Source organism: Heterodontus francisci, chromosome 4, assembly GCF_036365525.1.
Source record: "Heterodontus francisci isolate sHetFra1 chromosome 4, sHetFra1.hap1, whole genome shotgun sequence".
NCBI lineage: Eukaryota > Metazoa > Chordata > Chondrichthyes > Heterodontiformes > Heterodontidae > Heterodontus > Heterodontus francisci.
The window spans coordinates 54,134,179-54,206,267 of NC_090374.1; the positions used below are offsets into that span (position 1 = coordinate 54,134,179).

The following is a 72,089-nucleotide window of genomic DNA, read 5'->3' on the forward strand; positions in this document are numbered from 1 at the left end:
CTCCCTGCGCATGTGTGAATGGATGGGCTCCTCTGATGATGTCACTTCTGTGAATGGGTCACACCATTCCATGTTATTTCTTCATCTGTGATGTGCAAACGTGCAGGAACTCAGTACATTGCTGCATCTTAAAAAAAACACGCAACTTTCATGAGCTCTTTGAAAAGGATAATTATTCGTGGGTAAATGAGATCAGTTGCATTAAGGTTCAGTGCCTCACATCTATTTTGTGGCATACTGACATGTTTTATGAGCTCAGTTGGTGGCTTGTTTCAGTGAGACTGACAAGAATGAGATTATTGAGCCTCCAGCCCTTTTGGATCGTGACCAATACCTACAGCAGGCATGCAACAGGTCAGCTCTGAAATAAAGAGAAAATTATATAGTAGGGGCTGCCCCAGTGTCTTGCTGCATATATGTGGCAGGTTATGCAGCGCTCTGTGACCAGGCTAACCCCAGATTTAATTCCCAGCCAGTACTGAGTTATCTGATCTCAGTGGGAGCAGCAATTGGCATCAGTCCAAGGAAAGGAAAAATGTGATTCTGTTCCTGATCATTATCCAATTACTCCTACAGGAAAGTGTCGAAAGACAGGACTGGGCCTTTTTTCAAACTTCCCAGCTGATAAATTTTTATGAGGTCGGTCACTAAATATATTCAGAGTTATGAGGACATAAGACATTTTTGCACAAGAGTTCATCACTTTTTATTTAATTATTCAACTAGTCGTTTGGTAGTACAGAACTTGAGTATTGCTGAAAATAGACATGTTGTTGAAGCTTTTTGTCTTGCACTCATCCGGACAATCTGCAAGAATAACCAATGTAAGGGAAAACAACAACTATATACTCTATTTATTTAGTTCATGGGATATGGGCTTTGCTGGCAAGGCCAACATTTATTGCCCATCCCTAATTGCCCTTGAGAAGATGGTGGTGAACCACTTGAACTACTAGTCTGTGTGGTAAAGATACTCCCACTGTGCTGGTAAGGAGGGAGTTGCAAGATTTTGACCCAGTGACAGTGAAGAAATGGTGATATAGTTCCAAGGCAGGATGGTGTGTGACTTTGAGGGGAACTTGAAAGTGGTGGTGTTCTTATTTTTTTTATATGCAAGTTCATTGTTCTTGAAGAAAATCAAGTTTATCAACCTTTTATTGAGAAATCCTTCATGATCTTGTACATTTGTAACTATTCCAACATGTAAAAATTCATTTTATATAATTTAATACATAGAGCAGACAGATTAAATACCTAGTCTTACAAAGTCTGCTCCCTGCTCAATTGTTGTTTTCTTCATGTTTAGAGATACAGCACTGAAACAGGCCCTTCGGCCCACCGAGTCTGTGCCGACCATCAACCACCCATTTATACTAATCCTACACTAATCCCATATTCCTATCACATCCCCACCTGTCCCTATATATTTCCCTACCACCTACCTATACTAGGGGCAATTTATAATGGCCAATTAACCTATCAACCTGCAAGTCTTTGGCATGTGGGAGGAAACCGGAGCACCCGGAGGAAACCCACGCAGACACAGGGAGAACTTGCAAACTCCGCACAGGCAGTACCCAGAATCGAACCCGGGTCCCTGGAGCTGTGAGGCTGCGGTGCTAACCACTGCGCCACTGCCCACCACTGTGGGCAGTAGTATGTCAAAAGTATGGAAAAATAGTATGTTTTGCATACAGAACACATCATTATGATGGAAACATACATCAACGGCCAGGGTCATGCAATATAATCACTTCCACAACAGATCTGAATCACAGTATAGCATCTCCTGTCCAGAAAACACTCTCCACTTCAAAAAAATAAGATCTCAAATAAAGTCATCCTAGATTACATTTCTTTTGGCACAATCAGGAAATCACCAATACTGAAACTGGTAGAAAATACCAATTCACAAATTGGTGGCCATGGATCCTGAACAATAGCCAAAGGTGTTAAGTTGCATTGTTACACTCACTTGTGACTGCTTTACTTTCAGTTTTGAAAGCAGGGGCTAGATTTTCACATGCTGACAGGATCGGAAATGGGTATAGATGGTATATAAAAATCGTGTCCCCGAGGGCATCTCTGGATTCTGACCCCTCCGGGACAGACTCCAATCTTTAAATTGTGAAGGGGCTGGTGAGGTCAGGACTGCAATTTTCAAATGGGATGCCGGCGAACCCAAACAATCTCATTCACAGTGGGGCGAAGGGAAACGTTTTGAGGTTGTAAACTATGGGGCCTGTGGGGATTTTGCATCGGATCATATGCATTAACTCAGTTCTGGATGTTTGAACACCGTCTTTTTTTTAAGCTGTTGGCCTCCAAGGAGCTGTCTGCAGAGTGCTAACAGCAAGGGCAGATCGCAGTCATGATGGGGGCCTGTTGCAGCCTTGCCGAAGACAGTGGGAAGGCCCCATTATGGCTGTTGTCTGCTTTTGCCACTTGCACTCTGCAGGCAGTTCCTGCCTCCTGGAGATGCTCAGCACCACTAACTGGCACTGTGCTCATTGCTTGCCCAATTAGGATATTTATATTTCAATATAGCATTGTGTGAACAATGCAGTTGAAGCACTGGGGCAGGACGGGGAAAGGATTTGGGCGTCAGATTCCCTACTGCGTTTTGAAAATTCAGCCCCTGCTATCTATTGATCGCAATGGCGCCCCTACTAAACGAAAAATACACATTTGCATATGCTTACCTCTGCTCATGAGTCTTGGCCTCCATTCAGGTCATGCAAATACCAATATAACCATTTTCAAATTACCCTGAGCAACACCTATGGCTCTGGTTAATGCCTCTCCTTCAAATGGTACCTATGGTTCAGCAACCTCTTTAGACTATTAGAATTGTAATGAAAATATCAATAAAAGTATAGTAACTACAGGGCCAAAATGCCTCAATATTCAAACAAATATTCAGATAATTTCACATTAAAGCAACCCATTCTGTGGATGGACATTTCTTCGAGCATATTACTACAGACCTATAAATAAATACACGCTGAGAGAGGACAGGTACATGATTTCTAAAAAAAAAGCTCAATTATTCCAGCCCTGCAAGCAGCTATAAAGACAGCCATTAGGTCTTAGCAGCATGAAAAGCAGTCAGAAAATGAGAAATGCAAGCTTCATGATTTGTTTCTTCAATACCTTGGTTAAAACCAAAGAAAGAAAAATGTCATTTTTTTTAAATTTCAGAAATAAACCATCTTGACTTCAATAGCAGACTGGGAAAGGGAGGAGGCACGAGAAGAGAGAACAGGGAAAAATAAAAAGAGAAAGCAAGCAAAAGAGTGTGAGAAACCAGTAAACAACAAAAAAGGCGAGACAGCACTATAAATTAGGCCAAATGTTTGTCACAAGACAGGTTGCTTTGCAACTAAGATCACAGAAGCTAGCTGGGGAGAATTACTGGGCCAACTAGATGCAGTGCAAGCCAATGCTGAGTGCAGCCACTTCAGGGGCACTGGTAGTTGTGGAGAAAATTCAAGCAGTCAAGACCATCTTAAGAAAAATTTATTTCAAAGAATTGCAGGTTTGCATATAGATAATAAAGTAATCAGAAACTCACCTGTAAAGAGTAGCTGCACAAAGGAGAGGCTATTGAGTTTTTGAAATTTCTTCAGCAAAAGGTGATTGACTGGGTGATGAAGGAGAAGGGTGTTATAGCACAAGTGATGCAAGGCCTATGACAGACAGGGAATTTATTTACATGCTTGTATTGCATTTTGCCCATTATTAGTGTTTAAATACTTTCTAAATAAGTGTGAATATAAAAAGCATGGCTCAAACCTGTGATAACGTGAAGTATGATTTTTAAGACTGAAGAATGCACCAAATGCAAGTTTAGGTATAGATAAAAGGGTATCAGAAGGAAGCAGGAAAATGAAATTGTAAAAACTAGCCCAAAGTAGAACTGAAATTCAACACAGCAAGGGCTGAATAAAATCCTCCTTTCTAACTCCTAGGTTAAGATAGGTGAAACCTCAATGTATGCAAGAAAAGATTTATAAAACAAGATCAATACTGCTATTTTACATATTATCAGGGAGGAGAGATTATAGTTAGGATCGTAGAATGATATAATGTAGAAAAGTTCATAACAGCAATTAGCACTATTTTTTTCTCTACATTATCCACCTAGTCTAACTCCATTTTACTGCTTGCGCCTCGTATCCTTTAATAATAGTTATGAAGGGAAGCTTGAGAGAGTCGGGGTTTTACTAAATTTGAGAAAATTATGGAGTGATTTGATAGATGTCATACAAGATTATAAAATGTCATGTTAAGGTAAATAATAACAGATCGTTTCAATTGGTCAGTGAGATGGCAATGGGAACACAAATTTAAGACAATCACGAAGAGATTAAAGAGGTGATCAGGAAAGAATCTTACAGTAGAGTGATTATGTGGAATTCTCTGTCACAAACATTCATTCGAACAAAGTACCTTTTTTAAACAAAAAGTAGTCATATAGCTTCTTGAAAAGCAGAATATTAAAAGGGAGTGAGGAGAGTGGGATCAGACTAGATGACTTATTTGAGAACTCCCCTCACCCACAAACAAACAGATTTGATGAGCAAAATGGCCTCTTTCTGTTCTGCAATGTTCTATGAACAGCCTGGTGTAATTTAACTGAAAGTATCAAGCAAAGAACAGAAAACCCACAAAACATCAATTTTTATTTGTCTAAGCCACTGTTGGATGAAATAGTTGGTTGTTCAGCTGAAATTTGGGGATCTTTTTCCTCATACTTTGGTGACAACTCTGATGGAAAGCAGCAGGCACCAGCTACATATGGCAATGTGCTGGAAACCATAAGAATCAATCTGCCATCTGTCATTTTGGAATTAGAGTTCTCATCCGTCTGAAACCTGTCAAGAATTTAACATTAAAATTCAGTATTCAACAGCAGAAATTATCTAATTTTAGCAAATTCGGAAATGAATAACTTAAATCATAAACAAAATAATTCTCAGCTGTCCTTCCATATAAGAAAGGTTTTGTTTAAAGGCAACAACTGCTAGAAACTGGTCTGTTCTGAAGATTACAAAAACACAAACAATTAAAAGGGTGATGCAAGGTTGAAAGACCACTTGTATTCGGATACTTCTACTGTGATTTTGTTTTAAAGCCTGAATAAATAATTAAGAACTGAACAATATTAGAAGATACAAAGACCATTTCAAGTTAGTAACAAACATGACCGTCACAGACTGGTTTTGCTTCACTGAACATTATATACAAAATAATATGGGTCATAACTTAAGCTTACCTCCCTTACACCCAAAATTCCATGACATTTTAAGCCATGTACAACCAAATAGCTCGTCAATGCTCGCACATCCAAATAGCCATTATTTAAGTAACATTAGATGGGAGAATCAAGCTGCACAAAGGATTGGGAGAGATAGATAGCACAAGAGTAAGAAATAGTAAGACAATAGATGGGATCAGAGTAAGAGGGTATGCAATAACGTCTAAATTAGGCTTACAGTGCATATATGTGAACACACGAAGCATAATAAATAAGTTGACGCATTGCAGGTGCAAATATATACATGGGAACATGATGTTGTGGTGATGAGGAAAACCTGGCTCAAAAAAAAGGACAGGACTGGGTACTAAATATTCCTGGATACAAGGTGTTCAGGAAAGATAGGGAAGGAAAGAAAGGAGGAGGGGTGGAATATTGATTAAGGAGAATATTACAGCACTGGAGAGAGAGGATGTCCCAGAATCTATTTTGGTTAGAACTAAGAAACAATCGAGATAACATTACACTACTGGGTGTATTCTACAGGCCACCAACTAGTGGAACAAATTTGCAAGGAAATTACAGAGCTGCAAAAACTGTCGAGTAGTTATAATGGGGGACTTTAGTTATCCTAATGTTTTGTGGGACATTAGTAGTGCAAAGAGCAGAGAGGCAGAAGAATTTTTGAAGTGTGCTGAGGAGAATTTTCTAGATCAGTATTTTCCGCACCAATGAGGAAGGAGGCATTGCTGGATCTGGTTTTGGGAAATGAGGAGGAGATGGTGGCATAGTGGTAATGTCACTGGACTAGTAATCCAGTGGCCCAGGCTAATGTCCTGGGGACAGGGGTTCAAATCCCACCATGGCAGCTGGTGGAATTTCATCAGGGCACAGACCTGAAACGTTAACTCTGTTTTTCGCTCCAGAGATGCTGCCAGACCTGCTGAGTATTTCCAGCATTTTCTGTTTTTGTTTCAGGTTTCCAAAAACCACAGTATTTTGCTTTTGTCATAGTGGCGAACAGTTGTTTTTCAGACTGGGGGAAGGTATAGAGTATAGGTATAGGTATAGACCCAGGGGCCGGTGCTTGGATCACCACTTTTCTTGATCTATATTAATAACCGTGCAGGGCACAATTTCAAAATTTGCTGATGACTTCAAACTTGGACGTATTGTTAACTGTAAGGAGGATAGAGATAGACTTCAAGAGGACACTGACAGGCTGGTGGAATGGGCAGACATGTAGCAGATGATATTTAATGCAGAGAAGTGTGAAGTGATTCATTTTGGTGGGATAATCAAGGAGAGGCAATATAACATAAAGGATACAATTTTAAAAGTGCTGTAGGAGCAGAGGGACCTGGGGATATTTGTGCACAAATTGTTGAATGTGAAGGGGCAGGTTGAGAAAGTGGTTAAGGCATACGGGATTGTGGACTTTATAAATAGAGGCATAGAGTACAAAAGCAAAGATGTTATGGTGAACCTTTATAAAACACTAGTTCAGGTTCAACTGGAGCATTGTATTCCATTCAGGGCACCATACTTTAGAAAGGATGTGAAGACATTGAAGAGGGTGCAGAAAAGATATACGAGAATGGTTCCAGGGACCTCAGTTACATCGATAGATTGGCGAAGCTGGGGTTGTTCTCCTTAGAGTCATAGAGTTATTTATGGCACAGAAGGAAGCCATTCAGCCCATCAATTTCATGCCATCTCTCCACAGAGCTACCCAGTCAGTTCCATTCCCCTTCTCAATCCCCGTAGCCTTTAAGAGAAGAGGAGGTTGAGAGGAGATTTGATAGAGGTGTTCAAAATTATAAGGAGTCTGGACAAAGTGGATAAAGAGAAACTGTTCCCATTGGCAGAAGGGTTGAGAACCAGAGGATACTGATTTAAAGGTGAATGGCAAAAGAACCAAAGGCATCATGAAAAAAAAGCTTTTTACACGGCGAGTGGTTAGGATCTGGAATGAACTGCCTTGTGGTGGAGGCAGATTCAATCGTAGTTTTCAAAAGGGAATGGGATAATTAGCTGAAGAGAAAAAAATTCAGGGCTACGGGGGAGGGGGGGGTGGTGGTGGGGAGAGAGAAAACAGGTAAACAGGTAACTATAGGCCAGTTAGCTTGACGTCTGTCATGGGGAAGGTGTTAGAATCGATCATTAAGGAGGCTATAGCTGGGCACTTAGAAAAACTCAAGGTAATCGGGAATAGTCAGCATGGTTTAATCAAAGGGAAATCATGCTTAACCAATTTATTGGAGTTCTTTGAAGGAGAAACATGTGCTGTGGATAAAGGGAAGCCCATTGAGGTACTGTACTTGGATTTCCAGAAGGCATTTGACAAGGTGCCACATAAAAGGTTATTATGCAAAGTAGGAGCTCATGGAGTAGGGGGTAACATATTAGCATGGACAGAAGATTGGCTGGCTGGCAGAAAACAGAGAGTACGCATAAATAGGTCCTTTTCTGATTGGCAGGATGTGACGAGTAGAGTCCTGCAGGGGTCTGTGCTGGGGCCTCAACATTTTACAATTTATATCAATGACTTAGATGAGGGGAGTGATGGCATGGTAGCTAAATTTGCAGATGACACAAAGATAGGTAGGAAAGTATGTTGTGAAGAGGACATAAGGAGGTTGCAGACCGATATAGATAGGTTGAATGAGTGGGCAAAAATCTGGCAGATGGAGTATAATGTGGGAAAATGTGAAGTTGTTCACTTTGGCAGGAAGAATAAAAAAGCAGAGTATTACTTAAACGGAGAACGACTGCAGAATTCCAGGGTGCAGAGAGATCTAGGTTTTCCAGTGCATGAGCTACAAAAAGTTTGCACGCAGGTACAGCGAGTAATAAAGAAGGCTAATGGAATGCTATCCTTTATTATGAGAGGAATTGAAAATAAAAGTAAGGATGTGATGCTTCAGTTATACAGGGCATTGGTGAGACCACATCTCGAATACTGTGTACGGTTTTGGTCTTCTTATTTAAGGAAGGATGTAAATGCATTGGAGGCGATTCAGAGGTTTACTAGATTGATACCTGTAATGAGTGGGTTGTCTAATGAGGAAAGGTTGGACAGACTGGGCTTATTTTCACTGGAGTTTAGAACAGTGAGGGGAGACTTGATTAAGTACATAAGATCCTAAATGGTCTTGACAAGGTGGATGTGGAAAGGATGTTTCCTGTTGAGGCTGAGACCAGAACTAGGGGGCACTGTTTCAAAATTAGGGGTCGCCCTTTTCGGACAGAGATGAGGAGAAATCTTTTCTCAGAGGGTTGTGCGACTTTGGAATTCTCTGTCTCAGAAGGTGGTGGAGGCGGAGTCATTGAATATTTTTAAGGTGGGGGTAGAAAGGTTCTTGTTAGGCAAGGGAATCAAAGGTTATCGGGGGTAGATGGGAATTCGAGACACAAACAGATCTGCCATGAACATATTGAATGGCAGAACTGGCTTGAGGGGCCGAATGGCCTACTTCTGCTCCTAATTCGTATGTTCGTATGTTCAAAAGTACAGGGGAGTGGGACTGAGTTGCTCTTGCAGAGAGCCGACACGGACACGAAGGGCCAAACGGCCTCCTTCAGTGATGTAACCATTCTATGATTCCATGAGCCTGTTGTAGGACGCCCGGTACAGAATTGACACCTCCAGGAGAGGAGATAAATCGGCAAGAGAAAAAAAAAACACATCTGGGCTTTGAAATTGATTGGTGGATTAAATATTTATTTCAATTTTAAGTGTTATATGATTTACCCTCTTCCCTCCAACTAACATAGTCAGGTTTCAGGAGGTAAATATTTTTCACCCAATCTTGCTCTATGTTTCCCCAAATGTTCTCCTTCAATTTTAGAATTAGAGTTTGAAAACTGCAATTTAGAAAGAAGCCATGTCAGGATATGTGACCTTGAGGATCTGTCCTGCATTGATTCTAATGTTCATCATACTATTCTTCTCTCCTGAAAAAAAAAAATCCAATTAAAAGTTGTCCTGAAGTTAGAAAAAACAAACATAATTGTTGAAAAGTTATAGCCCAACAAGATTAGTTATGAATGAAGGTGGTTATTGCAATAAGTTTAATTCTGATTTGTAAAGAAAGTTAATCTACTAAATTTAAACTTGATAAAAAGTGGCTGACTCACAGTGACAGAAGCACAAGATTATAAGCAGTGGCCAATAAATTGGGTTTGCACAGCACAAAATAGATATTGCTGTTCTTTGTGACTCTGCCATGACGAAAGATTACTGTTTTGCTAAATAAGATAAAGAACAAAGAACAAAGAACAGTACAGCACAGGAACAGGCCATTCGGCCCTCCAAGCCTGCGCCGATCGTGATGCCTGCCTAAACTAAAACCTTCTGCACTTCCGGGGACCGTATCCCTCTATTCCCATCCTATTCATGTATTTGTCAAGATGCCTCTTAAACGTCGCTATTGTACCTGCTCACCACCCTCTGTGTAAAGAACTTGCCTCGCACATCCCCTCTAAACTTTGCCCCTCTCACCTTAAACCTATGTCCCCTAGTAACTGACTCTTACACCATGGGAAAAAGCTTCTGACTATCCACTCTGTCCATGCCGCTCATAACTTTGTAAACCTCTATCATGTCGCCCCTCCACTTCCGTCGTTCCAGTGAAAACAATCCAAGTTTTTCCAACCTCTCCTCATAGCTAATGCCCTCCAGACCAGGCAACATCCTGGTAAACCTCTTCTGTACCCTCTCCAAAGCCTCCACGTCCTTCTGGTAGTGTGGTGACCAGAATTGCACGCAATATTCTAAGTGTGGCCTAACTAAAGTTCTGTACAGCTGCAGCATGACTTGCCAATTTTTATACTCTATGCCCTGACCGATGAAGGCAAGCATGCCCTATGCCTTCTTGACTACCTTATCCACCTGCATTACCACTTTCAGTGACCTGTAGACCTGTACGCCCAGATCTCTCTGCTTGTCAATACTCCTAAGGGTTCTGCCATTTACTGTATACTTCCCACCTGCAATAGACCTTCCAAAATGCATTACCTCACATTTGTCCGGATTAAACTCCATCTGCCATTTCTCCGCCCAAGTCGCCAACCGATCTAGATCCTGCTGTATCCTCTGACAGTCCTCAACACTATCCGTAACTCCACCAACCTTTGTCTCGTCCGCAAACTTACTAATCAGACCAGCTACGTTTTCCTCCAAATTATTTATATATACTACAAACAGCAAAGGTCCCAGCACTGATCCTTGCAGAACACCACTAGTCACAGCCTTCCATTCAGAAAAGCACCCTTCCACTGCTACCCTCTGTCTTCTATGACTGAGCCAGTTCTGTATCCATCTTGCCAGCTCACCTCTGATCCCGTGTGACTTCACCTTTTGTACCAGTCTGCCATGAGGGACCTTGTCAAAGGCTTTACTAAAGTCCATATAAACAACATCCACTGCCCTTCCTTCATCAATCATCTTCGTCACTTCCTCAAAAAACTCAATCAAATTAGTGAGACATGACCTCCCCTTCACAAAACCATGCTGCCTCTTGCTAATAAGTTTGTTTGTTTCCAAATGGGAGTAAATCCTCTCCCGAAGAATCCTCTCTAATAATTTCCCTACCACTGATGTAAGGCTCAACGGCCTATAATTTCCTGCATTATCCTGGCTACCCTTCTTAAACAAAGGAACAACATTGGCTATTCTCCAGTCCTCTGGGACCTCACCTGTCGCCAATGAGGATGCAAAGAGTTCTGTCAAGGCCCCAGCAATTTCTTCCCTTGCCTCCCTCAGTATTCTGGGGTAGATACCATCAGGCCCTGGGGACTTATCTACCTTAATGCTTTACAAGACACCCAACACCTCCTCCTTTTTGATAATGAGATGACTGAGACTATCTACACTCCCTTCCCTAGGCTCATCATCCACCAAGTCCTTCTCTTTGGTAAATACTGATGCAAAGTACTCATTTAGTACCTCGCCCAGTTCCTCTGGCTCCACACGTAGATTCCTTCTCTGTCCTTGAGTGGGCCAACCCTTTCCCTAGTTACCCTCTTGCTCCTTATATACGTATAAAAAGCCTTGGGACTTTCCTTAATCCTGTTTGCCAATGACTTCTCATGACCCCTTTTAGCCCTCCTGACTCCTTGCTTAAGTTCTTTCCTACTGTCTTTATATTCCTCAAGTGCTTCATCTGTTCCTAGCCTTCCAGCCCTTACGAATGCTTCCTTTTTCTTTTTGATTAGGCTCACAATATCCTGCGTTATCCAAGGTTCCCGAAACTTGCCAAACTTATCCTTCTTCCTCACAGGAACATGCTGTCCTGGATTCTAATCAGCTGACGTTTGAAAGACTCCCACATGTCAGATGATGAGTTACCCTCAAGCAAATGGTCAAATAACATTCTAAAGTGCTTGGAGGGTCATTACATGCACGTTTCAATTGTAAAATAAAGAGCCGGGATACTTTACCTGCAAAGGACGACACTGTAATAAGAGGGAGGATTTTCGTTGGCAGGGGGATGACAGACTCCATTACAATCATTTACAATTGGAGGCGGTTCAGAGAAATAAGGTGGTGGTGGTGGAAGGACCATCACAGTATTATCTGAATGAAAGTAAGAATATCCAGTTTACACATTCAGTACACGATTTGAATTCAACCAAAACATCATCTTGCATTCATATGGGATCATTAACATTAAAAAGCATTCTAATAGGCTTCACAGATGAGCAAAAGGAAAACAGATACCAGAGGAGAGCTGATCGAAGGCTTAGTCAAAAATGGGTTTGGAGAAGATTATTACAATGCAATTGAAAAGTGGAGAGGTTTAGTGAAGGAATTTCAGAGAATAGGTCTGAGACTATTGAAGGCTCTGCCACCAATTGCATAGTGAAAGGCGGGGAATGGGGGGAGTTTACAAAAGGCCAGCATCATAAGAATGGAATGTGCCAGGGAGCAGGGTTACACAAAGCCAAGAAAGCAGTAGGGCTGAAGGAGATTGCAGAGAGAAGGGAGAAGCCACTGCTAGAGACATGCTGGCAGCATTCAGATAGGTAGAAATGGAACCATGCATAGACAGTCCCATTGAGGGGAGGTGTGGCGAAGGATTCCTTGCTTGAAAGCTAGGCAGAGGTTGAGAAGATCACAATCACTGAGGACATTAGTTAGGGCAATTTAATTGTGTGGAAAAGGACAGAGCTGAACTGGAGGGAACCAAACATGAAATTTCCAAAATGATGGACTTATAAAAAAAAAAGGGAGGTTGGAGATGCGACAATAGTTGGCAAGGATGGAAGGGTCAACAGCTGGCATTTTGAGAGGGAGTGAGAGGTGTGCTAATATTGGCTGCAAAGGAGACAAGGGTGGCGCCTGAGGAAAGAGAACCATTGACAATGTGATTAAGCATGGTGGCCAAGAAGGGAAGTTAAGGGAGATTGAGAGCAGGAGGTATCTCTTGGACATGAGGAGCATCGGGGGGTGGGGTGGGGGTGGTGAGGGCAGTATGGGTGGGAGACAACAGAAGCAATTTCAAATCATAGCCTCAATCATGGTGACAAAGAGATCCGCAAACTCCACATGCTCGATGTTTGAGGGTGAAGGCTTGGGAAAAATGCACTGAAGTGAGAGGTTGGTTGTGGGGGGAAAAAAGGAGTCCATTGCTAGACTTTGCTCCAGGGAAATTCAAGGGCTGGAATTTTATGGGCCCCTGGGAGAGGGGGGCAGTGGCGGGGGGTGTGGGAGGTTGGTGGTGGGTGGTTGGTGGTGGGGACCATAAAATAGCACAGGAAGGCCTGGGGGGTGGGGGGGGGGGGGGGGGGGGGGGCAAGGGTAGAGTGTCAGCCACCATGCGATTTTTTCAGGGGTCGGAAAGGCCAATGACAGCCTTCCCACCCAGAGGCCAATGGCCACTTAAGGGCCTCTTTCCACCGCCACTGATATTCTACCAGCGACAGAGGCCTCCGCCACATGGGGAGGCTAGCCAGTAAACAAGGCCACGTTTAGAATCCAGGACCGGCATGTTCCTGTGAGGACAAAGAACAAAGAACAGTACAGCACAGGAATAGGCCATTCGGCCCTCCAAGCCTGCGCCGATCTTGATGCCTGCCTAAACTAAAACCTTCTGCACTTCCAGGGACCATATCCCTCTATTCCCATCCTATTCATGTATTTGTCAAGATGTCTCTTAAACGTCGCTATCGTACCTGCTTCCACCACCTCCCCTGGCAGCAAGTTCCAGGCACTCACCACCCTCTGTGTAAAAAAACTTGCCTCGCACATCCCCTCTAAACTTTGCCCCTCTCACCTTAAACCTATGTCCCCTAGTAACTGACTCTTCCACCCTGGGAAAAAGCTTCTGAGTATCCACTCTCTCCATGCCATTCATAACTTTGGAAACCTCTATCATGTCGCCCCTCCACCTCCGTCGTTCCAGTGAAAACAATCCGAGTTTATCCAACCTCTCCCCATAGCTAATGCCCTCCAGACCAGGCAACATCCTGGTAAACCTCTTCTGTACCCTCTCCAAAGCCTCCACGCCCTTCTGGTAGTGTGGCGACCAGAATTGCATGCAATAGTCCAAGTGTGGCCTAACTAAAGTTCTGTACAGCTGCAGCATGACTTGCCAAATTTCATACTCTATGCCCCGACCGATGAAGGCAAGCAGGAACCTTATCCACCTGCGTTGCCACTTTCAGTGACCTGTGGACCTGTACGCCTAGATCTCTCTGCCTGTCAATACTCATAAGGGTTCTGCCATTTACTGTATACCTCCCACCTGTATTAGACCTTCCAAAATGCACTCCCCCACATTTGTCCGGATTAAACTCCATCTACCATTTCTCCGCCCAAGTCTCCAACCGATCTATATCCTGCTGTATCCTCTGACAATCCTCATCACTATCCGCAACTACACCAACCTTTGTCTCGTCCGCAAACTTACTAATCAGACCAGCTACATTTTCCTCCAAATCATTTACATATACTACAAACAGCAAAGGTCCCAGCACTGATCCCTGCAGAACACCACTAGTCACAGCCCTCCATCCAGAAAAGCACCCTTCCACTGTTACCCTCTGTCTTCTATGACTGAGCCAGTTCTGTATCCATCTTGCCAGCTCACCTCTGATCCCGTGTGACTTCACCTTTTGTACCAGTCTGCCATGAGGGACCTTGTCAAAGGCTTCACTGAAGTCCATATAGATAACGTCCACTGCCCTTCCTTCATCAATCATCTTCGTCACTTCCCCAAAAAACTCAATCACGTTAGTGAGACACGACCTCCCCTTCACAAAACCATGCTGCCTCTTGCTAATAAGTTTGTTTGTTTCCAAATGGGAGTAAATCCTGTCCCGAAGAATCCTCTTTAATAATTTCCCTACCACTGACGTAAGGCTCACCGGCCTATAATTTCCTGCATTATCCTGGCTACCCTTCTTAAACAAAGGAACAACATTGGCTATTCTCCAGTCCTCTGGGACCTCACTTGTAGCCAATAAGGATATTAAGATTTTTTCAGATGTGAGCTGGCAAGATGGATACAGAACTGGCTCGGTCATGGAAGACAGAGGGTAGCAGTGGAAGGGTGCTTTTCTGAATGGAAGGCTGTGACTAGTGGTGTTCCGCAGGGATCAGTGCTATTACCATTGCTGTTTCTAGTATATATAAATAATTTGGAGGAAAATATAGCTGGTCTGATTAGTAAGTTTGCGGATGACACAAAGGTTGGTGGAGTTGCGGATAGTGATGAGGATTGTCAGGGGATACAGCAGGATATAGATCGGTTGGCGACTTGGGCGGAGAAATGGCAGATGGAGTTTAATCCGGACAAATGTGAGGTAATGCATTTTGGATGATCCAATACAGGTGGGAAGTATACAGTAAATGGCAGAACCCTTATGAGTATTGACAGGCAGAGAGATCTGGGCGTACAGGTCCACAGGTCACTGAAAGTGGCAACGCAGGTGGATAAGGTAGTCAAGAAGGCATACGGCATGCTTGCCTTCATCGGTCGGGGCATAGAGTATAAAAATTGGCAAGGCATGCTGCGGACTGGCCCCGGCACCCTCACCACTCTTAGCTGGGGTCAGGGGCTTCACTGATGGGTCTGGTTATGGGCCTCTTGAAATACCAGCAGTGGCCACTGCTCCCGATGGCGCTGTCGATACTACTGGGCTGCCAGCCCTCTGATTGGCCAGCAGTTCTCGAAGGCGGGATCCCTATCCTTAAAGGGATGGGGACCACAGTGCCGGGCAGTTAATTGCCCGAGCGCTGTTAAAGACAGCCGGGGTGGGTAGTCTCCAAAGGGCAAAGACGAGGATCCCCTCGCCAATTAGGCCCACATCAGGGACCCCAACGGCTCTACAAAATTCAGCTCAAGGTTTCTTCCCATCCCCAACAAGTAAATGAAACAGTTTGATAGGCTAATTAAGAAAAACTCATTTGGTTGGGTTGTGTACATTGGTAACATCACACAAGAACATACTGGAGTGAGAAAACATCAGGGTCGTCACCTTAGTAAAGAAAATACACAAGATAATCATTGAAGTTTGAGGAGATTTTAAACATCCATCTTCTCTCTGTATAAAAGTCTTGCATCTAACATGTACTTCTTCCCCACACGTACTTCCTTTCTTAGAACATTACACATGGGTGCCACAATTTTGTCATGCCTTGTAAAGCATTTAATTGGAGAATTGGTTTGTACTGATCCTCACTTTTCAGGTTCCCCCAACATTAGGTGGCACTGTTGCTCATTCAAGCAGTGTCACGAACTCCATTTTTCTCGGTGGCACTGTCCATTAAGTTAATAATGTATTTAAATACCAAGAAACTTGCAACTTTTAAAGGGAAGTGTAGATAAACATTTTAAGTATGGAAAGAAGCTGGAAGTGGTTAGCAAATTCTGCTACATTAGGTCCATGGTGACAGACAATCTGTCCCTTGATGTAGAGCTCATTACACGCCTAAGGAAAGCATATACCTGTGGCCCACTTGCAAAACGCGCATGGGATAACACCAAGCTGAACCTTAGGACCAAGCTATGGTTTATAAGGTGTGTGTTCTCAGTACCTTGCTGTATGGCTGTGAAACATGGGTGACTTACAGCTACCAGGAAAAGAAGCTCAATAATTTCCATCTTTGCTGTCTGCAGTGCATTCTATGTATATCCTGGCAGGACAAAAATCACAAATGTGGCAGTCCTCTCAAAGGCAGAGCTCCCGAGTGTGTTGGCATTAATCAAACAAATGGCTTCCGTCAATCTGACACATCCGCAAGATGGAAGAGTGTCGCATACCCAAGGACCTTCTGTATGGTGAGGTAGCCGGGCCAGACAACCAGTGGGGTGCCCAAAGCTCTGCTTCAAGGACGTAAGCACTACCACGATGACCAGTTTCTACAGCAGCTTGGCAACAGGCAGCAATGTCAAAAACAGCAACTCACAGTATGATGTGCAGCACTTGTGGCAGAACCTGCCTCTTAAGGATTGGCCTTCACAGCCATCAGCAAAGGTGCACCAAGACACCCCATCTAAATGGATTGTTTGCTGCGTGTTCATCTTTTGTAAATGGAAGGATGCCAAAAACATATATGCACGTCCCAAAGCCTTTTACAGCCAATGAAGAAGTTTTGAGTGTCGTCATTGGTGCAATATAGGGAGATGCTAGCAGAGATCTGTGAAACATTTGAGGTGAAAATAGTATCTTTATTGCAACAGATCTTCTCTAGATACAGGATTTCTAGTCATGCTTTCATCAAAGACTTTAGCAGAATCAAAACTTCTCACTCTGGAAAAAGCTACAAAAAGCTGTCCAAATGTACAAACAGGCCGAGGAATATAAATACAAATTTTGTCAAGAGTCGGGCCTTGTGACTTAGAAAAGGAGAGTTTCTTGCCACACTTAACAAATTCCACCAGCTCATCCACCCCTCCCATTTCACCTCCTCCCTCACATGCCATCGATCTCATGCCATCTCCATCCCATTCCTTCCATACCTCCCATGCCATCCCCACATCCTGCTCTTGCCATGCCCATCACTCACAGAAACACTCTCTCCAGACAAGGTTATCACAAATCAAAGCTCATGATGGCAATAAAATCTCATACAAACATTTGTCACTGGGACTTTAACATAGCTTGACAATGGAGATGCAAAAGTTGAATAGTGAAAGGCAGTAGTACAATTATAGATTTTGGCCTTCCAAACTTGGATGAATTCTGGAGAAACTACTGAAGGATGGGTGATTATAGGTCTCTCACCAATTATATAGGTAGTGGGAATAATTTAAAGTGTTTCCCCCCCCATGACATAAAGATATGGGATAACACTCCATCCTCCCCCGGGGATGCATTTCTAGGCAGCTAGGTCAACCTCAAAATTAGTTTCACATTTCAAGTGGGAGCTAATGTCCTTTAGGGAAGGAAATCCTCACCTGGTCTGGTCTGGCCTACATTTAACTACAGACCCACAACAACATGGTTGACTCTTAAATACCCTCTGAAATGGCCTAGCATGCCACTCAAGTGCATCAAACTGCGACAAAGTCTAAGAAGAGAAATGAAACCCAACAGGCCACCGGGCATTGACCTAGGCACTGGAAACGACAACGGGAAACCCATCCCTGTCGACCCTGCAAAGTCCTCCTTACTAACATCTGGGGGCTTGTGCCAAAATTGGGAGAGCTGTCCCACAGACTAGTCAAGCAACAGCCTGACATAGTCATTCTCACTGAATCATACCTTACAATATTCCAGACACCGCAATCACCATCCCTGGGTATGTCCTGTCCCACCAGTAGGAAAGCCCCAACAGAGATGGTGGCACAGTTGTATACAGTGAAGAGAACAAAGAACAAAAAACAGTACAGCACAGGAACAGGCCATTCGGTCCTCCAAGCCTGCGCCGATCTTGATGCCTGCCAAAACTAACACCTTCTGCACTTCCGGGGCCCATATCCCTCTATTCCCTTCCTATTCATATATTTGTCAAGATGTCTCTTAAATGTCGCTATCGTATCTGCTTCCACCACCTGTCCTGGCAGCAAGTTCCAGGCACTCACCACCCTCTGTGTAAAAAACTTGCCTCGCACATCCCCTCTAACCTGGCCCTTCGCACCTTAAACCCATGTCCCCGAGTAACTGACTCTTCCACCCTGGGAAAAAGCTTCTGACTATCCCCTCTGTCCATGCCGCTCATAACTTTGTAAACCTCTATTCAGTCGCCCCTCCACCTCCGTCGTTCCAGTGAAAGCAATCCGAGTTTTTCCAACCTCTCCTCATAGCTAATGCCCTCCAGACCAGGCAACATCCTGGTAAACCTCCTCTGTACCCTCTCCAAAGCCTCCTCGTCCTTCTGGTAGTGTGGCGACCAGAATTGCACGCAATATTCTAAGTGTGGCCTAACTAAGGTTCTGTACAGCTGCAACATGACTTGCCTATTTTTATACTCTATGCCCCGACTATGAAGGAAAGCATGCCGTATGCCTTCTTGACTACCTTATCCACCTGCATTGCCACTTTCAGTGACCTGTGGAACTGTACGCCCAGATCTCTCTGCCTGTCAATACTCCTAAGGGTTCTGCCATTTACTGTATACTTCCCACCTGCATTAGACCTTCCAAAATGCATTGCCTCACATTTGTCCGGATTAAACTCCATCTGCCATTTCTCCGCCCAAGTCTCCAACCGATCTATATCCTGCTGTATCCTCTGACAATCCTCATCATTATCCGTAACTCCACCAACTTTTGTCTCGTCCGCAAACTTACTAATCATTTATATATACTACAAACAGCAAAGGTCCCAGCACTGATCCCTGCGGAACACCACTAGTCACATCCCTCCATTCAGAAAAACACCCATCCACTGTTACCCTCTGTCTTCTGTGACTGAGCCAGTTCTGTATCCATCTTGCCAGCTCACCTCTGATCCCGTGTGACTTCACCTTTTGCACCAGTGTGCCATGCGGGACATCGTCAAAGGCTTTACTAAAGTCCATATAGACAACATCCACCGCCCTTCCCTCATCAATCATCTTCGTCACTTCCTCAAAAAACTCAATCAAATTAGTAAGACACGACCTCCCCTTCACAAAACCATGCTGTCTCTCGCTAATAAGTTTGTTTGTTTCCAAATGGGAGTAAATCCTCTCCCGAAGAATCCTCTCTAATAGTTTCCCTACCACTGACGTAAGGCTCACCGGCCTATAATTTCCTGGATTATCCTTACCACCCTTCTTAAACAAAGGAACAACATTGGCTATTCTCCAGTCCTCTGGGACCTCACCTGCAGCCAATGAGGATGCAAAGATTTCTGTCAAGGCCCCAGCAATTTCTTCCCTTGCCTCCCTCAGTATTCTAGGGTAGATCCCATCAGGCCCTGGGGACTTATCTACCTTAATGCTTTGCAAGACACCCAACACGTCCTCCTTTTTGATAATGAGATGACTGAGACTATCTGCACTCCCTTCCCGAGGCTCATCATCCACCAAGGCCTTCTCCTTGGTGAATACTGATGCAAAGTACTCATTTAGTACCTCACCCATTTCCTCTGGCTCCACACATAGATTCCCATCTCTGTCCTTGAGTGGGCCAACCCTTTCCCAGGTTACCCTCTTGCTTTAAATATATGTAGAAAAAGCCTTGGGATTTTCCTTAATCCTGTTTGCCAATGACTTTTCATGACCCCTTTTAGCCCTCCTAACTCCTTGCTTAAGTTCCTTCCTACTGTCTTTATATTCCTCAAGTGCTTCATCTGTTCCTAGCCTTCCAGTCCTTACAAATGCTTCCTTTTTCTTTTTGACTAGGCTCACAATATCCCTTGTTATCCAAGCTTCCCGAAACTTGCCAAACTTATCCTTCTTCCTCACAGGAACATGCTGGTCCTGGATTCTAATCAGCTGACGTTTGAAAGACTCCCACATGTCAGATGTTGATTTACCCTCAAACAGCCGCCCCCAATCTAAATTCTTCAGTTCCTGCCTAATATTGTTATAATTAGCCTTTCCCCAATTTAGCACCTGCACCCGAGGACTACTCTTATCCTTATCCACAAGTACCTTAAAACTTATGGAATTATGGTCACTGCTCCCGAAATGCTCCCCCACTGAAACTTCAACCACCTGGCCAGGCTCATTCCCCAATACTAGGTCCAGAATGGCCCCATCTCTAGTTGGACTATCTACATACTGTTTCAAGAAGGCCTCCTGGATGCTCCTCACAAATTCTGCCCCATCCAAGCCCCTAGCACTAAGTGAGTCCCAGTCAATATTGGGGAAGTTAAAATCACCCACCACTACAACCCTGTTACCTTTACATCTTTCCAAAATCTGTCTACATATCTGCTCCTCTACTTCCCGCTGGCTGTTGGGAGGCCTGTAGTAAACCCCCAACATCGTGATTTCACCCTTCCTATTCCTGAGCTCCACCCATATTGACTCGTTGCATGACCTCTCTGAGGTGTCCTCCCGCAGTACAGCTGTGATATTCTCCTTAACCAGTAATGCAACACCCCCACCCTTTTTACATCCCCCTCTATCCCGCCTGAAGCTTCTAAAGCCTGGAACATTTAGCTGCCAATCCTGCCCTTCCCTCAACCAAGTCTCTGTAATAGCAACAACATCATATTTCCAAGTACTAATCCAAGCTCTAAGTTCACCTGCCTTACCTGTTATACTTCTCGCATTGAAACAAATGCACTTCAGACCACCAGTCCCACTGTGCTCAGCAACATCTCCCTGCCTGCTCTTCCTCTTAGTCTTACTGGCCTTATTTACTATGTCCTCCTCATTTATTTCACTAGCTGTCCTACTGCTCTGGTTACCACTCCCCTGCCACACTAGTTTAAACCCTCCCAAGTGATGCTAGCAAACCTTGCAGCCAGGATATTTGTGCCCCTCCAGTTTAGATGCAACCCGTCCTTCTTGTACAGGTCCCATCTGTCCCTGAAGAGATCCCAATGATCCAGATATCTGAAACCCTCCCTTCTACACCAGCTGCTCAGCCACATGTTTAGCTGCACTATCTTCCTATTTCTAGCCTCACTGGAACATGGCACAGGGAGTAATCCAGAGATTACAAGCTAGAGGTCCTGTTTTTTTAACTTACTACCTAACTTCCTAAACTCCCCCTGCAGGACCTCATCACTCTTCCTGCCTATGTCATTGGTACCGATGTGTACCACAACCTCTGGCTGTTCACCCTCCCCCTTCAGAATGCCCTCTGTCCGTTCAGAGACATCCTTGACCCTGGCACCAGGGAGGCAACATACCTTCCTGGAGTCTCTTTCACGTCCACAGAAGCGCCTATCTGTGCCCCTGACTATAGAGTCCCCTATAACTATTGCTCTTCTGCGCTTTGTCCCTCCCTGCTGAACAACAGTGCCAGCCATGTTGCCACTGCTCTGGCTGCTGCTGTTTTCCCCTGATCGGCCATCCCCCCCAACAGTATCCAAAACGGTATACTTGTTAGAGAGGGGGATAGCCACAGGGGATTCCTGCACTGAATGCCTGCCCCTTCTAGCGGTCACCCATCTATCTGCCTGCACCTTGGGTGTAACCACTTCTCTAAAACTCCTGTCTATGACGCTTTCCGCCACATGCATGCTCCTAAGTGCATCCAGTTGCCGCTCCAACTGATCCATGCGGTCTGTGAGGAGCTGCAACTGGGTGCACTTCCTGCAGATGTAGTCGCCTGGAACCCTGGAAGCGTCACGGACTTCCCACATCTCACAGGTGAAGCACTTCACCCCTCTAACTGACATTTCTAGCACTAATTAGTTAATTGATATAAAATAAATAAATACTTATTAAATCCTTACTAAATTATGATACACTTCACTATGTGGTCCCTCGTGCTAGATTTCTACAATAAAATATTAAATGCTGTCTAAATACAGTAATCTCCTCCCTCTGGTTTAGTTACTCTACTTATTAATTAGTTAATTAGTGTTTTAATCAATTTTTATCGGTTTTATTTTCAAATTCGGTACAGATTCCCTACCAGCCAATCAGGTCACAGCTTTCCTGTGACATCACTTTTTCAGTTTTTTTTTCCCACCCGAGGTAACTTACTCTGTATATTCACCACTCCGGAACTCCGCCCTCTGAGTCTGCTTCGAGAATCCCCGAGGTAAGTTTTTTTATATACTCACCACTCCGGAACTCCGCCCTCCGAGTCTGCTTCGAGAATCCCCGAAGTAAGTTTTTTTATATACTCACCGCTCTGGAACACCGCACTCCGAGTCTGCTCAGAGAATCCCCGAGGTAAGTTTTTTTATATACTCACCGCTCTGGAACTCCGCCCTTCGAGTCTGGGTTTATTGATGCAGATTAACGTAACTATTCAGCGTCACGCAGTGCCGCTAAGAGTATTTGGCCTCCCTTAGAGTATTTGGACACAGCTGATTCTGTAACTGAAGCTAAGGAAACAGGAGGGAGTTGCCCTGGGAGTCCTCAACATTGACTCTGGACCCCCATGAAGTCTCATGCCATCAGCTCAAACATGGGCAAGGAAACCTGCTGTTGATTACCACCTAGTGCATTGCAACCACCCCCCGCCACCCCCCACCCACCCCTCAGCTGATGAATCAGTGTTCATCCATGTTGAACACCAACTGGAAGAAGCACTGACTGTAACAAAATGTACTCTGGGTGGGGGACTTCAATGTCCATCACCAAGAGTGGTTTGGTCGCATCACTACTGACTGAGCTGGCCGAGTTCTAAAGGACATAGCTGCTAGACTGGGTCTGTGGCAGGTGAAGAGGGAACCCCAACAAGAGGGAAAAACATACTTGACCTCGTCCTCACCAATCTGCCTGCCGCAGATGCATCTGTCCATGACAGTATTGGTAGGAGTGACCATCGCACAGTCCTTGTGGAGACAAAGTCCCGTCTTCACACTGAGGATACCCACCATCGTATTGTGTGACACTACCAGTGTGCTAAATGGGCTGGATTTCAAACAGATCTAGCAACTCAAAATCGGGCATCCATGAGGCACTGTGGGCCATCAGCAGCAGAATTGTATTCAACCACAACCTGTAACCTCATGGCCCAGCATCTCCCTCACTCTACCATTACTATCAAAGCGGGAGACCAACCCCGGTTCAATGATGAGTGCAGGAGAGCATGCCAGGAGCAGCACCAGGCATACCTAAATAAGGTGTCAGCCTGGTGAAGCTAGAAGACAGGACTACTTGCATGCCAAACAGCAGAGGAAGCATGTGATAGACAGGGCTAAGTGATCCCACAACCAACAGATCAGATCTAAGCTCTGCAGTCCTGCCACATCCAGTCATGAATGGTGGTGGACAATTAAAGAATTAACAGGAGGAGGAGGCCCCACAAACATCCCCATCCTCAACGATGAGGGAGCACAGCACAACAGTACAAAAAACAAGGCCAAAGCACAGTGACAGCAGTGTGTACCATCTACAAGATGCACTGCAGCAACGCACCAAGGCTCCTTCAACAGCACCCTCCAAAACCAAGGCAGCTACCACCTAGAAGGACAAGGACAGCAGATGCATGGGAACACCACCACCTGCAAGTTTCCCTCCAAGCTACACACCATCCTGACTTGGAACTATATCGCCGTTCCTTCACTGTCGCTGGGTCAAAATCCTGGAACTCCCTTCCTAACAGCAGTGTGAGTGTACCTACACCCCATGGACTGCAGCAGTTCAAGAAGGCAGCTCACCACCATCTTCTGAAAGGCAATTAGGGGTGGACAATAAATGCTGGCCTGACCAGCAATGCCCACATCCCCCAAATGAATTTTAAAAAAGCTTTGATTTATGCAGTTAGGCTGCAATTCACTCCAGCAGAAGGTGACTGTGTTTGGATCTTGGGTGGAGTCAGGATCAGGCTGGGCAGTGATGTCCTGATGGTCGAATAGCCTGTGAACAATTGCTGCATGTGTGAGAAATGGGCACATCAGTGAGCAGCTTGAAAGGCTGGTGCAGTACCCTGGAGATAGAGAGTCAGCACCTCGCCTGACCACGGGAGGTATGGAATCGGGGTTGGGGATGGCATAGGAAGAAGGGGTCGGATGAGGGAAAGGGATGATATGAAAGGGATGAAAGGAATGGGACAGGTATGGCATGAGAGGGATAGTATGGCAAGGATGGAATGTGGACTTGTAGAAAATATGTTGCAATAAAGATAATCTCACACAAATGTTTTGCTGGTCTAGCGTTTCCCCCCCATGAGAACCCCCCACCACTCCCATGGCGTTCTCCCCAACACCCACAAGCCCCATGCTAGTCCTCCCCTGTCTTCCCTGTGAGCCTTACGTCAGTGATAGGGAAATTATTAGAGAGGATTCTTCGGGACAGGATTTACTCCCATTTGGAAACAAACAATCTTATTAGCGAGAGACAGCATGGTTTTATGAAGGGGAGGTCGTGTCTTACTAATTTGATTAGTTTTTTGAGGAAGTGACGAAGATGATTGATGAAGGAAGGGCAGTGGATGTTGTCTATATGGACTTCAGTAAAGCCTTTGACAAGGTCCCTCATGGCTGACTGGTACAAAAGGAGAAGTCACACGGGATCAGAGGTGAGCTGGCAAGATGGATACGGAACTGGCTCGGTCATAGAAGACAGAGGGTAACAGTGGATGGGTGTTTTTCTGAATGGAGGGATGTGACTAGTGGTGTTCCGCAGGGATCAGTGCTGGGACCTTTGCTGTTTGTAGTATATATAAATGATTTGGAGGAAAATGTAGCTGGTCTGATTAGTAAGTTTGCGGACGACACAAAAGTTGGTGGAGTTACGGATAGTGTTGAGGATTGTCAGAGGATACAGCAGGATATAGATCGGTTGGAGACTTGGGTGGAGAAATGGCAGATGGAGTTTAATCCGGACAAATGTGAGGTAATGCATTTTGGAAGGTCTAATGCAGGTGGGAAGTATACAGTAAATGGCAGAACCCTTAGGAGTATTGACAGGCAGAGAGATCTGGGCGTACAGGTCCACAGGTCACTGAAAGTGGCAACACAGGTGGATAAGGTAGTCAAGAAGGCATACGGCATGCTTTCCTTCATCGGTCGGGGCATAGAGTATAAAAATTGGCAAGTCATGCTGCAGCTGTACAGAACTTTAGTTAGGCCACACTTAGAATATTGCATGCAATTCTGGTCGCCACACTACCAGAAGGACGTGGAGGCTTTGGAGAGGGTACAAAAGAGGTTTACCAGGATGTTGCCTGGTCTGGAGGGCATTAGCTATGAGGAGAGGTTGGAAAAACTTGGATTGTTTTCACTGGAACGACGGAGGTGGAGGGGTGACATGATAGAGGTTTACAAAGTTATGAGCGGCATGGACAGAGTGGATAGTCAGAAGCTTTTTCCCAGCGTGGAAGAGTCAGTTACTAGGGGACATAGGTTTAAGGTGAGAGGTGCAAAGTTTAGAGGGGATGTGCGAGGCAAGTACTTTACACAGAGGGTGGTGAGTGCCTGGAACTTGTTGCCGGGGGAGGTGGTGGAAGCAGGTACCATAGAGATGTTTAAGGGGAATCTTGACAAATACATGAATAGGATGGGAATAGAGGGATACGGTCCCCGGAAGTGCAGAAGGTTTTAGTTTAGGCAGGCATCAAGATCGGCGCAGGCTTGGAGGACTGAATGGCCTGTTCCTGTGCTGTACTGTTCTTTGTTCCCAATCCCTCCGGCCAGGGTAACTTTGTTGTTGGGCTCCCCTTACCTACTGTTTTTTTTTCTCCAGCAAAACCCCAACCGTGGAGTGCACCCCCCAGTTCCACAATGAATGTAAAAAATACCATTTGGGGTTTGTGTTTCCGAATGTATTTTTTGGGGTTGGGAACAGTGTGTGCTCGACTTCACTTACCAAACCCCATATGTTGGGTGGATGAGAGGAGACTTTGTGGAGCAGTCACCTGACCATACCCTGGGGAGAGAGTCGGTACCTTGCCTGACCGTACTGCTGTGAGAGTGAGGGAGTGAGAGAGACTGACCATACAGAGTCACAGAATCATTACAGAGCGGAAGGAGGCCATTCGGCCCAAAATGTCTGCTCCAGCCCCAGGGAGAGAGTCGGCACCTCGCCTGACCGTACTCCCTGTTTTCATTCCCCCTCGCAAACATTTCCCTGAAACAACATTTTTACAAATTTGTCACGTATCTTATCCCGCTAAACAAAAAAAAATCTAATTTCCACTACTCACCTCCGACCCAGTCAAAAATGGCACCAAAAGCTCAACATGCTCACTTGGACAATGCTCACATATTTCAAAGTTTAATTTTATGCAATAAACAGAATTGGGTTTTAAAAAATTTGCAGTCATCAACCACTTCTCTGAAATGGTGGCGAAAATTAAACCCAGGAAGCGCTCACCAAATAAACCCACCAACAGATTATTGTAACATTTTATTATAACATTAAGGTACCAAGTGCTCTGAAAGTAACAATTTTTGATCCATTTGATAGAAGCCAGCTGCAATAAAGGGGAAGGTTCTAAACCAATAGGTGCAACACTTAAACTGACCAATCAAAACAGTCTGGACAGACAAAAACTGCATATTATTATTATCATCGAGTTGTAATGGGCCTTCCTCTCCCACAAAACTGTTGTAAGAAGTACAATAGGAGTTACAATAGCTGTGTATCCCTCCTCTAGCTCTAATTCTCCATCCATCTGCCATGGACACAAACTTAGTAAATTAAACGTGCTTTAAGAACTGTTAGCACATTGATGGGAAGACAAAAGTTATGTGTAGTATAAGGGTCTGAAAGGGTTAATGTTGAGAGAGTGTAAAGAATACCTCTTACGATGATGATGTAAGAGATCACATGTGACAGAGACCTGAAGTTAGATACAGTGTGGTTTTAGAGGAGTCACACAGACTGGTGTGAAGCTGTACATAGTTATAATTAGAATTAGAATTAGAATATTACAGCGCAGTACAGGCCCTTCGGCCCTCGATGTTGCGCCGATCATCTGACCTACACTATTCCATTTACATCCATATGTCTATAATGTCATAAGTGTTAATATTCTAATTGCTCCAAACTAAAGAATCTCTCTAGACTAACTAAACTGACAGCGTACCAAACAACATACAATATGGTGATCAGCTGTGAGATTGAAAACAATGGTGGTTCTTACCGTGCTACACCCAGAAAAAGAATTTGTAGCAATTATTTGAAAAAGGCTGACCTGAAAAAAAGCACCAAAACTGCAGGAATCGAGAAGAGGCAGAGGAAAAGCTCCAGATACAGAGAGTTGGGGAATCGGCCATAGAAATCCAGTCCAGCGATCGCAGGCTTCGAATTAGAGAACCAAGCAACGATCAAGGATCTGGTGAACAACCCTGAAAGAGGGTAAAAATCTTTGTCCCTAATGGTACTACACAGGCAGCACTGGGAAAGCCCTTAGCGAGGGCTGATCTGAGGTCGGTGCCATTATACGTGGAAATCAAAACGAAGACAGAAAAATAAAATGCAGCTGCAAATACTCGACTGTCTGTGAGAAGGGAGTTAAAGGAGTACAGCAGTAACACTATAACACTGAGTTTAATACAAGGGGCAAATTAATCCTAAGTCTTTCGGTGAGATTTCAAAGGCAGAAGCATTGGCCCCAGTGGGAGACAACGCGTGGCTGAAAAGTGCGGGAAACCTCTGATACTGGAGGGGAAAACCCAAAAGTAAAAGTAAAAACAAATTAAAGCTATGGAGCTAAAATTCACAATTCCAGGAAGGTTTGGATACATGGAAGGACCAAATCAAACCCAAAATTGCTCACTCTGGCGAAAAAGGTTTCTCAGATACAGAATATCTTCCAAATTAGATAGCCAGTCTGAAGCAGAGCAAGTTAACACATTCTTGTATTTTATTGGGGCTATAGCAGATGATGTATTGCAATGCAAGGTATTAATGAGACTTCTACCAAATTAGATGAAGTTTTAAAAGCTTTTGAATCTTATTGCTCCGGAAGTTCAAATAAGGTTTTAGAAAAGCAAGATTCAACAGAAGGGCCCAAAAACCAGACTAAACAGTCGATGCTTTTTATCAATGACCTTTACAGCCTAGCTGAAAGTGGTGAATATGGAGACCTTAAGGCAGAATTAGTAAGAATTAGTAGGCATTGCTGCTGAATCCCTATCAGATATAGTCTAAGGAAGACCTCACCCTGGACAAAGCTATTCAGCTGGTGAGACAAGAGGAGGTCCGGAAGAACAACAGAGCAATCCTGATTCAAACCTTGGTTCAGGAAACCTCCAGCAACTGTACTGTTCCTTAACTAGAGGGCTGAAAAAGAGGCAACAGAAAAAAAAGTACACTGAGTTGGGGGGGCGGGGGTGGTGGGGAAAGCAAAAGATGCCATTAAACCCTGCTAGCAATGTGGCGCCAGTATCCTGCAAACAAAGCAGAATGCTTCCACTGTAAGTAAAATGTGCCAAACTAAATTCTGTACTCCCACAAGTTCAAAAGAAAAAGCATTCAAACATAAAGTGGTCAAGGAAGTTAAACAACCTCCTTCAGGAGACCCAAAACACTTTCTTGGTGAGATCAATGGTCCTAAATCAGGCATTTTGGTCTGTAGATATATATGTCAACGGACATATCACTAATTTTAAACTGGACGCCACAGCAAGTGTAGCTGTCTTATCAGACAAAGAGCCATGGTTATCAACACATTTTCTGCAACCAACAGAAACTCAGTTACATGGTCCAGGAGGGATTGAACTCAAAGTAAAAGGGAGGCTACAGGCAACACTCCAGTACAAGGGAAAACAGGTAATAGAAACATTGTATGTTCTAAGGAATCAGGATTTCTCTTTCTTAAGTAGAAGAACCTGTATTAGCCTACACCTTATGAAGAAAATGAAAGAAGTTAAGCAACAGTAATCCAGGAGTCACTTCCAAGAGGAATTCCCGAAATTGTTTACTGGTCTAGGCAGACTGAAGACTGAATATAGTATTACTTTGCCGAGGAAGATTCCACACCCACTAATGAAGCAAGTCCAACATCAACTCGAAGACATGACCAGGATGGGAGTCATCTCTCCTGTTACTGAACCTACAGAGTGGTGTTTGGGATCGGTTCCAGTTCCTAAATCTAACGGTGATCTTCGCACTTGTGTAGGGTTAACTCAACTTAATAAGGCTGTGGCACAAGAAGTCCATCCGATGTCCTCAGTGGATGAAAGCTTGGCAAAGCTTCATGAAGTTTGATGCGAATAGTGGCTTTTGGCAAGTTCCATGGATCAGAAGTCAAGGTTATTGACGACCTTCATTACTCCATTTGGAAGATTTTCTTTTAACCGTCTACCATTCAGTATCACATCAGCACCAGAAATATTTCAAGGAACTATGTTGAATATTCTACATGGATTTGAAAGTGCGATATGCCATATGGAACTATATCGCCGTTCCTTCACTGTCGCTGGGTCAAAATCCTGGAACTCCCTTCCTAACAGCACTGTGGGTGTACCTACCTCACATGGACTGCAGTGGTTCAAGAAGGCAACTCATCACCCACCTTCTCAAGGGCAATTAGGGATGGGCAATAAATGCTGGCCTGGCCAGCGACACCCACATGCCATGAATGAATAAAAAAAAAATCTTAGTTCATAGTGAGTCCATTGAAGAACATAACCTAAGGGTTACAGCAGTTTTGAATCATCTGCAGGATGAAGGCCTAATACTTAATGAGAAGTGTGAATTTTCAAAAATGTCAATTTGTTTTTTAGGACATATTGTCAGCAGTAGTGCCATAATGGCAGATCTGCAGAAGACGAGAGCCATTAGTGAATTTCCACTTCCTAATTCTGTCCATGATCTTCAATGGTTTCTTGGCATTGTTACGAAAGTGCTTCCATTTAAAAAAAATGTTTTTTTGAGGACCAGTGATAAAACTGAAAAGATTCCATGGATGTGTTTTTTTTTTACCAAGGTCACCGAAAGGACACTTGAGATGCTGTCTGAAAACCACCTGTGCTGGAAGTCATGTGCTTTGGGCTCAGTAAACAACAGAACCCTTGCTGACCTGGGAAAAAATGGTTACAGAGAAACCACATGTCAAGATTTATGGAGGTCAGGAGGTCGATTCTCTGTTTGGGGTTTGCACATTGTTTTTAGTTTATTTGGGTGTGAACTGTTTGAAGACAGTTGGTGTTTTTCTTGCCAAGGAAAATGAAACCACCCAGCTCACCTCTTTCTCTACCTCTTTGAAGAAATCCTACAAAGATCCGGTGTGGAGATCTAAATTCCCTGGTGCTGCATAGCTCCTAAGAAGCTGAACAAAAAATCCTGCGATTCAAGTGTGTGCTGACAGAAATCCCTGATACTACATTTCTCTTGGAAAGCCTACCAGAATAATTCTTGACATCTCCAGAACGGACTGCTTCTGAAACGATCCCGGTCACCTATCTCCGTATACCCGGAAGCCAGACCGAAAAAGGGACAACTGATATCTTTCCATATCTTCTCTTTTTTCCATCAAGAATTAGCAAGTATTTGGCCAAAATCGTCGATTTTGCCTTTTTTTTTGTAACAGACCTCGGCAGAAAGAATTCCTGTATTTTTTCTAGTGTGTGTGAGTGTAACAGGGAATTTAAAAAGGGAACTTTCACATTTCAATCTGTGGGCTGCATTTTACCACTTCGCCGCCAATCTCGGCGGTGAGCTGCCAAGATGGTGACCCAAACGTGCGGACTTTACTCCACGGAGCCACACAATATTTAGCGCAGTGGCTCATTTACATGGCCGGGGCAGACCGCACCCCCCATGACACACAGGCACAGGCACCATTTTTAAAGGGCTTCAATCCCTTCCAATTCATTTCAATTTTTTAAGTTGTCGGCACTGTGAATTAAAATGAAAAACTTAGCAAAAGTTTCAATACCCTCTCCCCCCCACTCCCCCCCCCCCACCCCCCCATGACAAAACAAATTATTACCTTCCCTTTCACCCCACCCCGATAACTTACCTTGTGGTCCCAAATTGTCCCCCCACAAAGTTTACAAACCTTGAAACGTACCCCATCCCACCAACCCCTAGACCTATCAAAAAGCTTTCACCAGTCGGAGATCTGAAGGCACAGGAGTCCCGGCAACCGGCCAGAATATGGCAGCAGGACGGCGATGGGTGCAGGTAGGTCATTAATTCATTAATTAACATATTTAAATCCTGCTCCCGTCACCAAGTGGTGGGGGGCCGCCACAGGGCCTCGCTGCTGCCAGTAATATGGGGCAGGGCCTTCCCAGTGTCGAGATCCCTGGCAGGCCTCTCCCAGAGGCATTTTCCAGGCCCCCCATCACAACCCCTGCGTCGGGGGGACTGGAAAAATTCAGCCCTGTGTATTAATGCTTTGCTTCATTACTGGTTACGTCTTGTTTCATAATAATTTGATAATTTTGTTTATTACAGAAACCTGGTGGGTGTATTTTATTCTGAGATTTTAAAAAGCGTGTATGATTGGCTGTACCAGTAACCAGGTAAACATTTAAATATATGTTGTGAACTGTGGAGAAGTGGAACTAGAAAAAACAATACACTCCTCTCACTACAGTCGTAACAGCTTGGTCAATCAGTTGGCAAAATTCCTACCTAATTTAGAACAAGTTGCTGAGCCTTTGCGACAACTAGTAAGGAAAACCAAAGCATGGTGCTGGGGTGCACATCAGGAACAAGCATTTCAAAGGACCAAGGAGATGCTGATTTCGACAGATGTTAGGGGCGGCACAGTGGCGCAGTGGTTAGCACCGCAGCCTCACAGCTCCAGGAACCCGGGTTCGATTCTGGGTACTGCCTGTGTGGAGTTTGCAAGTTCTCCCTGTGTCTGCGTGGGTTTTCTCCGGGTGCTCCGGTTTCCTCCCACAAGCCAAAAGACTTGCAGGTTGGTAGGTAAATTGGCCATTATAAATTGTCACTAGAATAGGTAGGTGGTAGGGAAATACAGGGACAGGTGGGGATGTTTGGTAGGAATATGGGATTAGTGTAGGATTAGTATAAATGGGTGGTTGATGGTCGGCACAGACTCGGTGGGCTGAAGGGCCTGTTTCAGTGCTGTATCTCTAATCTAATCTTTTAGTGCATTATAAACCTTCACTTCCAACCACGATTGCAGCTGACGCCTTGTCTACAGGGATAGGGGCAGTCCTTTTCCAAGAGGCAGTATGATATCATAGCTATTACAGAAACATGGCTTAAGGGGGGGGAACAGGAATGGCAGCTCAACGCTCCTAGTTACAGGGTTTTCAGACGCGATAGTGTGGGGGATAAGAAAGGAGCGTGAGTGGCAATTTTGGTCAAAGAAACTATTACAGCTGTGCGGAGGGATGATATGTTGGAAGGTTCATCATATGGGTTGAGATAATGAACGAAAAAGGGGCAATCACGCTGCTGGGAGTGTACTATAGACCCCCAAACAGTCATAGAAGAGCCGATATGTAGGGCAAATCTCTGAGAAGTGCAAGAACAATAGGGCAGTAACAGTAGGGGATTGTAACTACCCCAATATTAACTGGGATAGTTTTAGTATGAAAGGAATTGTGGGAGCAGAATTCTTGAGGTGCATTCAGGAGAACCTTTTTGCCCAGTATGTAGCAAGTCCAACAAGAGAGAGCACAGTTTTAGGCTAAGTTTAGGAAATGAAGTTGGACAGTTGGAAGGAGTGGCAGTGGGAGAGCATTCTGGTGGTAGTGATCATAATTCAGTCAGTTTTAACATAATTATGGAAAGGGACAAGGATAGAACAGTTGGGGCAAGCCAATTTTACTAAACCAAGGAGTGATTTAGTGAAAGTGGACTGGAAACAGCTACTTGAAGGTAAATCAGTGTCAGAGCAGTGGGAGGCATTCAAAGGGGAGATTCAAGGGGTTCAGAGCAAACACATTCCCACAAAGAAAAAGGGTGGGACGGCCAAATCTAGGGCCCCCTGGATGTCAAGGTGCATACAGGGTAAGATAAGGCAGAAAAGAAAAGCTTATGCCCGACACCGAGCACTCAATATTACAGAAAGCCGAGAGGAGTATAGAAAGTGGAAGGGTGAAATCAAAAATGAAATTGCGAAAGCTAAGAAAGGGCATGAAAGAATATTGGCAGGCAAAATCAAGGTGAACCCAAAGATGTTTTATCAATACATTAAGAGTAAGAGGATAATTAAGAGTAGGTCCCGTAAAAGACCAAAAAGGTAACCTAAGTGTAGGGGCGGAAGATGTTGGTATTGTTCTTAATGAATACTTTGCGTCTATCTTCTCAAAAGTGGGGGATGATGCAGATATTGTAGTTAAGGAAGAGAGGTGTGAAGTATTGGGTATGATCAACATAGGGAGAGAGGACGTATTAATGGGATTAGCATCCTCGAAAGTTGATAAATCACCAGGGCTGGATGAAATGTACCCCAGGTTAAAAGAAGCAAGATAGGAAATCGCAGAGGATCTGACCATCACTTTCCAGTCCACACTGGATACAGGTGTGGAGAACTGCTAACGTTGTACCTCTGTTTAAAAAGGAGCAAGGGATAGACTGAATTATTACAGGCCAGTCAATCTAACCTCAGTAGTGGGCAAATTATTGGAATTTATTCTGAGAGACAGGATAAACTGGGATAGTTAGCATGGATTTATTAAGGGAAGATCTTATCTGACCAACTTGATTGAATGTTTAGAAGAAGTAACAAGGAAGATAGATGAGGGTAGTGCAGTTGATGTGGTCTACATGGATTTTAGCAAGGCTTTTGACAAGGTCCCACATGGCAGACTGGTTAAAAAAATAAAATCCCATGGGATCCAGGGAAATGCAGCAAGGTGGATACAAAATTGGCTCAGTGGCAAGAAACAAAGGGTAATCGTTGACGGGTGTTTTTGCAACTGGAGGGCTAGTTCCAGTGGTGTTCCGCAGGGCTCGGTACTGGGTCCCCTGCTTTTTGTAGTATATATTAACAATTTGGACGTAAATGTGGGGGGGCATGATCAAGAAGTTTGCAGATGACACAAAGATTGGCCATATGGTAGATAGCGAGGAGGATAGCTGTCGGCTGCAGGAAGATATTGCTGGTCTGGTCAGATGGGTAGAAAAGTGGCAATGGAATTCAACCCGGAGAAGTGTGAGGTGATGCATTTGGGGAGGTTAAACAAGGCAAAGGAATACACGATTAATGGGAAAATACTGAGAAGTGTAGAGGAAGTGAGGGACCTTGGAGTAAATGTCCACAGATCCCTGAAGGTAGCAGGACAGGCCGATAAGGTGGTTCAGAAGGCATATGGAATCCTTTCCTTTATTAGCCGAAGTATAGAATATAAGAGCAGGGAGGTTAAGCTGGAACTGTATAGCTCATTGGTTAGGCCACAACTTGAGTACTGTGTGCACCTCATTACAGAATAGATGTAATTGCACGAGAGAGGGTACAGAGGGGATTTACAAGGATGTTGCCAGGACTGGAAAAATGGAGCTATGAGGAAAGATTGGATAGACTGGGGTTGTTCTCCTTGGAACAGAGAAGGCTGAGGGGAGATCTGATTGAAATGTACAAAATTTTGAGGGGCCTGGATAGAGTGGAGATGAAGGGCCTATTTACCTTAGCAGAGAGGTCAATGACTAGGGGGCATAGATTTAAAGTGATTGGTAGAAAGATTAGAGGGGAGATGAGGAAAGGTTTTCTCACCCAGAGGGTGGTGGAGGTCTGGAACTCACTGCCTGAAAGGATAGTTGAGCCAGAAACCCTCAACTCATTCAAAAGTAGTGTGAATATGCATCTCAAGTGTCATAATCTGCAGGGCTACGGATCAAATGGTGGAAGGTGGGATTAGAATGGGTGGATTGTTTCTCAGCCAGCATAGACATGATGGGCCAAGTGACCTCTTTCTGTGCCGTAAACTTTCTATGATTCCATGATGCTAAGAGCAGACAGATGGAAGTTGAAGACCTGTTTATAATGTCACTAGCATTGTCTGACATTGAGACGAGGTATGCCATCAGAGAGAAAGAAGCTCTCACAGTCACCTGGGCTTGTGAGTAGTTTTCACACTATATTATCGGCTTAAAGGTTGTCATAGAGACGGACCACAAACCCCTAGTTTCCTACTTGATGAAAAGGAACTCACTAGGATGCCTCCATGGATGCAGAGATTCCAGTTAAGGTCAATGAGGTTCACATACTAAATGGTACAGGACTGTCCAGAGCTACTGTCAACCATCCTACACAAAAGGATGTTAACTTTGTTAATGAAATTGAGTCATATTCTCAGGTCACTGCATCACAATGGCCAGCAAGTTCAAAAAGCTCAACAAATTCGTAAATTCGTCAGAAACAAGCTGAAGAATGCATCTATACCCACCAATATTGCAAGCAAGGCTGGTCGCAATGGAGCCCCAAGGGCAAGAGGATGAAAATCTTCTTCAAACACAGAAGACACTTTGCCGCACTGGATGATTTTCTAGTATATGATGAGAGACTGACGACTCCAGAGTCACTCTGGGTAGATATCTTGGAGAAACTACACCAGGGTCATATGGACAAAACTAACTGTAGAAAACAGGCTCAGGCATCTGTGTGGAGGCTAAGAATATCGAAAGGTGTAAAAGAAAGGATTTCAAATTGCCACGTATGTACAGTTTTTAGATAGGATCAGAGAGAACCTCTTATATCGACCCACTTCCTCACCAGACTGTGGGAAGGTTTGGTGATGGATCTATTCATTTGTGATGGAAAATCTTATCCAATTTTTGTTGATTACTTTTCAAGGTGGATTGAGGTTAAACATATGTACACAACAACAACTGAAGCAGTTATTTAAGTGTCACAAGAAATCTTCGCAACATATGGTATACCTGATCAGATAGTGTCCGATAATGGACCACAATTTGCAAATGATTACTTCATGCAATTTGTGGAGAACAGTGGATTTGTACATCTACAAGTTCCCCTAGGTATCCACAATCTAATGGAGAACAAAGAACAAAGAACAGTAGAGCACAGGAATAGGCCATTCGGCCCTCCAAGCCTGCGCCGATCTTGATGCCTGCCTAAACTAACACCTTCTGCACTTCCGGGGCCCATATCCTTCTATTCCCTTCCTATTCATATATTTGTCAAGATGTCTCTTAAACGTCGCTATCGTATCTGCTTCCACCACCTCCCCTGGCAGCAAGTTCCAGGCACTCACCACCCTCTGTGTAAAAAACTTGCCTCGCACATCCCCTCTAAACTTTGCCCCTCTCACCTTAAACCTATGTCCCCTAGTAACTGACTCTTCCACCCTGGGAAAAAGCTTCTGACTATCCACTCTGTCCATGCCGCTCATAACTTTGTAAACCTCTATCATGTCGCCCCTCCACGTTCCAGTGAAAACAATCCAAGTTTTTCCAACCTCTCCTCATAGCTAATGCCCTCCAGACCAGGCAACATCCTGGTAAACCTCCTCTGTACCCTCTCCAAAGCCTCCACGTCCTTCTGGTAGTGTGGCGACCAGAATTGCACGCAATATTCTAAGTGTGGCCGAACTAAGGTTCTGTACAGCTGCAACATGACTTGCCGATTTTTATACTCTATGCCCCGAGCAATGAAGGCAAGCATGCCGTATGCCTTCTTGACTACCTTATCCACCTGCGTTGCCACTTTCATTGATCTATGGACCTGTACGCCCAGATCTCTCTTCCTGTCAATACTCCTAAGGGTTCTGCCATTTACTGTATACCTCCCACCTGCATTAGACCTTCCAAAATGCATTACCTCACATTTGTCCGGATTAAACTCCATCTACCATTTCTCCGCCCAAGTCTCCAACCGATCTATATCCTGCTGTATCCTCTGACAATCCTCATCATTATCCGCAACTCCACCAACCTTTGTGTCATCCGCAAACTTACTAATCAGACCAGCTACATTTTCCTCCAAATTATTTATATATACTACAAACAGCAAAGGTCCCAGCACTGATCCCTGCGGAACACCACTAGTCACATCCCTCCATTCAGAAAAACACCCATCCACTGTTACCCTCTGTCTTCTGTGACTGAGCCAGTTCTGTATCCATCTTGCCAGCTCACCTCTGATCCCGTGTGACTTCACCTTTTGCACCAGTCTGCCATGCGGGACCTTGTCAAAGGCTTTACTAAAGTCCATATAGACAACATCCACTGCCCTTCCCTCATCAATCATCTTCGTCACTTCCTCAAAAAACACAATCAAATTAGTAAGACACGATCTCGCCTTCACAAAACCATGTTGTCTCTCGCTAATAAGTTCGTTTGTTTCCAAATGGGAGTAAATCCTGTCCTGAAGAATCCTCTCTAATAGTTTCCCTACCACTGACGTAAGGCTCACCGGCCTATAATTTCCTGGATTATCCTTGCCACCCTTCTTAAACAAAGGAACAACATTGGCTATTCTCCAGTCCTCTGGGACCTCACCTGTAGCCAATGAGGATGCAAAGATTTCTGTCAAGGCCCCGGCAATTTCTTCCCTTGCCTCCCTCAGTATTCTAGGGTAGATCCCATCAGGCCCTGGGGACATATCTACCTTAATGCTTTGCAAGACACCCAACACCTCCTCCTTTTTGATAATGAGATGACTGAGACTATCTGCACTCCCTTCCCTAGGCTCAACATCATTCAGAACTATTAAAGCAATGTTAAAGAAAAATCAAGAATGTCAGACAGCACTTCTCAAGGGCAATTAGGGATGGGCAATAAATGCTGGCATTGTCAGCAACATCCGTAACCCATGAACAAATAAAAAATCTTCTGAACTACAGAACGACTCCATTGCTGTGCGCATTAACACCATCCGAGCTGTTAATGGGAAGAAAACATAGAATGCAACTCCCAATCCTACCCAAAAAGTTACTTCCAGGGTTATCAGAGAGTTCAAGACAGAGAAAAGTCTTACCAAAAGAAACAAGCTTATAATTATAACAGGAAATACCGTACCAGGCACCTACCGAGGTGGTCAGAAGGGCAAAAGGTATAGGTACGAGACCAAAGCAGAGAGGGAGTAATTGTCCAGAGAGACAAGAATCAACAATGATCTTAGTTAGTATGAACTTCACAAGGTACTATATGAAGAAACAGAAGGAATCTTATCCCTATTCATCAAAGACATTAATCAGTCATACATTTGGACAAATCAGATGTTGAACATGAAATTTAGAAAGCATTGGACACTACAAACCTCAATGAAGACCAACCAAGTCAAAAAACAAGAGCCCAGAGAAAGACTACCAATCTTCTGCATCTGATGACAACAAGATCAGGGAGAGCTGTGAAGCCTCCTGATAGATTGAATCTATGAAGTCAGAGACTTAGGGGGAGATGGGTAGCATGTAAATAAAAAGTGAATGTATGTAAATATATATTTGGATAAAGACTTGGGGGGAGATGTAGTAGAAGGGTCTGAAAGGGTTAATGTTGAGAGGAGAGGTCACCCTGTTGGGAGTTTTCTATAGACCTCCAAATAGTTCCAGAGATGTAGAGGAAAGGATAGCGAAGATGATTCTTGACAGGAGCGAGAGTAACAGGGTAGTTGTTATGGGGGACTTTAACTTTCCAAATATTGACTGGAAATACTATAGTTCGAGTACTTTAGATGGGTCTGTTTTTGTCCAGTGTGTGCAGGAGGGTTTTCTGACACAGTATGTAGACAGGCCAACCAGGGGCGATGCCACATTGGATTTGGTACTGGGTAATGAACCCGGCCAGGTGTTAGATTTAGAAGTTGGTGAGCAATTTGGTGATAGTGATCACAATTCGGTTAGGTTTACCTTAGCGATGGGCAGGGACAGGCATATACAGCAGGGCAAGAATTATAGCTGGGGGAAAGGAAATTATGATGCGATTAGGCAAGATTTAGGATGCGTAGGATGGGGAAGGAAACTGCAGGGGATGGGCACAATCGAAATGTGGAGCTTATTCGAGGAGCAGCTACTGCGTGTCCTTGATAAGTATGTACCTGTCAGGCAGGGAGGAAGTTGTCGAGCGAGGGAGCCGTGGTTTACTAAAGAAGTTGAAGAGCTTGTCAAGAGGAAGAAGAAGGCTTATGTTAGGATGAGACGTGAAGGCTCAGTTAGGGCGCTTGAGAGTTACAAGCTAGCCAGGAAGGATCTAAAGGGAGAGATAAGAAGAGCAAGGAGAGGACACGAGAAGTCATTGGCGGATAGGATCAAAGAAAACCCTAAGGCTTTCTATAGGTATATCAGGAATAAAAGAATGACTAGAGATAGGTTAGGGCCAATCAAGGATAGTAGTGGGAAGTTGTGTGTGGAATCGGAGGAGATAGGGGAAGTGTTAAATGAATATTTTTCGTCAGTATTTACAGTGGAGAAAGAAAATGTTGTCGAGGAGAATACTGAGATACAGACTACTAGGCTAGATGGGATTGAGGTTCACAAGGAGGAGGTGTTATCAATTTTGGAAAGTGTGAAAATAGATAAGTCCCCTGGGCCAGATGGGATTTATCCTAGGATTCTCTGGGAAGCCAGGGAGGAGATTGCAGAGCCTTTGTCCTTGATTTTTATGTCGTCATTGTCGACAGGAATAGTGCCGGAAGACTGGAGGATAGCAAATGTTGTCCCCTTGTTCAAGAAGGGGAGTAGAGACAGCCCTGGTAATTATAGACCTGTGAGCCTTTGTGGGTAAAATGTTGGAAAAGGTTATAAGAGATAGGATTTATAATCATCTTGAAAAGAATAGGTTCATTAGAGATAGTCAGCACGGTTTTGTGAAGGGTAGGTCGTGCCTCACAAACCTTATTGAGTTTTTTGACAAGGTGACCAAACAGGTGGATGAGGGTAAAGCAGTGGATGTGGTCTATATGGATTTCAGTAAGGCGTTTGATAAAGTTCCCCACGGTAGGCTATTGCAGAAAATACAGAAGTATGGGATTGAAGGTGAATTAGTGCTTTGGATCAGAAATTGGCTAGCTGAAAGAAGACAGAGGGTGGTGGTTGATGGTAAATGTTCATCCTGGAGTTTAGTTACTAGTGGTGTACCGCAAGGATCTGTTTTGGGGCCACTGCTGTTTGTCATTTTTATAAATGACCTGGATGAGGGTTTTGAAGGGTGGGTTAGTAAATTTGCGGATGACACGAAGGTCGGTGGAGTTGTGGATGATGCCGAAGGATGTTGTAGGTTACAGAGGGACATAGATAGGCTGCAGAGCTGGGCTGAGAGATGGCAAATGGAGTTTAATGCGGAAAAGTGTGAGGTGATTCACTTCGGAAGGAGTAACAGGATTGCAGAATACTGGGCTAATGGGAAGATTCTTGGTAGTGTAGATGAGCAGAGAGATCTTGGTGTCCAGGTACATAAATCCCTGAAAGTTGCCACCCAGGTTAATAGAGCTATTAAGAAGGCATATGGTGTGTTAGCTTTTATTAGTAGGGGGATCGAGTTTAGGAGCCACAAGGTCATGCTGCAGCTGTACAGAACTCTGGTGCGGCCGCACCTGGAGTATTGCGTGCAGTTCTGGTCACCGCATTATAGGAAGGATGTGGAAACTTTGGAAAAGGTGCAGAGGAGATTTACTAGGATGTTGCCTGGTATGGAGGGAAGGTCTTACGAGGAAAGGCTGAGGGACTTGAGGTTGTTTTCGTTAGAGAGAAGGAGGAGAAGAGGTGACAATAGAGACATATAAGATAATCAGAGGGTTGGACAGGGTGGATAGTGATAGCCTTTTTCCTCAGATGGTGATGGCAAACACGAGGGGACATAGCTTTAAGTTGAGGGGTGACAGATATAGGACAGATGTCAGAGGTAGTTTCTTTACACAGAGAGTAGTAGGGGCATGGAACGCCCTGCCTGCAACAGTAGTAGACTCGCCAACTTTAAGGGCATTTAAGTGGTCATTGGATAGACATATGGATGAAAATGGAATAGTGTAGGTTAGATGGGCGGCGCAACATCGAGGGCTGAAGGGCCTGTACTGCGCTGTAATGTTCTATGTTCTAAAGTGTAAAGAATACCTCGTACCACATGATGATGTAAGAGATCAAATGTGAGAGAGACATGAAGATAGATGCAGCATGGTTTTAGAGGAGTCACACAGACGGGTGTGAAGCTGTTCATAGTTATAATGTAATAAAGGTTAATGTTCCAATTACTCCAGACTAAAGAATCTCTAAGCTAGACTAAGATGGCAACGTACCAAACAAACATACAACACTATGAATGTACACATCTGGTACACAAACCATGTGGGATAGTGGGATATGTTTTGAATACCTCCAGCAAAAGAGGAGTCAATATCTGAAGGGTTAAATGATTTCCTTTGAGTTCTATTCTTCTTTTCAGCTATCTCTGTGCCTGTATGTTCCCTCACAGGGTTTCTGGAAGTCAGGCTGAACATCCTCCCCATGATACAACTAGGTACCAATATTGACATTCACACCATCAGTCCATCTTGGATTCAAACTCAAGAACTGCACCTAAAGCACCCAAGAGTGCTATTATTTCTTAAATAGTTAATAGCACTTAAAATATTTTCCCCCACAAAAATATACTGTAGAAGACATAATTTAATAGCTAGATATCACGCAACATAATTGGTTTTGTTTTTATGAGCAATGTTCAATGCATATTAAGAACACAAGTGAATGAAACCAATGTAATGAAATTAGGAGCCTGGAATTAAATTCCTTGGTCCGTTCCCAACCCATTTAACCCAAGTGAGAAGAGGGGAAAAAGGAATTCTATCCAAACACATCAAACATTTGTATGATCATATTGAAAGAGCGCAATTTCATTGCACATAATCCAGTTGGATAAGGCGAAGGTGGTTACTTGATTCTATTGAAGCACATGATGGTTTGTAGACCAGATGTATGCATTCAAAGCACATTGGCAGGCAGACAGAAGTTAACAGTTCAAGAAGTATTTTTAACTTACTGAGTTTGTGTCCATGGCAGATGGGTGGAGAATTAGATGGAGCTAAAGGAGCAAAATCCACAGCTCTTGTAACCACTACTTCCTACAACATTATTGTTGTGGGAGAGAAAGGCTTACTACAAATATTTCCCTACATTCCAGCAGTGACGACACTCAAGAGTTCTCCATTGGCTGTAAGACGCTCTGGGGTGTGCAAGGCAATATATAAATGCAAGTTCGTTCCTTATTTATTACAGTTTAATAATCTACTTTTGCAAGGTGCTCTGCTGTATAACTCACAGGTAAGCATCAGGTTTAATCATTTCACTTACCTATTGCAATATGACATGGCCCTAATCGATGTGGCTGATGATTATTTGTCGTTGTACTTTCTTCCTCTGCATTTAAAGCTACCTTCTTTTTAACATGGGCAATTAATAAGAAGCAAATACCGATAAACGTTACCACTGGGCCCATGACTTGCAAGAACAGCAGCTTGCATTTCTCATTTCCAAGAGTTTTACTAGTTAAACTGAAACCTTGACCCTCCATGGTGCTGGGGCAGGTGATAGCCCAAACTCCAATCATAGTTAGCAGCACCCCACTAAAACAAAACAGGACACCAAAGATGAAGAAACGGGTGAAAGAGTCCTCCTCGCCACAAGAAAGAAAGCACCGTCGATCGATGGAATATGCCAGCTTTCTCAGATTAATCAGAGTGCTGGATCTTGATAGCAGTATGAATACCAATGCGATACCACATAAACTCAGTCCAGTTGCCTTTAGGATCACATTGCAGCTGCCACCATCACGATCACATGACTGGAACCCAAAGGTAGCAATAATGACTCCAGTGGATAGAAATGAAACCCCTATTATGAATCCTGTTTTATAAGACCTTCCATCTCCCTCTATTCTCTCCAAGGTTGGAACAGGATGCATTATCAACTTCTCAGGAGTGAAATGTTCTTCTTTAATCTGTTGTGGCTGAACCTGGAAATGTAATTAAATATTGTAGCAAGCTTTGTTTTAGCACGTATGATATCAAACACATCATAATCATTCTGTCTTTAAAATACAGTATTAGATAGAGAGATACAGCACTGAAACAGGCCCTTCGGCCCACCGAGTCTGTGCCGACCATCAACCACCCATCTGTACTAATCCTACATTAATCCCATATTCCCTACCACATCCCCTCCTACATTAATCCCATATTCCCTATCACCACTAGGGGCAATTTACAATGGCCAATTTACCTATCAACCTGCAAGTCTTTGGCAGTGGGAGGAAACCAGAGCACCCGGTGGAAACCCACGCAGTCACAGGGAGAACTTGCAAACTCCACACAGGCAGTCCCCAGAATCAAACCTGGGTTGCTGGAGCTGTGAGACTGCGGCGCTAACCACTGTGCCGCCCAAAATATGGATACCATAATTCATTGACAATAAGGCTATTAAATAACAGAAATCGAAAAAGCTGGAAATACTCAATGCACCAGGTAACGTGTGTGGTGACAGGGAGTTAACATTTTAGATCACTGACCTTTCATCATCTGATCAGCCCATTTTAATTTCAGATTTCCAGCATCCACAGTATTTTGCTTTTGTTTTAGGTTATTAATTAAATTCACTTCTGTTGTAAATCAGTTATGGTTTTTGTGAATTAACATCTTCAGTGCAATAGTGAGGGAGTGCTGCACAGTTATGGTCTTTAGGATCAGATGTTAAACTGAGGCCATGTCTCCATGTTCAGATATAAAAGATCGTGTGGCACCTTGTTGAAGGAAAGAGGAATCTCTTCTGGCCAACATTTATTCCTCAACCAACACCACCAAGGCAAATTAACTGGTCAATCTTCTGCTTGAAAAGTAATGTATTGAAGCACTTTGGGACATCCTGAGGACTTGAAAGTGTAAATGTATGACATTCATTTCACCAGCTCTATCAAACTTAAAAGTTAATACCCAAACATATTGCTAAGATAAAAATAGGATACCATCCTAGCGATGTGACATGGTAAATGGTATACCAATCATGAACATTTTGATAATGATTAACTTCTGGTTATTCCTACATCAACAATTGCTGATTTAATTTTGATTTTGCCTACATCAATCTGTCTGCTACAAAACAAAGTTACTATATCATCTTTAAAATAGAAACTAACAAAAATGTATTAAATAACGCTGGCTTTCCTGAAAAAAAATCATTTCCCATTATTGCAATAAAAAATGAAATGGAGCCTTACACAATCCATACAAAACAAAGGGAAAAAATGCAAACTCTGGAAATCAATTAAAACCATAAAATGCTGAAAGTGGTGACCAGAATGCTCATAAGAACAGAACTGATGAAGGGTCACTGACCTGAAACGTTAACTCTGCTTCTCTCTCCACAGATGCTGCCAGACCTGCTTAGTATTTCCAACATTTCTTGTCTGTGTTTTAGATTTCCAACATCTGATGTATTTTGCTTTTATTACAATTGTGTAGCTACTTGTTTGAATCTGGGCTAACTATAGACCCAAGTTCTATATTTAAAACTTTAATTTGCCTTTTTGTTATTTTCTCTTTGGTGATGCAGCATAAATCCAGCATTAGTTTTATTTCACATTATCAATGCCACTTTCAAAATGGTTTCTCAAAATAGCGTGCTGCAACAGTTTGCTTCTTCTAGTGCCTTTAATGTAGAAAAGGTCCTAAGGTGCTTCACAGCAGCACAAAGGAAAAAGAGGCTTAGCTAAGCCAAAGAAAAAGTTTAGAAACAGTGACTCAAAGGATGATCAGAGTGTGTTTTAAGAAGCATCTTAAAGAAGACTAAGGTGGAGAGGCTGAAAATTCCATAGCATGGAATTGGTGACTGAAGAAATGGACATCAATGAAGGAGCAAATGATGGGGATGCACAAGAGACCAATCAAAGGAATGGGAATTTAGGGAAAAGAAATTGTAAGGCTGGAGGAAGTTATATAAGGAGGGCTGAGACCATGGAGGAATGGGTGAGTAGGTGAGAATTTTAAATTTGAGGTGCCCTGTTTGATCCAAAGCTGACCTACCAACCTCATATGCTCTTCAAGACCCAGTACAATGTGTGAGAATGGGTGGTTGGAATTGGTGTGGGATTTAAATACAAGCTGCACAGTTTTGGAGGAGCTGAAGTTTACTGAGAGTGGAAGATAGAAAGCTAGCCAGGATACCATTGTAGCAATTGGGTCCGGCTGTCAGAGTTTCTGTGGAAGATGACTGAGGTTGGAGCATAGCAGGTAATGTGAAGGTAGATTTCTTTGTGATAGAGACCATATAGGATTGGAAACTCAGCTCAAGGCTCAACAGGACAATGAGCCTGCAAATAGTCCAGTTCAACCTGAGAAGGGAAAGGGATTAAGTCAGTGACAAAAGTATAGAATTTGTATTGGAAGACAAAAACAACAAGAGAAAATTACAAATCAGACAAGCAGTTTGACAGCACAGAGGCAGTGGATGGCTTGTGAGGTGCAGAGATAGAGAGCTGATTCCACTTCTATGGATAATATCACCAAGGGGGATCAAGGATGGTCACAGTGCAGTGGTGGAAACAGAATAGCTAAATCAGTTCTGGTTAAAATCAGATAGGCAAGAGTGTAGCCAGGCAATTGCAGTCCCAACAGAGGAGAAGTGTTGGAGTGGGACAGTGTGATTGACTTTGTGAAAACTTTGGAGAGATTGAGGAGGAAGAAGGCATCATGGTCACAGTCACTTTGGTACAAGCCATGATAAAGAATGAGCGATGGGTGGAACCAAGATTGGAGTGATTAAGAACAGTGAGTTTCAGGATAGATGAGGGTGGCTCTGGGAGGTGACCACACATCCAAGGAGACAGGGGAAGGGAGATTGAGTATGGGGCAATACTCAGCAAGAATAGAGGTGTACAATGCGTGTTTTTTTTTTAAAAGGAGGGGAATTATGTGGTTTTGAAGGGGAGTGGCAATAGTGCCCAAGGAGAGGGAAACATTCAGAATATAAATTAGCATAGGGGTCTGAAAGGGAAGTTACATGGTCAGGGCATGAGGGAATGGGGGTCATAGGAGCATGAGGCAGGTATCAAGGATGAGCTTGAAGAAGGCATGGAAGAGGTAACGACAATTTTACATAGTGCATTTAACATAATAAAATGTCACAAGGTGCTTCACAGGAGTGATCAAACAAAATTTGGCAGCAAGCCACATAGAGATATTGGACAGGTGACCAAAATCTTGGGTAGGTTTCAAAAGCATCTTAAACGAGAAGAGGGAAATGAAGAGGTGGAGCGATTTAGTTTTTTTTTTAGAGATACAGCACTGAAACAGGCCCTTCAGCCCACCAAGTCTGTGCCGAACATCAACCACCCATTTATACTAATCCTACACTAATTCCATATTCCTACCACATCCCCACCTGTCCCTATATTTTCCCTACCACCTACCTATACTAGGGGCAATTTATAGTGGCCAATTTACCTATCAACCTGCAAGTCTTTGGCATGTGGGAGGAAACCGGAGCACCCGGAGGAAACCCACGCAGACACAGGGAGAACTTGCAAACTCCACACAGGCAGTACCCAGAATTGAACCCAGGTCGCTGGAGCTGTGAGGTTGTGGTGCTAACCACTGCGCCACTGTGCCGCCCATGTTTAGGGAGGGAATTCTAGAGCTTAGGGCCCAGGCAGCTGAAGGCAAATGGTGGAGTGAAGAAAATCAGGCATGTGCAAGAGGCCAGAGTTGGAGGAGTGGAGAAATCTCAGAGGGTTCCAGGGCAGAATGAAGTTACAGAGATAGGGAAGGGGTTTGATAACAAGGGTGAGAATTTTAATATTGAGGTGTTGCCAGACCAGGAGCCAAGGTAGGTCAGCAAGCACAAGGATGAGGGGTGAACAGGACTTGGTACAAGTTAGGATGCTGGCAGCAAGAATTTTGGATAAGCTGAAGTTTACAGAGGGTGCAGAGGTGGGAGGCTGGTCAGGAGAGATTTGGAATAGTTGAGATAGGCAGGAGTTCAGGATTAGGGTAGGAGAAGAACAATTAGCTTAGTGGGCAAGGGTAAAGGTGGGGCGAGGGGAAGCAGCAGAAGTAACAGAATGGGTGGTTTCTAACTTGGTGCAAAATACATTTTTTTTGGGCTATCAAATTAACTTCACTCCCTTGCTCTTCGACTGTTTAACCAAACACAAATCAATGTTCCTTGTATCAAATTTGAATTTACTTCTGACTACAATGTATTAATTATTGAAATTTAAAGCCTCTAAGGCTGCATTATACTGTGGCTACCACCAACAATCTGCATTTTTATAGCACCTTTAAAGTAAAGGAATGACCCAAGTTATTCCACGGTATGCAAAGGAAACAAACACCATGGGGCTGAATTTTACCAGCCCCTGATATCAGAGACCATGGGGGGGGGGGGGGGGGGGGTGCCAGAACATACTTCTGAGAAAGACCCTGCCCCATTTTACCAGCAGTGGCGAGGCCTTGGGGCAGCCCCCCCCTCCCCCACCCCACCCCACCCACAGCACCACCCCCCCAGCTGCTCAGCGACAGAGCCTTCAATAAAATATTTAAATAAATTTGAATCTATGCATAAAGACTTACCTTGTCCTGACGGCCATCCCATGCCAATATTCCGGCTGGTGTCCGGAACTCCCGCGCCTTCGGATCTCCGTTCGAAGATCCGATGCGTGACACTGGTGGGGAGAGGGGGAGGAGTGAATTTTTCAGGGTGGGGGGAGCGGCAGAAACTAACACAATTGGTTGAGGGGATGGTGGGAAGTGGTTGAAGGTTAAAGGAAAGAAAGTTCGGGGGGGAAAGGTTGTGATCGAAAACTTACTTTTTTTGAGTGGCTAGGACAAATAATAAATGGATTATTCATGGGGGAGGGGGGTGGGGAGAGGGGATTGGAAGTGTGAATAAAATTTTATTTTAATCTTTTGACAAACCTGTCCCTTTAAATTGTTAAATGGCCATGAAGGGCTTGAAGCCCTTTAAAAATGGTGCCGGCGCCTGCGTGGTGGCGCCCAATGCTGTTGCGGGGGATGGTGCACCTGCCCCCTCTTTGTCATCAGGGGTGGGCGGTCTGCCCCCCCCCATGCTAATGAGCCGCCACGTGAAATATTGCGGCGGTTCTGCGGCGCACGTCACGTGCATGCGCCAAGAACAGCAGCAAGCTATAAAAATTCAGCCTCATGACTGGAAAGTCTCAGACCAGTATCTGTGAAGTGCAATGTACAGCCAGTAGACCAGGGTGCTAAGTGCGTCAGTCCAGGTCACAGCAAGTTCAGCCACAAAGCAGCATTTGAGAGATCCAGTCCTGGCTAATTTTTGATGTTAGGAGAGCACAATTGGGAACATCAGTTTAAGAAAGAAAGACTTGTATTTATATAGTGCCTTTCACAACTTCAGGACAGAACCAAGTGCTTTATTGTGAATAAAGTACTTTTGAAGTGTAGTTTGCTATAATGTAGGAAACGCAGCAGCCATACAAGGCCCCACAAACTCCAATGAGATAATGACCATATAATCTAGTTAAGTGATATTAGTTACGGGATAAATATTGGCCAATGCACAGGCGAGAATTTCTGTACTCTTTTGTGAAACAGTGGCATGGGAACTTTTACATCAATCTGAGAGGTCAGACAAGGGCTCAATTTAACATTTCAACCAAAAGGCAACATTTCTGACAGTGCAGCATTCCTCAGTATTGTACTGAAGTGTCAGCCTGGATTATGTGCTCAAGTCTCTAAAGTGGGACTCGAATCAACAATCTTCTGACTCAGAGGCGAGAGTACTACCATTGAGCCACAGTTTAAAAGCCCTCAGTTGATCCACATGCAAAATGTGGCTGTGGCTGGAGTTATATCACAACTAATGCAAACTCAGACTGGTGCAATGTAATTTCCTGGTGATGGTTTCATAACTCTTTGAATTTAGTATGCTTAGGTATTAGATGAGACCCTGACACCCAAGTTATAATTGCATGATCAACATGCACCTGAAACTGCTTTGGAGTCTAACTTGTAACCTCAGTTTAATATAAACACTATAGGAACTTATCTCAGTGATTCACTTTAAACCATAACTAAGACCATCTTGCCCAACCTAAAAAAAGTCTAAATCAACCAAACTTCTTCACAATTACCTATAGAAATTACTATAATAATTCTTTACAGGCAGAGATAACACAAGGGACAAACTGTTCATGATACCCAATTCAATATTTTTAAAGTGCTGGAACTACTCATGTTGTATATACCCATGAGACTAATAGCTCCAGGATCACTTCCAGTCCAGCAATACTTCCCTGGCTCCCAATAAGGACAGAACTGAGCTTACACAAATGCTGAGCTTCTCTCCCAGTTATAACATTTTCAATGTTCTGATGAAAGAAAAGATTGAACACAGATTTCAGGTTTTGGGTAAGAGATGCAGGGGGTATGTGAGGAAGAACTTTTTTGCGCAAGGAGTGGTAATGACCTGGAACTCACTTCCGAGAGTGGTGGAAGCTGAGAGACGATGAATGATTTCAAAAGGAAATTGGATGGGAACTTGGGGGAATAAACTTGCATGGCAACAGGATAAAGCAGGGGAATGGGAGTGATTGGATTGTTTTACAGAGAGCCGGTATGGACTCAATGGGCTGAATGGCCTCCTTCTGTGCCGTAATGACTCTATGAAAGGTCACCAACCTGAAATGTTAACTCCACAGATGCTGCCTGACCCAGAGTATTTCCAGTATTTTCTGGGTTTTTTTTTAGAGCATAACAAGGAGCAGCTACTTTCCAAAACATTGAGAAAAATTCTGCACAAGTTTTTATAGTGGCCAGGGGCCTGCCAAAGAAGAAACTTGCTTTTATAGAGATCCTTTCATGTTCGCAGGGCGTTTCAAAGTGCCTTACAGGTAATGAAGTACCTGTGGAAGAGAAGTTACTATTGTAATATATGGTAGGCACTTTGCACAAAGCAAGGTCCCACAAACAGCAATATAATACCGATCAGATAATCAGTTTTTGATGAAGGGTCATCCAGCTGAAACATTAACTCTGTTTCTTGCTCCACAGATGCTGCCTGACAGGCTGAGTATTTCCAGCATTTTCCGTTTCTCTTTCAGATTTCCAGCGTTCGCAGTATTTTACTTTTGAACTTGTTTTTGGGGGAGGTTATTGAGGGGCACATATTGGCCAGGACACCGGGTAGCATGCTTCTGCTCTTCTTTGAAACAGTGCCCTGAGATCTTTTACATCCAGCTGAGAGTTTTATGTGTCATCCGAAGAACAGCACATCCTACAATACAGCACACCCTCAGTAGTGCACTGGGGTGTCAGCCTAAATTTTGATTGAAGGCTTTTAATTTAAAAAAACAGGTTTGCTACTATACTGAAATTATACTCCATGCACAGTCAAAACCAAGAAATACTGGAATACTTCCCAGTCTGGTTAATACCGAACTTAGATATTACACGTCGACTTTTGCTAAAACAAACCTTGTGATCATTGCGTTAGAATCATTCATCAGTATTCGGTGCAAAGAGGGTTGGGGAGCAGGGGAGATTCCAATCTACAGGTAAAATAAAGACAACCCTAAAAAATGTTGAACATAATGACAGGGCTTTTCGGATTAGTTAGAAGTTACAGCAAAGGGTGTAAACCCCCAAAGTGCAAGTAGTGCGCTGGCGATTAGACACGTGGACAGAAAACTCCACTTTCCTCTGGAAATTAACACCCAGCGACTGAGATCTAGTAAATGCAAAAGGGTCACAGACGCCCCGCCACGCCGTGCAGTAAATGTCTGGGTAACTCATACAGAGCCGGGGGGCCGAGAACACACTCTGGACGTGGTACCTTGTGCTATGCGGAGCTCCTTTGTACCAGGCAGCAACTGGAATCACCAGGAACCATCGGGAGGATCACTGCTTCATCCTGCTCGTGTTAAACATGTAACGCCGACGATCTAGCAGGGACTTGTAACCAGATAAGCGCTGGTAAATCTAAAGCAGTTATTTATATCTAACAGAATTGGGAAACGTTCACGCCCCTGATGCCAGACAGATCGTTCCAGCTCACCTTATTAAACCACTCTCAGCTCGCCCTAACCAGTCCCGTCTGGATCCTCATCCCTCCCCAATTCGCCTTTCTTAACCCCGTAAAGTGTTTGATGAAGGAGATGACTCAAAATTGGTAAATCGTTTTACAATCGAATGGTATATAAAATACGAACTTGTTAGTAATGGCACATTTGTGTCCAAATTTAGCATTAATAATTCAGGATTCTACTTTTAAAAAACACGGAACAGCTTTTCACAGACCATCCTACAGGGTAAAGCTATCAGCCCTTCAGCTTGTTGTAACATTCAGTGAGATCATGGTGATCTGTATTCCAACTCCATCCAACCACTTGGCTAGCAAAAAAATCTTATCATTCAGATTTAAAATCACTAATTGAACTGACATCTACTGCTTTTTGTGGGAGAGAGTTCCACACTTGTAGTACCTTTGTGTGAAGAAATGTTTCTTAATTTCTCTCCTGAATGGCCTGGCTTAAAGTTTGAGGTTATGTCCCCTTGTCCTAGACTCCCCAACCAGTGGAAAAATTCTCTTTTCACCCTATCAAGTTCATTCAAAATCTAAAAAACCTCAATCAAATCACCCCTTAATTATCTATACCCCAGGGAATACCAGACCAGTTTGTGTAATATTGCCTCATTATTTAACGCATGAAGCACTGATAACATTCTGGGCTACACTCCTTCCAAGGCCAATATATCCTCAGATGCAGTGTACACAGTTGTACAAATGTGGTGCCGAGATCTGTACACAGTTCCACAGATGTGGTGCCTAGACCTGTACACAGTTCTACAGCTGTGGTGCCTAGATCTGTACATAGTTCGACAGATGTGATGCCTAGATCTGTACATAGTTCGACAAATGTGATGCCTAGAACTGTCCCCAGTTCTACAGATGTGGTGCCTAGATCTGTCCCCAGTTCTACAGATGTGGTGCCTAGATCTGTCCCCACTTCTACAGATGTGGTGCCTAGATCTGTCCCCAGTTCTACAGATGTGATGTCTAGATCTGTACACAGTTCTACAGATGCAGTGAATAGATATGTACACAGTTCTACAGATGTGGTGCCTAGATCTGTCCCCAGTTCTACAGATGTGGTGTCTAGATCTGTACACAGTTCTAAAGATGTGATGCCTAGATCTGTCCCCAGTTCTACAGATGTGGTGCCTAGAACTGTCCCCAGCTCTACAGCTGTGATGCCTAGATCTGTTCCCACTACTACAGATGTGGTGCCTAGATCTGTCCCCAGTTCTACAGATGTGATGTCTAGATCTGTACACAGTTCTACAGATGCAGTGTCTAGATCTGTACACAGTTCTACAGATGTGGTGCCTAGATCTGTCCCCAGTTCTACAGATGTGGTGTCCAGATCTGTACACAGTTCTAAAGATGTGATGCCTAGATCTGTCCCCAGTTCTACAGCTGTGGTGCCTAGATCTGTACATAGTTCGACAGAGCTGATGCCTAGAACTGTCCCCAGTTCTCCAGCTGTGATGCCTAGATCTGTACATAGTTCTACAGATGTGATGCCTAGAACTGTCCCCAGTTCTACAGATGTGGTGCCTAGATCTGTACATAGTTCTACAGATGAGATGCCTAGAACTGTCCCCAGTTCTACAGATGTGATGCCTAGAACATCCCCCCCAGTTCTACAGCTGTGATGCCTAGATCTGTACATAGTTCTACAGATGTGATGCCTAGAACTGTCCCCAGTTCTACAGATGTGGTGCCTAGATCTGTACATAGTTCTACAGCTGTGATGCCTAGATCTGTACATAGTTCTACAGATGTGATGCCTAGAACTGTCCCCAGTTCTACAGATGTGATGCCTAGAACTGTCCCCAGTTCTACAGCTGTGATGCCTAGATCTGTATATAGTTCTATAGATGTGATGCCTAGAACTGTCCCCAGTTCTACAGCTGTGATGCCTAGATCTGTACATAGTTCTACAGCTGTGATGCCTGGATCTGTACATAGTTCTACAGATGTGATGCCTAGAATTGTCCCCAGTTCTATAGATGTGATGCCTAGAACTGTCCCCAGTTCTACAGCTGTGATGCCTAGATCTGTACATAGTTCTACAGCTGTGATGCCTAGATCTGTACATAGTTCTACAGATGTGATGCCTAGAACTGTCCCCAATTCTATAGATGTGATGCCTAGAACTGTCCCCAGTTCTACAGATGTGATGCCTAGAACTGTACATAGTTCTACAGATGTGATGCCTAGAATTGTCCCCAGTTCTACAGATGTGATGCCTAGATCTGTACATAGTTCTGCAGATGTGATGCCTAGAATTGTCCCCAGTTCTACAGATGTGATGCCTAGATCTGTACATAGTTCTACAGATGTGATGCCTAGAACTGTCCCCAGTTCTACAGCTGTGATGCCTAGATCTGAACATAGTTCTACAGCTGTGATGCCTAGATCTGTACATAGTTCTATAGATGTGATGCCTAGAACTGTCCCCAGTTCTACAGATGTGGTGCCTAGATCTGTACATAGTTCTACAGATGTGATGCCTAGAACTGTCCCCAGTTCTACAGATGTGATGCCTAGAACTGTCCCCAGTTCTACAGCTGTGATGCCTAGATCTGTATATAGTTCTATAGATGTGAACCCTAGAACTGTCCCCAGTTCTACAGCTGTGATGCCTAGATCTGTACATAGTTCTACAGCTGTGATGCCTGGATCTGTACATAGTTCTACAGATGTGATGCCTAGAATTGTCCCCAGTTCTATAGATGTGATGCCTAGAACTGTCCCCAGTTCTACAGCTGTGATGCCTAGATCTGTACATAGTTCTACAGCTGTGATGCCTAGATCTGTACATAGTTCTACAGATGTGATGCCTAGAACTGTCCCCAGTTCTATAGATGTGATGCCCAGAACTGTCCCCAGTTCTACAGATGTGATGCCTAGAACTGTAAATAGTTCTACAGATGTGATGCCTAGAATTGTCCCCAGTTCTACAGATGTGATGCCTAGATCTGTACATAGTTCTACAGATGTGATGCCTAGAACTGTCCCCAGTTCTACAGCTGTGATGCCTAGATCTGTACATAGTTCTACAGCTGTGATGCCTAGATCTGTACATAGTTCTATAGATGTGATGCCTAGAACTGTCCCCAGTTCTACAGATGTGGTGCCTAGATCTGTACATAGTTCTACAGATGTGATGCCTAGATCTGTCCCCAGTTCTACAGATGTGATGCCTAGAACTGTACATAGTTCTACAGATGTGATGCCTAGTTCTGTACATAGTTCTACAGATGTGATGCCTAGAAATGTCCCCAGTTCTACAGATGCAGTGACTAGATATGTACACAGTTCTACAGATGTGGTGCCTAGATCTGTCCCCAGTTCTACAGATGTGGTGTCTAGATCTGTACACAGTTCTAAAGATGTGATGCCTAGATCTGTCCCCAGTTCTACAGCTGTGGTGCCTAGAACTGTCCCCAGTTCTACAGCTGTGATGCCTAGATCTGTCCCCACTTCTACAGATGTGGTGCCTAGATCTGTCCCCAGTTCTACAGATGTGATGTCTAGATCTGTACACAGTTCTACAGATGCAGTGTCTAGATCTGTACACAGTTCTACAGATGTGGTGCCTAGATCTGTACATAGTTCTACAGATGAGATCCCTAGAACTGTCCCCAGTTCTACAGATGTGATGCCGAGAACTGCCCCCAGTTCTACAGCTGTGATGCCTAGATCTGTACATAGTTCTACAGCTGTGGTGCCTAGAACTGTCCCCAGTTCTACAGCTGTGATGCCTAGATCTGTCCCCAGTTCTACAGATGTGATGCCTAGAACTGTCCCCAGTTCTGCAGCTGTGATGCCTAGATCTGTACATAGTTCTACAGATGTGATGCCTAGAACTGTCCCCAGTTCTACACATGTGATGCCTAGAACTGTCCCCAGTTCTACAGCTGTGATGCCTAGATCTGTATATAGTTCTACAGATGTGATGCCTAGAACTGTCCCCAGTTCTACAGATGTGATGCCTAGATCTGTATATAGTTCTATAGATGTGATGCCTAGAACTGTCCCCAGTTCTACAGCTGTGATGCCTAGATCTGTACATAGTTCTACAGCTGTGATGCCTGGATCTGTACATAGTTCTACAGATGTGATGCCTAGAATTGTCCCCAGTTCTATAGATGTGATGCCTAGAACTGTCCCCAGTTCTACAGCTGTGATGCCTAGCTCTGTACATAGTTCTACAGCTGTGATGCCTAGATCTGTACATAGTTCTACAGATGTGATGCCTAGAACTGTCCCCAATTCTATAGATGTGATGCCTAGAACTGTCCCCAGTTCTACAGATGTGATGCCTAGAACTGTACATAGTTCTACAGATGTGATGCCTAGAATTGTCCCCAGTTCTACAGATGTGATGCCTAGATCTGGACATAGTTCTGCAGATGTGATGCCTAGAATTGTCCCCAGTTCTACAGATGTGATGCCTAGATCTGTACATAGTTCTACAGATGTGATGCCTAGAACTGTCCCCAGTTCTACAGCTGTGATGCCTAGATCTGAACATAGTTCTACAGCTGTGATACCTAGATCTGTACATAGTTCTATAGATGTGATGCCTAGAACTGTCCCCAGTTCTACAGATGTGGTGCCTAGATCTGTACATAGTTCTACAGATGTGATGCCTAGAACTGTCCCCAGTTCTACAGATGTGATGCCTAGAACTGTCCCCAGTTCTACAGCTGTGATGCCTAGATCTGTATATAGTTCTATAGATGTGATGCCTAGAACTGTCCCCAGTTCTACAGCTGTGATGCCTAGATCTGTACATAGTTCTACAGCTGTGATGCCTGGATCTGTACATAGTTCTACAGATGTGATGCCTAGAATTGTCCCCAGTTCTATAGATGTGATGCCTAGAACTGTCCCCAGTTCTACAGCTGTGATGCCTAGATCTGTACATAGTTCTACAGCTGTGATGCCTAGATCTGTACATAGTTCTACAGATGTGATGCCTAGAACTGTCCCCAGTTCTATAGATGTGATGCCCAGAACTGTCCCCAGTTCTACAGATGTGATGCCTAGAACTGTACATAGTTCTACAGATGTGATGCCTAGAATTGTCCCCAGTTCTACAGATGTGATGCCTAGATCTGTACATAGTTCTACAGATGTGATGCCTAGAACTGTCCCCAGTTCTACAGCTGTGATGCCTAGATCTGTACATAGTTCTACAGCTGTGATGCCTAGATCTGTACATAGTTCTATAGATGTGATGCCTAGAACTGTCCCCAGTTCTACAGATGTGGTGCCTAGATCTGTACATAGTTCTACAGATGTGATGCCTAGATCTGTCCCCAGTTCTACAGATGTGATGCCTAGAACTGTACATAGTTCTACAGATGTGATGCCTAGTTCTGTACATAGTTCTACAGATGTGATGCCTAGAACTGTCCCCAGTTCTACAGATGCAGTGACTAGATATGTACACAGTTCTACAGATGTGGTGCCTAGATCTGTCCCCAGTTCCACAGATGTGGTGTCCAGATCTGTACACAGTTCTAAAGATGTGATGCCTAGATCTGTCCCCAGTTCTACAGCTGTGGTGCCTAGAACTGTCCCCAGTTCTACAGCTGTGATGCCTAGATCTGTCCCCACTTCTACAGATGTGGTGCCTAGATCTGTCCCCAGTTCTACAGATGTGATGTCTAGATCTGTACACAGTTCTACAGATGCAGTGTCTAGATCTGTACACAGTTCTACAGATGTGGTGCCTAGATCTGTACATAGTTCGACAGATGAGATGCCTAGAACTGTCCCCAGTTCTACAGATGTGATGCCTAGAACTGCCCCCAGTTCTACAGCTGTGATGCCTAGATCTGTTCATAGTTCTACAGATGTGATGCCTAGAACTGTCCCCAGTTCTACAGATGTGGTGCCTAGATCTGTACATAGTTCTACAGATGAGATGCCTAGAACTGTCCCCAGTTCTACAGATGTGATGCCTAGAACTGTCCCCAGTTCTGCAGCTGTGATGCCTAGATCTGTACATAGTTCTACAGATGTGATGCCTAGAACTGTCCCCAGTTCTACAGATGTGATGCCTAGAACTGTCCCCAGTTCTACAGCTGTGATGCCTAGATCTGTATATAGTTCTATAGATGTGATGCCTAGAACTGTCCCCAGTTCTACAGCTGTGATGCCTAGAACTGTACATAGTTCTACAGCTGTGAGGCCTGGATCTGTACATAGTTCTACAGATGTGATGCCTAGAATTGTCCCCAGTTCTATAGATGTGATGCCTAGAACTGTCCCCAGTTCTACAGCTGCGATGCCTAGATCTGTACATAGTTCTACAGCTGTGATGCCTAGATCTGTACATAGTTCTACAGATGTGATGCCTAGAACTGTCCCCAGTTCTATAGATGTGATGCCTAGAACTGTCCCCAGTTCTACAGATGTGATGCCTAGAACTGTACATAGTTCTACAGATGTGATGCCTAGAATTGTCCCCAGTTCTACAGATGTGATGCCTAGATCTGTACATAGTTCTACAGATGTGATGCCTAGAATTGTCCCCAGTTCTACAGATGTGATGCCTAGATCTGTACATAGTTCTACAGATGTGATGCCTAGAACTGTCCCCAGTTCTACAGCTGTGATGCCTAGATCTGTACATAGTTCTACAGCTGTGATGCCTAGATCTGTACATAGTTCTATAGATGTGATGCCTAGAACTGTCCCCAGTTCTACAGATGTGGTGCCTAGATCTGTACATAGTTCTACAGATGTGATGCCTAGATCTGTCCCCAGTTCTACAGATGTGATGCCTAGAACTGTACATAGTTCTACAGATGTGATGCCTAGTTCTGTACATAGTTCTACAGATGTGATGCCTATAACTGTCCCCAGTTCTACAGATGTGATGCCTAGAACTGTCCCCAGTTCTACAGCTGTGATGCCTAGATCTGTACATAGTTCTCCAGCTGTGATGCCTAGAACTGTCCCCAGTTCTACAGATGTGATGCCCAGAACTGTCCCCAGTTCTACAGATGTGATGCCTAGATCTGTCCCCAGTTCTACAGCTGTGGTGCCTAGATCTGTACATAGTTCTACAGATGTGATGCCTAGAACTGTCCCCAGTTCTACAGATGTGATGCCTAGATCTGTACATAGTTCTACAGCTGTGATGCCTAGATCTGTACATAGTTCCACAGATGTGATGCCTAGATCTGTACACAGTTCTGCAGATGTGATGCCTAGATCTGTCCCCAGTTCTACAGCTGTGGTGCCTAGATCTGTACATAGTTCTACAGATGTGATGCCTAGAACTGTCCCCAGTTCTACAGATGTGGTGCCTAGATCTGTCCCCACTTCTACAGATGTGGTGCCTAGATCTGTCCCCAGTTCTACAGATGTGGTGTCTAGATCTGTACACAGTTCCACAGATGTAGTGTCTGGAACTGTACACAGTTCTACAGATGTGGTGCCTAGATCTGTAAACAGTTCTACAGATGTGGTGCCTAGATCTGTAAACAGTTCTACAGATGTGGTGCCTAGATCTGTAAACAGTTTCACAGATGTGGTGTCTAGATCTGTACATAGTTCTACAGATGTGGTGCCTAGATCTGTAAACAGTTCTACAGATGTGGTGCCTAGATCTGTACACAGTTTCACAGATGTGGTGTCTAGATCTGTAAACAGTTCTACAGATGTGGTGCATAGATCTGTAAACAGTTCTACAGATGTGGTGCCTAGATCTGTACACAGTTTCACAGATGTGGTGTCTAGATCTGTAAACAGTTCCACAGATGTGGTGCCTAGATCTGTAAACTATACTACAGATGTGGTGCCTAGATCTGTAAACAGTTCTACACATGTGATGCCTAGATCTGTAGATAGTTCTACAGATGTGGTGCCTAGATCTGTACACAGTTCTACAGATGTGATGCCTAGATCTGTACTCAGTTCTAAAGATGTGGTGCCTAGATCTGTACACAGTTCAACAGATGTGGTGCCTAAATCTGTCCCCAGTTCTACAGATGTGGTGCCTAGATCTGTCCCCAGTTCTACAGATGTGGTGTCTAGATCTGTCAACAGTTCTACAGATGTGTTGCCTAGTTCTGTCCCCAGTTCTACAGATGTGATGCCTAGATCTGTCAACAGTTCTACAGATGTGTTGCCTAGTTCTGTCCCCAGTTCTACAGATGTGGTGCCTAGATCTGTAAACAGTTCTACAGATGTGTTGCCTAGTTCTGTCCCCAGTTCTACAGATGTGGTGCCTAGATCTGTAAACAGTTCTACAGATGTGGTGCCTAGATCTGTTAACAGTTCTAAAGATGTGATGCCTAGATCTGTCCCCAGTTCTACAGATGTGGTGCCTAGATCTGTACATAGTTCTACAGCTGTGATGCCTGGATCTGTACATAGTTCTACAGATGTGATGCCTAGAATTGTCCCCAGTTCTATAGATGTGATGCCTAGAACTGTCCCCAGTTCTACAGCTGTGATGCCGAGATCTGTACATAGTTCTACAGCTGTGCTGCCTAGATCTGTACATAGTTCTACAGATGTGATGCCTAGAACTGTCCCCAGTTCTATAGATGTGATGCCCAGAACTGTCCCCAGTTCTACAGATGTGATGCCTAGAACTGTACATAGTTCTACAGATGTGATGCCTAGAATTGTCCCCAGTTCTACAGATGTGATGCCTAGATCTGTACATAGTTCTACAGATGTGATGCCTAGAACTGTCCCCAGTTCTACAGCTGTGATGCCTAGATCTGTACATAGTTCTACAGCTGTGATGCCTAGATCTGTACATAGTTCTATAGATGTGATGCCTTGAACTGTCCCCAGTTCTACAGATGTGGTGCCTAGATCTGTACATAGTTCTACAGATGTGATGCCTAGATCTGTACATAGTACTACAGCTGTGATGCCTGGATCTGTACATAGTTCTACAGATGTGATGCCTAGAATTGTCCCCAGTTCTATAGATGTGATGCCTAGAACTGTCCCCAGTTCTACAGCTGTGATGCCTAGATCTGTACATAGTTCTACAGCTGTGATGCCTAGATCTGTACATAGTTCTACAGATGTGATGCCTAGAACTGTCCCCAGTTCTATAGATGTGATGCCCAGAACTGTCCCCAGTTCTACAGATGTGATGCCGAGAACTGTACATAGTTCTACAGATGTGATGCCTAGAATTGTCCCCAGTTCTACAGATGTGATGCCTAGATCTGTACATAGTTCTACAGATGTGATGCCTAGAACTGTCCCCAGTTCTACAGCTGTGATGCCTAGATCTGTACATCGTTCTACAGCTGTGATGCCTAGATCTGTACATAGTTCTATAGATGTGATGCCTAGAACTGTCCCCAATTCTACAGATGTGGTGCCTAGATCTGTACATAGTTCTACAGATGTGATGCCTAGATCTGTCCCCAGTTCTACAGATGTGATGCCTAGAACTGTACATAGTTCTGCAGATGTGATGCCTAGTTCTGTACATAGTTCTACAGATGTGATGCCTAGAACTGTCCCCAGTTCTACAGATGCAGTGACTAGATATGTACACAGTTCTACAGATGTGGTGCCTAGATCTGTCCCCAGTTCTACAGATGTGGTGTCTAGATCTGTACACAGTTCTAAAGATGTGATGCCTAGATCTGTCCCCAGTTCTACAGCTGTGGTGCCTAGAACTGTCCCCAGTTCTACAGCTGTGATGCCTAGATCTGTCCCCACTTCTACAGATGTGGTGCCTAGATCTGTCCCCAGTTCTACAGATGTGATGTCTAGATCTGTACACAGTTCTAAAGATGTGATGCCGAGATCTGTCCCCAGTTCTACAGATGTGGTGCCTAGATCTGTACATAGTTCTACAGATGAGATGCCTAGAACTGTCCCCAGATCCACAGATGTGATGCCTAGAACTGCCCCCAGTTCTACAGCTGTGATGCCTAGATCTGTACATAGTTCTACAAATGTGATGCCTAGAACTGTCCCCAGTTCTACAGATGTGGTGCCTAGATCTGTACATAGTTCTACAGATGAGATGCCTAGAACTGTCCCCAGTTCTACAGATGTGATGCCTAGAACTGTCCCCAGTTCTGCAGCTGTGATGCCTAGATCTGTACATAGTTCTACAGATGTGATGCCTAGAACTGTCCCCTGTTCTATAGATGTGGTGTCTAGATCTGTACACAGTTCTAAAGATGTGATGCCTAGATCTGTCCCCAGTTCTACAGCTGTGGTGCCTAGATCTGTACACAGTTCTAAAGATGTGATGCCTAGATCTGTCCCCAGTTCTACAGCTGTGGTGCCTAGAACTGTCCCCAGTTCTACAGCTGTGATGCCTAGATCTGTCCCCACTTCTACAGATGTGGTGCCTAGATCTGTCCCCAGTTCTACAGATGTGGTGTCTAGATCTGTACACAGTTCTAAAGATGTGGTGCCTAGATCTGTCCCCATTTCTACAGATGTGGTGTCTAGATCTGTCCCCAGTTCTACAGATGTGGTGTCTAGATCTGTACACAGTTCTAAAGATGTGATGCCTAGATCTGTCCCCAGTTCTACAGCTGTAGTGCCTAGAACTGTCCCCAGTTCTACAGCTGTGATGCCTAGATCTGTCCCCACTTCTACAGATGTGGTGCCTAGATCTGTCCCCAGTTCTACAGATGTGATGTCTAGATCTGTACACAGCTCTACAGATGCAGTGTCTGGATCTGTACACAGTTCTACAGATGTGGTGCCTAGATCTGTCCCCAGTTCTACAGATGTGGTGTCTAGATCTGTACACAGTTCTAAAGATGTGATGCCTAGAACTGTCCCCAGTTCTCCAGCTGTGATGCCTAGATCTGTACATAGTTCTACAGATGTGATGCCTAGAACTGTCCCCAGTTCTACAGATGTGGTGCCTAGATGTGTACATAGTTCTACAGATGAGATGCCTAGAACTGTCCCCCAGTTCTACAGATGTGATGCCTAGAACTGCCCCCAGTTCTACAGATGTGGTGCCTAGATCTGTACATAGTTCTACAGATGTGATGCCTAGAACTGTCCCCAGTTCTACAGATGTGATGCCTAGAACTGTCCCCAGTTCTACAGCTGTGATGCCTAGATCTGTATATAGTTCTATAGATGTGATGCCTAGAACTGTCCCCAGTTCTACAGCTGTGATGCCTAGATCTGTACATAGTTCTACAGCTGTGATGCCTGGATCTGTACATAGTTCTACAGATGTGATGCCTAGAATTGTCCCCAGTTCTATAGATGTGATGCCTAGAACTGTCCCCAGTTCTACAGCTGTGATGCCTAGATCTGTACATAGTTCTACAGCTGTGATGCCTAGATCTGTACATAGTTCTACAGATGTGATGCCTAGAACTGTCCCCAGTTCTATAGATGTGATGCCTAGAACTGTCCCCTGTTCTACAGATGTGATGCCTAGAACTGTACATAGTTCTACAGATGTGATGCCTAGAATTGTCCCCAGTTCTACAGATGTGATGCCTAGATCTGTACATAGTTCTACAGATGTGATGCCTAGAATTGTCCCCAGTTCTACAGATGTGATGCCTAGATCTGTACCTAGTTCTACAGATGTGATGCCTAGAACTGTCCCCAGTTCTACAGCTGTGATGCCTAGATCTGTACATAGTTCTACAGCTGTGATGCCGAGATCAGTACATAGTTCTATAGATGTGATGCCTAGAACTGTCCCCAGTTCTACAGATGTGGTGCCTAGATCTGTACATAGTTCTACAGATGTGATGCCTAGATCTGTCCCCAGTTCTACAGATGTGATGCCTAGAACTGTACATAGTTCTACAGATGTGATGCCTAGTTCTGTACATAGTTCTACAGATGTGATGCCTAGAACTGTCCCCAGTTCTACAGATGTGATGCCTAGAACTGTCCCCAGTTCTACAGCTGTGATGCCTAGATCTGTACATAGTTCTCCAGCTGTGATGCCTAGAACTGTCCCCAGTTCTACAGATGTGATGCCCAGAACTGTCCCCAGTTCTACAGATGTGATGCCTAGATCTGTCCCCAGTTCTACAGCTGTGGTGCCTAGATCTGTACATAGTTCTACAGATGTGATGCCTAGAACTGTCCCCAGTTCTACAGATGTGATGCCTAGATCTGAACATAGTTCTACAGCTGTGATGCCTAGATCTGTACATAGTTCTACAGATGTGATGCCTAGATCTGTACACAGTTCTACAGATGTGATGCCTAGAGCTGTCCCCAGTTCTACAGCTGTGGTGCCTAGATCTGTACATAGTTCTACAGATGTGATGCCTAGAACTGTCCCCAGTTCTACAGATGTGGTGCCTAGATCTGTCCCCACTTCTACAGATGTGGTGCCTAGATCTGTCCCCAGTTCTACAGATGTGGTGTCTAGATCTGTACACAGTTCCACAGATGTAGTGTCTGGAACTTTACACAGTTCTACAGATGTGGTGCCTAGATCTGTTAACAGTTCTACAGATGTGGTGCCTAGATCTGTACACAGTTTCACAGATGTGGTGTCTAGATCTGTAAACAGTTCTACAGATGTGGTGCCTAGATCTGTAAACAGTTCTACAGATGTGGTGCCTAGATCTGTACACAGTTTCACAGATGTGGTGTCTAGATCTGTAAACAGTTCTACAGATGTGGTGCCTAGATCTGTAAACAGTTCTACAGATGTGGTGCCTAGATCTGTACACAGTTTCACAGATGTGATGCCTAGAATTGTCCCCAGTTCTTTAGATGTGATGCCTAGAACTGTCCCCAGTTCTACAGCTGTGATGCCTAGATCTGTACATAGTTCTACAGCTTTGATGCCTAGATCTGTACATAGTTCTACAGATGTGATGCCTAGAACTGTCCCCAGTTCTATAGATGTGATGCCCAGAACTGTCCCCAGTTCTACAGATGTGATGCCTAGAACTGTACATAGTTCTACGAATGTGATGCCTAGAATTGTCCCCAGTTCTACAGATGTGATGCCTAGATCTGTACATAGTTCTACAGATGTGATGCCTAGAACTGTCCCCAGTTCTACAGCTGTGATGCCTAGATCTGTACATAGTTCTACAGCTGTGATGCCTAGATCTGTACATAGTTCTATAGATGTGATGCCTCGAACTGTCCCCAGTTCTACAGCTGTGATGCCTAGATCTGTATATAGTTCTACAGCTGTGAGGCCTGGATCTGTACATAGGTCTACAGATGTGATGCCTAGAATTGTCCCCAGTTCTATAGATGTGATGCCTAGAACTGTCCCCAGTTCTACAGCTGTGATGCCGAGATCTGTACATAGTTCTACAGCTGTGATGCCTAGATCTGTACATAGTTCTACAGATGTGATGCCTAGAACTGTCCCCAGTTCTATAGATGTGATGCCTAGAACTGTCCCCTGTTCTACAGATGTGATGCCTAGAACTGTACATAGTTCTACAGATGTGATGCCTAGAATTGTCCCCAGTTCTACAGATGTGATGCCTAGATCTGTACATAGTTCTACAGATGTGATGCCTAGAATTGTCCCCAGTTCTACAGATGTGATGCCTAGATCTGTACATAGTTCTACAGATGTGATGCCTAGAACTGTCCCCAGTTCTACAGCTGTGATGCCTAGATCTGTACATAGTTCTACAGCTGTGATGCCGAGATCAGTACATAGTTCTATAGATGTGATGCCTAGAACTGTCCCCAGTTCTACAGATGTGGTGCCTAGATCTGTACATAGTTCTACAGATGTGATGCCTAGATCTGTCCCCAGTTCTACAGATGTGATGCCTAGAACTGTACATAGTTCTACAGATGTGATGCCTAGTTCTGTACATAGTTCTACAGATGTGATGCCTAGAACTGTCCCCAGTTCTACAGATGTGATGCCTAGAACTGTCCCCAGTTCTACAGCTGTGATGCCTAGATCTGTACATAGTTCTCCAGCTGTGATGCCTAGAACTGTCCCCAGTTCTACAGATGTGATGCCCAGAACTGTCCCCAGTTCTACAGATGTGATGCCTAGATCTGTCCCCAGTTCTACAGCTGTGGTGCCTAGATCTGTACATAGTTCTACAGATGTGATGCCAAGAACTGTCCCCAGTTCTACAGATGTGATGCCTAGATCTGAACATAGTTCTACAGCTGTGATGCCTAGATCTGTACATAGTTCTACAGATGTGATGCCTAGATCTGTACACAGTTCTACAGATGTGATGCCTAGAACTGTCCCCAGTTCTACAGCTGTGGTGCCTAGATCTGTACATAGTTCTACAGATGTGATGCCTAGAACTGTCCCCAGTTCTACAGATGTGGTGCCTAGATCTGTCCCCACTTCTACAGATGTGGTGCCTAGATCTGTCCCCAGTTCTACAGATGTGGTGTCTAGATCTGTACACAGTTCCACAGATGTAGTGTCTGGAACTTTACACAGTTCTACAGATGTGGTGCCTAGATCTGTAAACAGTTCTACAGATGTGGTGCCTAGATCTGTACACAGTTTCACAGATGTGGTGTCTAGATCTGTAAACAGTTCTACAGATGTGGTGCCTAGATCTGTAAACAGTTCTACAGATGTGGTGCCTAGATCTGTACACAGTTTCACAGATGTGGTGTCTAGATCTGTAAACAGTTCTACAGATGTGGTGCCTAGATCTGTAAACAGTTCTACAGATGTGGTGCCTAGATCTGTACACAGTTTCACAGATGTGGTGTCTAGATCTGTAAACAGTTCCACAGATGTGGTGCCTAGATCTGTAAACTATTCTTCAGATGTGGTGTCTAGATCTGTAAACAGTTCCACAGATGTGGTGCCTAGATCTGTAAACTATTCTACAGCTGTGATGCCTAGATCTGTACATAGTTCTATAGATGTGATGCCTTGAACTGTCCCCAGTTCTACAGATGTGGTGCCTAGATCTGTACATAGTTCTACAGATGTGATGCCTAGATCTGTCCCCTGTTCTACAGATGTGATGCCTAGAACTGTACATAGTTCTACAGATGTGATGCCTAGTTCTGTACACAGTTCTACAGATGTGATGCCTAGAACTGTCCCCAGTTCTACAGATGCAGTGACTAGATATGTACACAGTTCTACAGATGTGGTGCCTAGATCTGTCCCCAGTTCTACAGATGTGGTGTCTAGATCTGTACACAGTTCTAAAGATGTGATGCCTAGATCTGTCCCCAGTTCTACAGCTGTGGTGCCTAGAACTGTCCCCAGTTCTACAGCTGTGATGCCTAGATCTGTCCCCACTTCTACAGATGTGGTGCCTAGATCTGTCCCCAGTTCTACAGATGTGATGTCTAGATCTGTACACAGCTCTACAGATGCAGTGTCTGGATCTGTACACAGTTCTACAGATGTGGTGCCTAGATCTGTCCCCAGTTCTACAGATGTGGTGTCTAGATCTGTACACAGTTCTAAAGATGTGATGCCTAGATCTGTCCCCAGTTCTACAGCTGTGGTGCCTAGATCTGTACATAGTTCTACAGATCTGATGCCTAGAACTGTCCCCAGTTCTCCAGCTGTGATGCCTAGATCTGTACATAGTTCTACAGATGTGATGCCTAGAACTGTCCCCAGTTCTACAGATGTGGTGCCTAGATCTGTACATAGTTCTACAGATGAGATGCCTAGAACTGTCCCCCAGTTCTACAGATGTGATGCCTAGAACTGCCCCCAGTTCGACAGATGTGGTGCCTAGATCTGTACATAGTTCTACAGATGTGATGCCTAGAACTGTCCCCAGTTCTACAGATGTGATGCCTAGAACTGTCCCCAGTTCTACAGCTGTGATGCCTAGATCTGTATATAGTTCTATAGATGTGATGCCTAGAACTGTCCCCAGTTCTACAGCTGTGATGCCTAGATCTGTACATAGTTCTACAGCTGTGATGCCTGGATCTGTACATAGTTCTACAGATGTGATGCCTAGAATTGTCCCCAGTTCTATAGATGTGATGCCTCGAACTGTCCCCAGTTCTACAGCTGTGATGCCTAGATCTGTACATAGTTCTACAGCTGTGATGCCTAGATCTGTACATAGTTCTACAGATGTGATGCCTAGAACTGTCCCCAGTTCTATAGATGTGATGCCCAGAACTGTCCCCAGTTCTACAGATGTGATGCCTAGAACTGTACATAGTTCTACAAATGTGATGCCTAGAATTGTCCCCAGTTCTACAGATGTGATGCCTAGATCTGTACATAGTTCTGCAGATGTGATGCCTAGAACTGTCCCCAGTTCTACAGCTGTGATGCCTAGATCTATACATAGTTCTACAGCTGTGATGCCTAGATCTGTACATAGTTCTATAGATGTGATGCCTAGAACTGTCCCCATTTCTACAGATGTGATGCCTAGAACTGTCCCCAGTTCTACAGCTGTGATGCCTAGATCTGTACATAGTTCTACAGCTGTGATGCCTGGATCTGTACATAGTTCTACAGATGTGATGCCTAGAATTGTCCCCAGTTCTATAGATGTGATGCCTAGAACTGTCCCCAGTTCTACAGCTGTGATGCCTAGATCTGTACATAGTTCTACAGCTGTGATGCCTAGATCTGTACATAGTTCTACAGATGTGATGCCTAGAACTGTCCCAGTTCTATAGATGTGATGCCCAGAACTGTCCCCAGTTCTACAGATGTGATGCCTAGAACTGTACATAGTTCTACAAATGTGATGCCTAGAATTGTCCCCAGTTCTACAGATGTGATGCCTAGATCTGTACATAGTTCTGCAGATGTGATGCCTAGAACTGTCCCCAGTTCTACAGCTGTGATGCCTAGATCTGTACATAGTTCTACAGCTGTGATGCCTAGATCTGTACATAGTTCTATAGATGTGATGCCTAGAACTGTCCCCAGTTCTACAGATTTGGTGCCTCGATCTGTACATAGTTCTACAGATGTGATGCCTAGATCTGTCCCCAGTTCTACAGATGTGATGCCTAGAACTGTACATAGTTCTACAGATGTGATGCCTAGAACTGTACATAGTTCTACAGATGTGATGCCTAGATCTGTATATAGTTCTATAGATGTGATGCCTAGAACTGTCCCCAGTTCTACAGCTGTGATGCCTAGATCTGTACATAGTTCTACAGCTGTGATGCCTGGATCTGTACATAGTTCTACAGATGTGATGCCTAGAATTGTCCCCAGTTCTATAGATGTGATGCCTAGAACTGTCCCCAGTTCTACAGCTGTGATGCCTAGATCTGTACATAGTTCTACAGCTGTGATGCCTAGATCTGTACATAGTTCTACAGATGTGATGCCTAGAACTGTCCCCAGTTCTATAGATGTGATGCCCAGAACTGTCCCCAGTTCTACAGATGTGATGCCTAGAACTGTACATAGTTCTACAAATGTGATGCCTAGAATTGTCCCCAGTTCTACAGATGTGATGCCTAGATCTGTACATAGTTCTACAGATGTGATGCCTAGAACTGTCCCCAGTTCTACAGCTGTGATGCCTAGATCTGTACATAGTTCTACAGCTGTGATGCCTAGATCTGTACATAGTTCTATAGATGTGATGCCTAGAACTGTCCCCAGTTCTACAGATTTGGTGCCTAGATCTGTACATAGTTCTACAGATGTGATGCCTAGATCTGTCCCCAGTTCTACAGATGTGATGCCTAGAACTGTACATAGTTCTACAGATGTGATGCCTAGAACTGTACATAGTTCTACAGATGTGATGCCTAGAATTGTCCCCAGTTCTACAGATGTGATGCCTAGATCTGTACATAGTTCTACAGATGTGATGCCTAGAACTGTCCCCAGTTCTACAGCTGTGATGCCTAGATCTGTACATAGATCTACAGCTGTGATGCCTAGATCTGTACATAGTTCTATAGATGTGATGCCTAGAACTGTCCCCAGTTCTACAGATGTGGTGCCTAGATCTGTACATAGTTCTACAGATGTGATGCCTAGATCTGTCCCCAGTTCTACAGATGTGATGCCTAGAACTGTACATAGTTCTACAGATATGATGCCTAGTTCTGTACATAGTTCTACAGATGTGATGCCTAGAACTGTCCCCAGTTCTACAGATGCAGTGACTAGATTTGTACACAGTTCTACAGATGTGGTGCCTAGATCTGTCCCCAGTTCTACAGATGTGGTGTCTAGATCTGTACACAGTTCTAAAGATGTGATGCCTAGATCTGTCTCCAGTTCTACAGCTGTGGTGCCTAGAACTGTCCCCAGTTCTACAGCTGTGCTGCCTAGATCTGTCCCCACTTCTACAGATGTGGTGCCTAGATCTGTCCCCAGTTCTACAGATGTGATGTCTAGATCTGTACACAGTTCTACAGATGCAGTGTCTAGATCTGTACACAGTTCTACAGATGTGGTGTCTAGATCTGTACACAGTACTAAAGATGTGATGCCTAGATCTGTCCCCAGTTCTACAGCTGTGGTGCCTCGATCTGTACATAGTTCTACAGATCTGATGCCTAGAACTGTCCCCAGTTCTCCAGCTGTGATGCCTAGATCTGTACATAGTTCTACAGATGAGATGCCTAGAACTGTCCCCAGTTCTACAGATGTGGTGCCTAGATCTGTACATAGTTCTACAGATGAGATGCCTAGAACTGTCCCCAGTTCTACAGATGTGATGCCTAGAACTGCCCCCAGTTCTACAGATGTGGTGCCTAGATCTGTACATAGTTCTACAGATGTGATGCCTAGAACTGTCCCCAGTTCTACAGATGTGATGCCTAGAACTGTCCCCAGTTCTACAGCTGTGATGCCTAGATCTGTATATAGTTCTATAGATGTGATGCCTAGAACTGTCCCCAGTTCTACAGCTGTGATGCCTAGATCTGTACATAGTTCTACAGCTGTGATGCCTAGATCTGTACATAGTTCTACAGATGTGATGCCTAGAACTGTCCCCAGTTCTATAGATGTGATGCCCAGAACTGTCCCCAGTTCTACAGATGTGATGCCTAGAACTGTACATAGTTCTACAGATGTGATGCCTAGAATTGTCCCCAGTTCTACAGATGTGATGCCTAGATCTGTACATAGTTCTACAGATGTGATGCCTAGAACTGTCCCCAGTTCTACAGCTGTGATGCCTAGATCTGTACATAGTTCTACAGCTGTGATGCCTAGATCTGTACATAGTTCTATAGATGTGATGCCTAGAACTGTCCCCAGTTCTACAGATGTGGTGCCTAGATCTGTACATAGTTCTACAGATGTGATGCCTAGATCTGTCCAGTTCTACAGCTGTGGTGCCTAAAACTGTCCCCAGTTCTACAGCTGTGATGCCTAGATCTGTCCCCACTTCTACAGATGTGGTGCCTAGATCTGTCCCCAGTTCTACAGATGTGATGTCTAGATCTGTACACAGTTCTACAGATGCAGTGTCTAGATCTGTACACAGTTCTACAGATGTGGTGCCTAGATCTGTCCCCAGTTCTACAGATGTGGTGTCTAGATCTGTACACAGTTCTAAAGATGTGATGCCTAGATCTGTCCCCAGTTCTACAGCTGTGGTGCCTAGATCTGTACATAGTTCTACAGATCTGATGCCTAGAACTGTCCCCAGTTCTCCAGCTGTGATGCCTAGATCTGTACATAGTTCTACAGATGTGATGCCTAGAACAGTCCCCAGTTCTACAGATGTGGTGCCTAGATCTGTACATAGTTCTACAGATGAGATGCCTAGAACTGTCCCCAGTTCTACAGATGTGATGCCTAGAACTGCCCCCAGTTCTACAGCTGTGATGCCTAGATCTGTATATAGTTCTATAGATGTGATGCCTAGAACTGTCCCCAGTTCTACAGCTGTGATGCCTAGATCTGTACATAGTTCTACAGCTGTGAGGCCTGGATCTGTACAAAGTTCTACAGATGTGATGCCTAGAATTGTCCCCAGTTCTATAGATGTGATGCCTAGAACTGTCCCCAGTTCTACAGCTGTGATGCCTAGATCTGTACATAGTTCTACAGCTGTGATGCCTAGATCTGTACATAGTTCTACAGATGTGATGCCTAGAACTGTCCCCAGTTCTATAGATGTGATGCCTAGAACTGTCCCCAGTTCTACAGATGTGATGCCTAGAACTGTACATAGTTCTACAGATGTGATGCCTAGAATTGTCCCCAGTTCTACAGATGTGATGCCTAGATCTGTACATAGTTCTACAGATGTGATGCCTAGAATTGTCCCCAGTTCTACAGATGTGATGCCTAGATCTGTACATAGTTCTACAGATGTGATGCCTAGAACTGTCCCCAGTTCTACAGCTGTGATGCCTAGATCTGTACATAGTTCTACAGCTGTGATGCCCAGATCTGTACATAGTTCTATAGATGTGATGCCTAGAACTGTCCCCAGTTCTACAGATGTGGTGCCTAGATCTGTACATAGTTCTACAGATGTGATGCCTAGATCTGTCCCCAGTTCTACAGATGTGATGCCTAGAACTGTACATAGTTCTACAGATGTGATGCCTAGTTCTGTACATAGTTCGACAGATGTGATGCCTAGAACTGTCCCCAGTTCTACAGATGTGATGCCGAGAACTGTCCCCAGTTCTGCAGCTGTGATGCCTAGATCTGTACATAGTTCTCCAGCTGTGATGCCTAGATCTGTAAACAGTTCTACAGATGTGATGCCCAGAACTGTCCCCAGTTCTACAGATGTGATGCCTAGAACTGTCCCCAGTTCTACAGCTGTGATGCCTAGATCTGTACATAGTTCTACAGCTGTGATGCCTAGATCTGTACATAGTTCTACAGATGTGATGCCTAGAACTGTCCCCAGTTCTCTCGATGTGATGCCCAGAACTGTCCCCAGTTCTACAGATGTGATGCCTAGAACTGTACATAGTTCTACAGATGTGATGCCTAGAATTGTCCCCAGTTCTACAGATGTGATGCCTAGATCTGTACATAGTTCTACAGATGTGATGCCTAGAACTGTCCCCAGTTCTACAGCTG

General features: G+C 44.2%; 1 protein-coding gene across 7 annotated transcripts; it reads right to left on the reverse strand.

The window, feature by feature from the left end:
- Positions 1–1,137: 1,137 nt before the first annotated feature.
- On the reverse strand, positions 1,138–51,101 carry LOC137369034 (transmembrane protein 171-like). 7 transcript variants are annotated; one of them, XM_068029550.1, is made up of 5 exons: positions 50,906–51,101; positions 47,662–47,753; positions 42,392–43,052; positions 11,705–11,840; positions 1,138–4,877 (listed from the first exon to the last, which is right to left on the reverse strand). In XM_068029550.1, exons 3-5 carry the CDS (start codon positions 42,999–43,001, stop codon positions 4,685–4,687), a joined length of 939 nt encoding a protein of 312 aa, XP_067885651.1. In that variant the 5' UTR covers positions 43,002–43,052; positions 47,662–47,753; positions 50,906–51,101; the 3' UTR covers positions 1,138–4,684. The 7 variants fall into 7 exon arrangements, 6 of the variants coding, with proteins under 6 accessions (XP_067885651.1, XP_067885652.1, XP_067885650.1 ...); XM_068029551.1 differs by lacking the exon at positions 47,662–47,753 and adding an exon at positions 50,548–50,621; XM_068029554.1 differs by lacking the exon at positions 47,662–47,753 and adding an exon at positions 9,165–9,217 and having other exon boundaries at positions 4,790–4,877; positions 50,906–51,094.
- Positions 51,102–72,089: the final 20,988 nt, after the last annotated feature.

Excerpts from the sequence above, each read along its gene's own strand:
- LOC137369034 (XM_068029550.1), bottom strand. The coding sequence starts at position 43,001 with ATGCATCCTGTTCCAACCTTGGAGAGAATAGAGGGAGATGGAAGGTCT. Across the intron at positions 11,841-42,391 it reads GCCATGTCATATTGCAATAG|ATAATACTGTGATGGTCCTT; the intron begins GTAAGTGAAATG and ends ACTTTCATTCAG. Across the intron at positions 4,878-11,704 it reads TACAGTGTCGTCCTTTGCAG|GTTTCAGACGGATGAGAACT; the intron begins GTAAAGTATCCC and ends AATTCTTGACAG.